General features: G+C 35.6%; 1 protein-coding gene and 1 long non-coding RNA gene across 2 annotated transcripts in view; one reads left to right on the forward strand and one right to left on the reverse strand.

Annotated features, from left to right (window-relative positions):
* Positions 1 to 32,238: 32,238 nt before the first annotated feature.
* LOC142224567 (uncharacterized) lies at positions 32,239 to 49,931 on the reverse strand. Its single transcript, XM_075294351.1, has 3 exons — positions 44,613 to 49,931; positions 43,320 to 44,416; positions 32,239 to 32,287 (listed from the first exon to the last, which is right to left on the reverse strand). Exons 1-3 carry the CDS (start codon positions 49,929 to 49,931, stop codon positions 32,239 to 32,241), a joined length of 6,465 nt encoding a protein of 2,154 aa, XP_075150466.1.
* Positions 49,932 to 71,693: 21,762 nt separating this feature from the next.
* The window catches only part of LOC142227547 (uncharacterized), an 817-nt gene continuing 421 nt past the window's right edge, over positions 71,694 to 72,089 (forward strand). The window contains exons 1-3 of the long non-coding RNA XR_012719897.1: positions 71,694 to 71,813; positions 71,874 to 71,986; positions 72,055 to 72,089. The exon at positions 72,055 to 72,089 is cut by the window's right edge and continues 421 nt beyond it. This is a non-coding gene — a long non-coding RNA (uncharacterized LOC142227547). The remainder of the gene's footprint in view (positions 71,814 to 71,873; positions 71,987 to 72,054) is intronic.

Here is a 72,089-nt window from a genome sequence, read left to right on the forward strand (position 1 = left end):
CGATTTGCACAAAAATGTAAATATACTGGAATTTTAGACCCAAAAAAAAAAACAAAAATCGGTATCACATTTATTTTTACCGGTCCGTTTGGTAAGGCATCGATATAGACCGATTTAACTTCTTGAGGGTACAACCAAAGAAAAAATATTTTTCTCCGGAATGAAATTTTAGGCAAACGAAATTCCCCTTTCGTATAAAGTATTTTCGTTTAGAGCAAACTAATCCGAATTTTTGATAAGCGATTCAACGATTGCCTCTAAAATTTGTGTCAAAAGAAAACTTTGCTTGTATAAAATTTCGTTCCTCAGAAAAGAAAACACTTCTTTCAGGGTATAACAAGCGCACTGATCACGAAAATTGCTTGAAAGTGAAAGTACAATTTCCAGATTTTACTCATCGTATTCATTTAAATAATGGCGGAAAAAATCTACAGTTTTATGATTTCAAATCAAGGCGTTATTTCATCATATAAACGATATGTTTATGATTTTTCTAAAACTGAAACAAAATTGGTTCTCATAAATCCAGAACCTGATCTAGTCTTCATAGGTAGAATATGGTTGAACTGATTTGCTTGGGAGAAAATTTGTCATTAAACCCCCTAAAATTCTATATATTATCAAGAAACCCGTTTTAAATGCAAAGCGTGTGTTGGTCCTAGATTCTTAAAAATGTGTCCTAGAGCTAAAATGAGATTTTATTGTTGACAATTTAATTAATTGCAAAATTATTCTCGTTTGCGAACATGATGTTCAGAAAATCTCAACTTCTTTGCTCTTTCGAGTCTTTTTTGCTTAGCATAAATTCCTATGTCTTGTTGAACTTCAGAACTAATATATTACGTTGTGCAAGGCAGCCATCGTAGTGCAATGGTTAGCATGTCCGCTATGCATGCAAAGGGTCCCTGATTCAGTTTAATTTTCTACCTAACACCAAAAAGTTTCTTCTCTATGTGATTATCACTTTCTTTCATCTCTGTTGGACATTTTAGTTACCAAAAGTGAACATAATAACCATTACATATCATATTTTGACTCTGATCCAAATAGGATATTTTGTAGATTTTGAACTTTTAGCATGAATCCGAATAGGAAGCCCTATCACAGAAGAAGATGAAGTTCAATTGCGTACATCATAGGGCAGAAAAAGAATGTGTATTGTGGTTTGGCCTTTGTTTTCATGCTGATGATGAATGATGAACATTTGATGGTTTACAATTGAATGACGACGACAAATGCACACAAATGTTCAAATAAGTATAACTACTCACTTAGCTATGATACTGGGTCGTTTGTGAATGTTGTTACTTCTGCAAGATATATGTATCCCAGCAAAAAAAATTGGAAGTTGTTCCACAAATATTTCTTTTAAAGCCCATCCCAGAATCCCCCATCGAGTTTTTCCAACTTCCGATGCAGTCCTTTTGGACAAGTCCACAAACATTTCTTCTAAAGAGCATCGTGGGATCCCCCAATGATTTTTTTCCACTTCCAATGTAGTCCGTTTGGACAAGTACACAAACATTTCTTCTAAAGCGCATCTTGGGATCCCCCAATGATTTTTTTCTACTTCCGTTGCAGTCCTTGTGGACAAGTATTAGAAAGAACGCAATCAGGCTATTTTAAGTGCGAATTTTGGACAATTAAATTTTACAAAATAATAGAAAACTAATAAAAAAATAAAAAAAATAGAAAATTAGTAAAAAATTAAAAAAACAATAATAAAAAAAAAACAAATCCTATCCCCACTGGGATTTGAACCTGTGCCGTTTGACTTTTTGCTTCCATGGAAGTTCTTTTGAGAAGGTTTTGTAAATTACGAGAATTTTTAATTTCTTTTTTTTTGATTTTTAATGGAAAAAATATATTTATACGAAAATATATGCCGAAAATAAAAAATAAAAACGATTTTAGAAAAATATTTTATAAAAAAAATTGCCGCTGGTGAGATTTGAACCTGCGTTTCTTATTTTTTTCGTTCATACTAATGAAGAACATCTCGAGAAGCAATTAGAATGTTATTCCTTGGTGTCGTATTACGATCATATCACAAACATTTGAATTGACCTTTCGACGCTTTATGTTCAATGGCGTTTGTGGCTGAGTGTGCTAAGGCGTTCTGTTATGGTGCCAGCAAACCCAGGTTCAATCCCTGGTCGGAGCGAAAAAGTTTTTCAAATTGTAAAAATTAGGTAATAGGAAAATAATAGTGTAATAAAACATAAACATATGGATAAAAGAAAAAGTGAAATTGGTTGAAAAATTTTTTTTTTTGCTTTTTAAATTTCTTCATTCAAATTAACTTCCAGGGCACAACTTCTTCCTATGACAAGCCCATGTAAAATTCATTGGAGATGATCCAAGTTTGCACTACTTCCGGATCACAGATTGGGGATCCAAACTACTTTTTTGGAAGCTCCCTTTTTGCTGGGATGTTATATCACTGGAGTACAAAAAGTAATCTTTAAAATTATTCCCTCTTCTTATAAGACGAATAGCAATAATGGATTCACATGATCAAATTTTAAGTAATTAGGTGGGGCGGTGGATAGGTATAAAAATCATTTATAGGGTAACAAAAATGTATCCATGAAAAAACTGGTTTCGACGTGGAAACCGAAAATAAGTTCTGTCTTTACGTTAAGAACTATTTTGAGTTTTAAGCTGAAAACCAGCATGTTTTCACCGTTATTTTTTTTTTTGTTAGAAAAATAACATATTTCCATTGATATAGATGGATCTTTTCCATCCATAACTTGATAGTACTTGATTGAAATATAATCGTCTTCATATATAACTAAAGGGTGGTTAAATTATAAGGGCCGATGTTGAATGTGAACCACACCTAAACGCCAAGTTTTTTCCGAAATTTATTTGACATTTCTCTATTTCAGACTTATTCAATTTGAACCATGGACGTCGTGAATGGGCAGAATGGTTCCAAGAAATGGCAACAGTGGATGATCAATTTTCGAAGAAAATCATCTTCAGTGATGAGGCACATTTTCACCTCAGTGGATTCGTCAATAAACAGAATTGCCGCATTTGGGCGAATGAGAATCCAAGAGTGATTGTCGAAAACCCAATCACCCACAAATAGTAACTGTTTGGTACGGTTTATGGGCCGTATTTTTTTCCAAAATGAGGCCGGTCAGGCAGTTACTGTGAATGCTGTTGGCTATCGTGAGATGATAACGAACTTTTTATGACCCGAATTGGAAGATATGGATGTGAACGATATGTGGTTTCAGCAGGACAGTGCTACTTGCCACACAGCTAACGAAACAATGGCTCTTTTGCGCAACAAATACAATGGCCGTGTTATCTCACGTAATGGCGTTGTCAATTGGCCGCCAAGATCATGTGATTTGACACCGTTGAACTTTTTTCTTTGGGGTTATTTGAAAGAAAATGTGTACGTCGATAAGCCAGCAACAATTCAAGAGCTAAAGGATGAGATAATTCGGCACATTAACGGCATAGAACCTCCATTATGCCTCAGCGTCATCGAAAATTTGGACCATCGGATGAAGGTGTGCCACCGAGGTCGCGGCGCCCATTTGGCCGATAGTTTGTTCCACATATAATTGAGTAATACCAATATATCATAATAAAATAAAATTACAATAATTTCCTACATAGTTTGTGTTTTATTCAAAATCAACATCGGCCCTTGAAATTTTAACCACCCTTTAGTACTTACCTTCATCTGCAAACTTACATAACTTCCCATTGTGCGTATACGTTATTGGTTTGACGCCGTACATGAAGTATACGTACCAGTGTCCACAATCTGCATAAAAATACGATTATGGCGCTATAGCAATACGGATTGTTGTTAGAAGATGAACTTCACTTCTGTTGGATGCTTTAGAAGGGGGTATATGGGGGCCACATGGTCTGATATGGATCAGTTTTTGCATTGATTCGGTTGAAAAGTGGTACGCTATTACTTTTCAACCGAATCGGCTGAAGTCTGTTCCTCCAGGGTGCAGAAGAAATCAAATCTGGGGCGCGGTTTATATGCACCAATTTTTGCAATGGCTCTAAGAAAGCACAAATCGAAATTTCGTACTAAATTTCAATCGGATCGGATGAACTTTACTCCTACCGGAGCCTTCAGAATTTAAATCTAGGGGTCGACTTGTCTGCACGCTTTCCACACTTGGTAGAATTCTACCAACAATGGTAGATTTTTCACAGTTTAGTAGATTGGTAGAATTGTTAATGTTTTGGAGCTTTTACAAAATAGTCATCTAGGAGGTACTTCAAAAATTTTCTTAGAAATAAAATTTTGATAAAATTGTATTCCTATAGAAAATTTTGTCAAATTTCTATAGAAATCAAATTTTGACAAAATATTCTATAAAAAAAATGTTGACAAAATTTTCTATAGAAATAAAAAAAATTTTCTACAGAAATAAAATGTTGACAAAATTTTCTATAGATATAAAACTTGGACTAAATTTTTTTATAGAATTAAAATTTTAACAAAATTTTTTATAGAAATAAAATTTTCATAAAATTTTATATAGAAATAAAATTTTGACAAAATTTTATATAGAAATAAAATTTTGACAAAATTTTATATAGGAATAAAATTTTGATAAAATTTTCTATAAGAATCAAATTTTGACAGAATTTTTTATTGAAATAAAACTTTTGGCAAAATTTTGTATAGAAACAAATATTTGACAAAATTTTCTATAGAAATAAAATTTTCAAAAACTAACTAGAAAAAAATGTTGACAAAATAGAATTAAAATTTTGACAAAATTTTCTATAGAAATTAAATTTTGACAAAATTTTCTATAGAAATTAAATTTTGACAAAATTTTCCATAGAAATTTAATTTTGACAAAATTATTTATACATATAAAATTTTGACAAATTTTGCTATATAAATAACAATTTTTATTAAAAATATGCAGTCCAATTAAATAATTTTATTTGACACAAAAACATATCAAGAGAGAGTGCAAAATTAAGGAATAGTTGGGGCTTCTTCTAAAATTACATTAACATCTTTCAGGAGTTTATAAATTTGTGGTGACGATAAATACCCTAGGATATATGGAAAATTCAGCATAAGAAAATATACAAATACACTGCACAGCATCAGAATGACAATGGACTGCCTACACCACGAAGGTTGTATAAGCTTTTTATCATGATATGTTGATACATACATATATCCTTTTCTATTTGACACAAAAAAATATGAGAGAGGTAATACGTTTTGTACGTTTGACAAATATTCAACATAATACAGAGGATTCATCCGACTCTCCACATAGCGCACAAAACAAAGAATCAACTGTATTCTGTTTTTTTTCCATGCCGAAATAAAAATATCTTTACTCCAAGTGACTGACATGCAGTTTCATGTCAGTTTTTCTTTGCCCAAGTGTCTTTCATTTTTAAACAAATAAAAATCGAGCAAGTAAAGAAATAAAAATATATTCAGTGAAAGGATGCGCCACAAATGGATAGAAGCTCCATACAAAATGGGAAAGTACAAATATAAGAAGAAAACAACGCATGATACGTGTGCTGAAATTGTTTTCATTTGCTCCCAATTCATATTAAAACATTTGCTATGACCTTCACACTGTGGTATGATAAAATAGAGTAACGAAAATGTGGAAAAAATGCATTTGAACGAAATCATACTTTACAAACTGATCGCGTCATTGGCTCCTCACATCGTGTCAAGCCCACAAAATTGTGTCAACCAAATCAATGAAATTTTCAAAACTGACTGCAATGTGTGGTAGACCCAAAGGGTGGTTATAAAAAATATTAACAAGTGTATATGGGCAGGGTTTTATATACCCTCCACCAGGGATTACGTACAACATTTTTCTAAAAACAGTTATAAACGCTGGAATTTCTTGCAATGTGCTAATAGTTACAGACAGCAAGGTATCAAATAGAGGGACAACGTTACCGTTAATGAATTTCTAAAATAAGTACTATGGCGAACGGAAGTACCTACAGCTCTGACGATGCCTAAGGTCATCTCAATCTCACGATATTGCAATTTCAGTTGGAGTACAGCATCAATGCTTTCTGGAACAACAATTGATTTTGGAGTCAAGCTTTACGATGGAGCTGTGAGTTAGCAGATCACAATACTAGGGTTGTCCAAACCCGCCACATAAAAGGAAACCTTCGTACTTTGGCTGGTAAAACCATCAAATTGAAGATTATGAACCAATACTATGTAATAAACAATATCTCTACCATAAAAAAAACACACTCCAGGAAAGAAAATTTTAGTTAATTTTAGAAAAAATAGATTCATTTTAGAAAATTTTTGCTAAACTGTATTAGAAACGCAGATGTAACCCGATTTCACAAAAATGAGTAACTAATTTTAGACAAATTCAAGAAAATTTATTAGAAAAAATTATTATTTTTCACTTAGTAAAGAAAATTTCGTAGTTTGAAGGAAAATATTGGGGTTTAAAATTGCAAGAATGTCTTTAGTGCCATACGAAGTTCAAGATGGTCAATGTGCTCATTAATTAAATTTAAAAATTTTAAGAAATTCTGAACTATTTTGTGGGATACACGAATTTAGTTAATCTTTATGCTTCATTTGTGTATAATTTTTTCCTCTGAATAAATCCATGCCATGGAGTAGGGTATAGTGTGTTGGATTACAAAACAACAGGTCTGAGTTCGATTCCTCTTGGCGTCATAGAGATTTTCAAAGTACAAATTGTGCCATAAATATTAAGGGAGAGAAAGGGGTAGAAAAAGACCGAGAATAAGAGAGAATAAAATCTATAAATAAAGGGTGATTCTTTTGAGGTTAGGATTTTCATGCATTAGTATTTGACAGATCACGTGGGATTTCAGACATGGTGTCAAAGAGAAAGATGCTCAGTATGCTTTGACATTTCATCATGAATAGACTTACTAACGAGCAACGCTTGCAAATCATTGAATTTTATTACCAAAATCAGTGGCAGAAAATCCGCTTTTTTATCGACAAATTTTGTTCAGCGATGAGGCTCATTTCTGGTTGAATGGCTACGTAAATAAGCAAAATTGCCGCATTTGGAGTGAAGAGCAACCAGAAGCCGTTCAAGAACTGCCCATGCATCCCGAAAAATGCACTGTTTGGTGTGGTTTGTACGCTGGTGGAATCATTGGACCGTATTTTTTCTAAGATGCTGTTGGACGCAACGTTACGGTGAATGGCGATCGCTATCGTTCGATGCTAACAAACTTTTTGTTGCCAAAAATGGAAGAACTGAACTTGGTTGACATGTGGTTTCAACAAGATGGCGCTACATGCCACACAGCTCGCGATTCTATGGCCATTTTGAGGGAAAACTTCGGAGAACAATTCATCTCAAGAAATGGACCGGTAAGTTGGCCACCAAGATCATGCGATTTGACGCCTTTAGACTATTTTTTGTGGGGCTACGTCAAGTCTAAAGTCTACAGAAATAAGCCAGCAACTATTCCAGCTTTGGAAGACAACATTTCCGAAGAAATTCGGGCTATTCCGGCCGAAATGCTCGAAAAAGTTGCCCAAAATTGGACTTTCCGAATGGACCACCTAAGACGCAGCCGCGGTCAACATTTAAATGAAATTATCTTCAAAAAGTAAATGTCATGGACCAATCTAACGTTTCAAATAAAGAACCGATGAGATTTTGCAAATTTTATGCGTTTTTTTTTTAAAAAAAAGTTATCAAGCTCTTAACAAATCACCCTTTAGATATGAGAGCAATAAACTCACTCGCACTTTTTGAGTATATTTATGGCAAAGCTATTATTTTTGAAGAGTTGGTATGCTTGCGACGAAGTATTTATTTTTCGACTACTTGTATGCTTGCACCGAAGTACTTTCCTCCAATTTCATGCCCGTGTAAAAGTATTACCACTGGTATTTGTACGCAGAATTTGTTACCTATTTTGGCACAGGCATACTTGTACCCATACCTGGTAAAATGAGTTTTTGCTGGAAAGGTTTATCAAACGACATTTCCTTACTAAAAACAAAGTATTCCATCAAAATAAAAATGTTTTTCTATTCAAACAAAAATAACTACTCTGAGCCTATATGCAGTCAAACAGTATTAAAAAAAATATACGTTTCAAGTTATTACAATTAAAATGGGGCTTCCTAAGTTAATAAAAAAATTTTAGTATATTTTTAAATGACTTTTTACCATTAATTATTTAAAATGGAAAATTTTTAATATTAAAAAATTATACAAAGAAAGGAACAGGACAGAAACATTTTAAAGTAAAAATTATTGTTAAAACATTTTATTATATGCGCATGCCGTAAGTTTACGTCTATCTTCATATGTTTTATATTATGTTATTTAAAATGCCGATTCTTTTACGATTTTTAAAATGCAAGTCCCAATTACGACGCTATTTTCGGAATAAAAAGTGACGATTTTTCTTTAAATTTTATTGGTAGCCCTAATTACAAACCCATAAGGAAAACAAGTAAGTAAAGTCTAAAGTCGGGCGGGGCCGACTGTATTATACCCTTCACCACTATGTAGACGAACATTTGTGTTACCATCTCAACTACGTCAAATTTGCTGGCAGCTATATAAAGGTTTGCATATGGGAAATATGAAGCGAAGAAATTTTAATGAAATTGTACAAAAGAGCATTTATTTATCAGGCGATACATATGTATTCGAGATACAGGACAATTTGACTAATAAAATCGATTTTACGAGGATAATGGTTAGATATTGCCAAGATATGTGGCAAATCGGGCGAAAGAGCTATATCTAAAACTGAACCGATTTCAACCAAATATGGTACACTTACCGATACTATTACACGTACTCCTTGTGCAAAATTTGAAGCAAGATAGGGCAAAACTCTGGCTTTAGAAGCCATATCAGTCCAAATCGAAGGAAATATATATATATATATATATATATGGGAGCTATATCTAAAGCTGAAATTTGACGCACATAACGACACCATTAAATGTACTCCTTGTGCAAAATTTGAACCAAATCACGGCAAAACTCTGGCTTTTAAGGCCATATAAGTGCAAATCGGACGAAAGATATATATGGGAGCTATATCTAAATCTGAACCGATTTCAATAAAATTTACCAAGCATTGGTATAATGTCAATTCTACGCTCTATGCAAAATTTCACGAAAATCGGTAGTAAACTTTGGCCTCTGTGGTCATATGAGTCTAAATCGGACGAAAGATATATATGGGAGCTATATCTAGATCTGAACCAATTTGGCTGATATTTTGCAAGTTTTTCGAGACTCATAAAATATTCGGATGTACTGAATTTGAAGAACATCGGTTGATAAACACACCAATTACACCCTGAGAAGGAATATGATCACCTCAAACATGTTTCAAGAGTAAAGTGTTATTTTTGGATGGTGACCATGTAACATGTTTGTCGCAAAAATCTTATTTTCTCGCCAAGCATAACATGCTTTCCGAAAACATATACATAATTTCTGAGAATATGACATGATTGCGGTGAACATATTACATGGTCACCATCCAAACATAACATTTTGCTGTTGAAACATGTTTGAGGTGATCATATTCCTTCTCTGGGTGTATGACCAGATCGGGGATAAATATATATGGCAGCTATATCTAAATCTGAACCGATTATTTCTAAAATCAATAGCGATTGTCCTTGTCCCAAAAAAACGACCCAATGCCAAATTTGAGGACGATCGGACTTAAACTGCGACCTGTACTTTGTGCACAAAAATAAATGAACAGACAGACAGACGGACGGACAGACAGACAGAAAGACGGACATCGCTAAATGGACTCAGAATTTTCACTAAATCGAATTCAGAATTCTAAGACGATCGTTATACTAAACGATGTGTCTCCGACTTTTCCTTCTTGGCGTTACATACAAATTAGAGGTGTGCACGTGACACGAAATTGTCGTGACTCACGAAAATTTTCGTTACTCACTCGTGAGTCGTGAGTCACGCTCATGGCAACGGCGTGAGTGTGCGTGAGCGTGATTAACAAACCAAAATGTCGTGTGTGAGCGTGAGTCACGAAAATATTATGTTCGCGAGTGTGCGTGAGTAAAGATTTACGCTCACGAAAATAATCCTGCTCACCAACATAAAACGCTTAACCCTTTCGACCCTAAAGTTGCCTGTGGGCAACTTTTTGTGTTTTGAGATTCACTGTCAGCGTTGTTTTTGTTTTTGTTCATACAACTGTAACAGTATCGAAAGCTACAAGTGTTTTCTTCAAGTTGAATGAAAAATCAGCTAACTTGGTTGTCAATTAGCAAAAAATTTTTTCATTAATACGCACGTACCTCAAGAAAAAAATATTTGCGAATTTAAAAAGAGGTTTTTATACATGTGACTTTTTTCAAAAATTACAACTAAAATGTTGAAAGTTTTTATTAAATCTATTGTAGTACATGTCAAATAAAATATTTCTGGAAGTCAAATCTTAGAATTGCAAAAAAATAACAGGTGGGAAATTTTTAAAATTGAAAAGTTGCCTGTGGGCAACTTTGGGCAATTGTGGTAGTAAACTTACATATTTTTTGGACATGGGACCTAGAGAAAAAAGGTTTGAAAAACAATGATTTTGAAAAAATTTTGAACTTCAATTGGGATGTCCCAGTGACGAGAAATGCGGCGATGATGTGGAAAACATGTCTGCAGTGCAGTGGGGAATTTGGAAGGAATCGTAAAAAGGGAAGGAAGCCACTTCTTTGCAACATACTAGTGGATTAGCACGAATATTGACGCTTTATAAGACTTTGGTTTTTTACACCACCAGGTAAAAAAAAACGAAACATTTTCGTGAGTCACGCGAAGCCGTGAATGAAATTTAAACGAAACCTCGTGAATGTGCGTGAACGGGATTAAAGAAAAATGTGTGGCGCGTGAGTAAAAATCAAATTGTGTTCGTGATTGTGAGTGAGTAAACTTTCTCCGAAATCACGCTCCCGATAAAAATTTACTTTCACGATCCAACCCACGCTCACGATCCAACTCAGGCTCAAGATAAAATTCACGTTAACAATAAAATTCATATTCATGATAAAATTCGCACTCACGGTAAAACAGACACAAAAAGTCACAATCACGAACAAATTCACGTTCACGATTAAATTCAAGCTCACCGATTTTAATCACCTTTACATATTTAATAACGCTTAAGATTTCAATAGCGTGAGTCACGAGAAATTTCGTTAATTACCAGAATTTTATTAAGCCACGAAAATTGTCGTGTTCCGAAAATATTCATGACTTACGAGATTTGTCGTGAATTACGAAAATTGTCGTGAATCGTGCGAAAGCGTGAGACATAAACATTGTTCATGTGTGAGCGTGTGCGAGTATGACTTTTCGTGAATTCCTACCCACATGGCATGCGTGAGTACAAATATTTCTTCGTGAATGTGTTTAAGCGTGGTTGAAATTCCACTCACGCGCGCATCTAAGTATATATTTACTGTAAAATAACTAAAAAACTTAACAAAAATCCAATAAAACGTAATACGTCTATCATTACAAAACAAAATAGTTTGTAGTCACAATTGCCCAAAGTTGCCCACAGACAACATTCTCTACCGCCTAAACGAATGGGCGTGGCGACCCGAAATTTTGGCTAGAGGCTTCTTAAATCACTTCAACATGATTAAAAGTAAAAAAAATTGCGATACCTATAAAAATTCGGGGTCGAAAGGGTTAAGAGTTAAATTCATTTACAATTTTAGTGACACCTGGGATGTTAAGAGTATAATAAAGCTCTCGATTTTAATAATGCTCATGTTTTCAGACGCGTCTCAAAGGTAAATTACTCAAAAAATTGTTCGTGAGTCACGAAATTTTTCGTGAGTCACGATATTTTTCGTGAGTCACGGTATTTTTCGTGAGTCAGGACATTTTGGTGCGTGAGTACAAATTTTCTCTTCGTGAGTGTGAGTCCTACCAAACAATATCGTGCTTGAGTAAGATTTTTCCGTCGTGAGTGTGCGTGAGTAAAAGATTACTCACGTGCACACCTCTAATACAAATGCACAAACTTATCATACCCTGTACTACAGTAGTGTTGAAGGGTATAAAAACTCATTGCTTTATTCACCCACATCTGAGCATTATCTTCACTCTCTCAATTGTTAGCTATTAACAGTGAGAACAAGTGTCAGCTTAACAGTTACTCATCGTATGATATACACGCAAAGAAAAAAAAACGTTTGGAAAACGTGTACCGAAAACGTTTTTCTTTTGTTAGAGTTTTTTGAATTGCTTTGAAAATTTTAAACTTTTATCACCAAAAAAATTTGTTTGTTACAAAATTTTTATTTTTTCAATAAAAAAAGTTATTTTTGAAACAACAACACAGTCCATTTCGTTTATATCAAACACTGTTCTTTTCTGACTTTAGGTCTTTAATAAGACACATTTTACAGTTCAAAATTTAATATACTACATTATGTTGAACATTTTTTTCGGAATCTTCCGAACATATCTGGAATATATGTAAAAAAAAAACACAAAAAAATTTGGTCGAAGCAGGGATCGAACCCACGACCCTTGGCATGCAAGTCGGACGTAGCAACCACTGCTCCACGGTGCCAAACTAAATGTTTGTTTCTGTTAAATAAGCTTTGTTTATTCGGTTCGTGGGCGCTGCAAGCTATGCTATATAAATATAACTTATATGGATATTTATCTATTGATGACCAGAACAGGTACATAGCTCAGTGGTTAGTGTGTTGGCTTACAAAGTGCATGGTCCCCGGTTCAAATCTCCGTCCAGGCGAAAGGTAAAAAAAAATTTTAATTTATAAAATCGTATAATTTCTTCTACATTGTTGGTATTACAGGAAAAGGTGTTAAGAACTAAAAAACCTCGTGGATGTGAGAAAGATGTGAGGGAAAATGCAATTAGCAATAAAACATTGTTTTTTTTTTTTTTTTTTTGAGTTTGTCTTTATGAATTTGTTTTTACATCCACTTCCTTACAGCGAAAAGCAAATGAGAAACGAACTTTGTTTGTCTAAAATTTCGTTTGGGAGGAAACAATTATTTTCTTGCGTGTACAGGATTGATAAAGTTGACAGTTATGTGCGTTTTTGATACATTTCGACCGCCAAAAGCACCGTGGCACGACCGCGAGCCATTTGGTACTTTTTCATCACAATTACTCTATATAGAGTAATTCTGCCCTAAAGGTGAACGTTTTTCAGATATCAACTCAACTCTAAAAATTATAAATAGCGGACATTGAAGAAATAAACATATTCCAAAATGAGGATATTGTAGTTTTTATTAAATGTGATTTTTTCCACCGCACTGAGCAGTGTATATATTTGAAACGCCCAGAAGGAGACGAAATACACACATTGTGTCTTTAGCAATAATACTTAGAGCCGGTCCCTGAGCCGGTTGCCACAGTTGGTAGAATTCTACAAAAAATGGTAAATTTTTTACTCTTTTGTAGACTGGTAGAATTCTTGATTTTGGTAGATTTTGCAAAGAGGTACTTCTTCATAAATTTTCTTTTTGATTTTGAAATAAACTTTTAACAAAATTTTCTATAGAAATAAACTTTTGACAAAATTTTCTACCGAAAAAAAAATTGACAAATTTTGGTTTGGAAATAAATTGTTGGCAAAATTTTCTATAAGATTATAAATTTTCCTATAGAAATAAATTTATGACAACATTTTCTATAGAAATAAAATTTTGACAAAATTTTCTATGGAAATAAAATTTTGACAATATTTTCTATAGACATAAAATTTTGACAATATTTTCTATAGAAATAAAATTTTGACAAAATTTTTTATAGGAATAACATTTTGACAAAATTTTCTATAGAAATAAAATTTTGACAATAGTTTCTATGGTAATAAAATTTTGACAAACTTTTCTATAGATATAAAATTTTTACAAAATTTTCTGCAGAAATCCAATTTTGACAGAATTTTCTATAGAAATAACATTTTGCAAAATAAGATTTTTTTTTTTAGAAAATCTAAAACAAATTGTCCAAATCGGTGTAGATTTAAATATACGTATACTTTTACAATAGTCTTTAAATTTGATATTATGTAATTTTAGGACCTTTTGGCTTCGAAAGGTAGATTTTTAATACATTTTTAGTACATTTTCGTCAACATCATTTATCATTCCTGATGAGATAGTTAATGCGTTGCGCGTGTGTGTTATCTATTTTGAGAAGAGTGGAGTATAGCTTCAGTCATCATACTCTCTTCGACACAGGTATTTTGGGTAGTTATAAATTAGAGGTGTGCGCGTGACTGAAATTTCAATCGCACTCACGCACATTCACGAAGCAAAATATTAATTCACGCAGGATACGTGTGGTAGTCAATCCCACTCACGCACTTTCACGAAATGAAAACCAGTACTCACGCACGCTCACGCACGAACTACTTGTAAAGACTCACGTTCACGCAAGATTCACGACAATTCACGTGATTCACGATAAGTTCACGAGAAACACGATATTTTCCAAACGGAAATCAGCAAGGGTATCAAAATTCAAAAATAGAACAAGTATATATGGCCGTAAGTTCGGCCAGGCCGAATCTTATGTACCCTCCACCATGGATAGAGTAGAAACTTCTACTTAAGACTGTCATCCACAATCGAATTACTTGGGTTGTGGTATCTTAAATCCTTTTCTAAATTGTGAGTTAGTCCATACGTGGTATATTTTAGACAAAAAAGGTATGTGTAGGTAAGTCTACAAATAACTACGAACCGATATGGACTATGGAACGGTACGTAGGGAGCCAGAATTGAAATATGGGGGTCGATTATATGGGGGCTATATACAATTATGAACTTGATATGGACCAATTTTTGTGATTGGGGATCGATTTATCTGAAGCCTATATATAATTATAGACCGATATGGACGTAGTTAGGCATGGTTGTTAACGGCAATATACTAGCACAATGTACCAAATTTCAACTGACTCGGATGAAATTTGCTCCTCCAAGAGGCTCCAAAACCAAATCTCAGGATCGGTTTATATGGGGGCTATATATGATTATGGACTGATATGGACCACTTTTGGCATGGTTGGTAAATATCATATACTACAACCATGTACCAAATTTCAACCAGATCGAATAAATTTTGCTTCTCCAAAAGGCACCGGAGGTCAAATCTGGGGATCGGTTTATATGGGGGTTATATATAATTATGGACTGATATGAACCAATTTCTGCATGGTTGTTGGATACCATATACTAACATCACGTACCAAATTTCAACCGAATCGAATGAATTTTGCTCTTCCAAGGGGTCCAGAGGTCAAATCTGGGGATCGGTTTATATGGAGGCTATACATAATTATGGACCGATCTCGATCAATTTTTGCATGGGTGTTTGGGGCCATATATTAACACCACGTACCAAATATCAACTGAATCAGGTGAATTTTGGTCTTCCAAGAGGCTCCGGAGGTCAAATCTGGTGATCGGTTTATATGGGGGCTATATATAATTATGCACCGATATGGACCAATTTTTACATGGTCATTAGAGACCATATATTAACACCATGTACCAAATTTCAGCCGGATCTGATGAAATTTTCTTCTCTTAGAGGCTCCGCAAGCCAAATCTGGGGATCGGTTTATATGTGGGCTATATATAATTATGGACCGATATAGACTAATTTTTGCATGGTTGTTAGAGACCATATTCTAACACCATGTACCAAATAATTTTATTTCTATAGAAAATTTTACCAAAATTTTATTTCTATAGAAAAATTTGTCAAAATTTTATTTGTAAAATTTTATTTTATTTATTTTCGACATTATGTACTTTTGAACAATAAATTTAAAACTACATTAAAAAATTGAGTTTTTTTTTCATTTTTTTATTACATATCAGCTTACAGGGATGACAATAAAGTAAATAGAATGCTAGCATAATAAGACGCATATCCAATTGGAAAATGAGAAATTACTTTTTACTTCGCATTAACGATAGGCAAGAATATTTAGGTTGCCTATTTAGTGAAGGTAATGAGGATATTAATGAGACCACCACCCCTCAGGCTCTAACACGAAAATCGATGGATCTCTTAGTGGGTCTGCAAGCCAAATTTGGAGGTCCGTTTATATGGGGGCTATACGTAAAAGTGTACCGATATGGCCCATTTGCAATACCATCCGACCTACATCAATAACAACTACTTGTGCTAAGTTTCAAGTCGATAGCTTGTTTCGTTCGGATGGTAGCGTGATTTCAACAGACGGACGGGCGGACATGCTCAGATCGACTCAGAATTTCACCACGACCCAGAATATATATATATATATATATATATATATATATATATATATATATATATATATATATATATATATATATATATATATATATATATATATATATATATATATATATATATATATATATATATATATATATATATATATATATATATATATATATATATATATATATATATATATATATATATATATATACTTTATACTTTATATATATATATATATATATATATATATATATATATATATATATATATATATACTTTATGGGGTCTTAGAGCAATATTTCGATGTGTTACAAAATGAATGACAAAGTTAATATAACCCCATCCTATGGCGGAGGGTATAATAATTAGTTCGAGAGACAAATTAATTTCAGTTAACATACGAGTGTGAATTAAATCATGATTATTTTCGTGAGAGTGATTTTCCAGAAATTCTGATTCTGAGCGATGTTTGCAGCTGTTAACTCGTAATACGCCCGAGTTTTTCCGTCGATATGTGACAATGGATGAAACATGGCTCCATCACTACACTCCTGAGTCCAATCGACAGTCGGCTGAGTGGACAGCGACCGGTGAACCGTCTCCGAAGCTTGGAAAGACTCAAAAGTCCGCTGGCAAAGTAATGGCCTCTGTCTTTTGGGATGCGCATGGAATAATTTTTATCGATTATCTTGAGAAGGGGAAAACCATCAACAGTGACTATTATATGGCGTTATTGGAGCGTTTGAAGGTCGAAATCGCGGCAAAACGGCCCCATATGAAGAAGAAAAAAGTGTTGTTCCACCAAGACAACGCACCGTGCCACAAGTCATTGAGAACGATGGCAAAAGTTCATGAATTGGGCTTCGAATTGCTTCCCTACCCACCGTATTCTCCAGATCTGGCCCCAGCGACTTTTTCTTGTTCTCAGACCTCAAAAGGATGCTCGCAGGGAAAAAATTTGGCTGCAATGAAGAGGTGATCGCCGAAACTGAGGCATATTTTGAGGCAAAACCGAAGGAGTACTACCAAAAGGGTATCAAAAAATTGGAAGGTCGTTATAATCGTTGTATCGCTCTTGAATTGAACTAAATATGTTGAATAATAAAAACGAATTTTGACAAAAACAAGTAAGGAAAGTCTAAAGTCGGGCATGGCCGACTATATTATACCCTGCACCACTTTGTAGATCTAAATTTTCGATACCATATCACATCCGTCAAATGTGTTGGGGCTATATATAAAGGTTTGTCCCAAATACATACATTTAAATATCACTCCATCTGGACAGAATTTGATAGACTTCTACAAAATCTAGAGACTTAAAATTTAAGTAGGCTAATGCACTAGGGTGGAACACAATGTTAGTAAAAAAAATATGGGAAACATTTAAATCTGAAGCAATTTTAAGGAAACTTCGCAAAAGTTTATTTATGATTTATCGCTCCATATATATGTATTAGAAGTTTAGGAAAATTAAAGTCAGTTTTACAACTTTTCGACTAAGCAGTGGCGATTTAACAAGGAAAATGTTGGTATTTTGACCATTTTTGTCGAAATCAGAAAAACATATATATGGGAGCTATATCTAAATCTGAACCGATTTCAACCAAATTTGGCACGCATAGCTACAATGCTAATTCTACTTCCTGTGCAAAATTTCAACTAAATCGGAGCAAAAAATTGGCCTCTGTGGTCATATGAGTGTAAATCGGGCGAAAGCTATATATGGGAGCTATATCTAAATCTGAACCGATTTCAACCAAATTTGACACGCATAGCTACAATGCTAATTCTACTCCCTGTGCAAAATTTCAACTAAATCGGAGCAAAAAATTGGCCTCTGTGGGCAAATGAGTGTAAATCGGGCGAAAGCTATATATGGGAGCTATATCTAAATCTGAACCGATTTGGCTGATATTTTGCAAGTTTTTCGAGACTCATAAAATATTCGGATGTACGGAATTTGAGGAAGATCGGTTGATATACATGTCAATTATGACCAGATCGGTGAAAAATATATATGGCAGCTGTATCTAAATCTGAACCGATTTTTTCCAAAATCAATATGGATCGTCTTTGAGCCGAAACAGGACCCTATACCAAATTTTAGGACAATCGGACTAAAACTGCGAGCTGTACTTTGCACACAAAAATACATCAACAGACAGACAGACGGGTTGATATTCAACTCTTCAATCAACTGACGCTGTAACGTATGGTATGTAACTAACCTTTAGACTATTCAGTCCATTGCGATAAGTATTGAAAGACATCTCCTATCTTTGGAAGCTTTTTAGCTATGTCCTCAAGATGAAAAATTACAACAAATTTAGAGACAATTCATTAACTTTGAAGAATTATTAAAGCCAAGTTGACCTTAGTCAAACAAAATTGTCTTTCATATAAAGATACCAATTTTTAAGTCGAATCACTTAATTATAAGGCAAAACGAATTCATAAACGCAATTTTAATAACACCTTTTCCTTTCTAAAACGCAATTTTAATAACACCTTTTCCTTACACAAGTAGCAAATATTTACAATATTTGTTAATTTTTGTTAATACTTTTGTATTTTCCAAAAAAACCCTTTGTTGTTAGCACCAATGATTTTAATTAAGTTTATAATTTTTCAACTGTTTCTTACGAGCACAATCTGTAAAGCGCTTGAATTAATTGCGAGTTACAGAAAAAATTCAGAGTAGTACAGAAAAGGGAACAATTAAGTTTACATACATGAGAATTTTACATAGAATTGTGAATTAACTTTTTCAAATTTAGATACTCATTAACATAACTTAACAAATATTTTATCTCCATTTTATTGCAAACAATTCCTTGAAATTTAATATATATACATTTTTGAAAAAATAGGTAAAATGTTCCAAAAAATTCAACTTGGGGTGGTATATGTTAATCATATATTATCTCTGATCATACCATCCTCATTCTTACTGAGACTGATGCTTATGACAGGGAGTCAGCTTCTTGTTTGTGTGCGAACGACGAAATTCGAATTGAGATGGTTGTCTTTTTAATTGGTTGCAATCTTAACTCATATTCATGTTCACATTGTACTCACTCACACACATCGTAATACGCACATGAACACCTACCACCTACACAGTACAAAGCACCACACACGCCCACAGTGGAATATCACACTAACACAATATCTCTTATGCCAGCAAACAGACATTCATATATTCAACGGGACGATGATGACAATGATGATGAGTATAGAGCCGACAATGACTTCAAGTTGATGAAATGCGAGTCAGTCACATGATTGTGATGCAGATGATGGTGGAAATAAAAATCTTGGCATGTGGGGTAGGAGAGAATTTCATTATAAATATTTTTATTATTATTTTATTATATTATGACTTCTTTCCGAGACAAACAGAAAACACCGACAAATGCAATATAAAGGCATTTGTTCCTCTTCAGGTTATGGAAATGCGTATTGGAATGTAATGAAAGAATATCGTGGGAATAAGAAACCAATACAGAGTTTGTAAGAGTCTACGGAATACATATTAAATGGGATTTGTATGCAATGAATTGTTCATGATTCTCTGATTCCATTTGAGCATACAAACAAAAATTTATTTCAAATTAATGTATGTGGAAGCTATTACGACCTTTTGTGGGAATTTGTGTTGCGGCCCTCTTGGAATAATGTTCCTTAGCCTTAAAAACCCAGCGGAAAAAGCGTCGCCAAAAAAGTAATGGAAATGTTCTTTTTGGATCCGGAAGTGGTGCAAAATTGACGCAGAAGCGATGAATTTAATATGGGCTTGTCATAGGACGGAAGTCCTCCATTTCAACAGCCGTTGCACTGAATTTGCATCAATTCTTTAGGTGTGATCCGAATTCAATGTTTTGGATGTAAATTAAAAAATTCACATGTTAGCCTGATACCGAAACAGGCAATTGACGTCCAAATGCATTATATCTAATTATTCAATAATTTTTAGAGCTTTATGGGTTATTTTGTCAAATAAATATTTTTTTTAATTTTTTATAATTTTTAATGTCGGAAACGTTTGACCTCAAATATTTTCAAAAATGCACAATTTTTTCAGATTGGATTTAGCTTTTTTTCGACAGAATTTAAATGATTTGTACCATTTTATGAATTCTTACTCTGTTTTTAACCTATTTGAAATACAAAAAGTTAAAATTACCCATTAAAAGTATGAAATAACAAGTTATAAAAAATTTAATTAAAATAACTTCCTGGGTAGTAAAAATAAAGAGCATTATTGGGAGTGCATCTTCTGGAAGTGCTTTTAAAGTTGTGCCTTTGGAAGAACTTCCCAATTTTTTGGGAAGTTCGCCTTTAATGCAATATGAAATCTACGATATTACTGTTCAGTTTCGACCAAACACCAAAAAAAATTTTAGCGATGGATTATCACCTCTCACTAATTCTGGTTGCATTTCTGAGTGTTTCAGAGATTCTCTAAGTGGTGTAACTGCAATGTGAAACGCCATTCGAACTCGGCTATAAAAAATAAGTCCTTTGACATTGAACATAACATACACCGAAAAAAGCCTGCCCGGTTCCAAAGATTTGGTCTTGATATTTATGATTTTGGTATTGATTCCGAGCCAAAGACGCAGAGAATTGATGTAAGGATACATTTAAGATATAATTCTATTTTAAATTTGAATTTTGAGTACTTGACTAGGAAACAAATTTGAATTCATTCGTTTTTACTGCTTCTTTCTTCATGTGCTATTAAAGTCCTTTAAAAGCGTGTTAAGGACAACTTAAATTTCCAAATTCAGATTGAACCTTAAGTAGAAATTGTGCTATGTATTATGTAAAAAACGTCTTTAAAGTAAAGTGTTGAAAAGCATTTCCTATTCTTGTATGCTTTTTTACTTTGTAGTCAAGATGCAAACAGACCAAAGACCTAAAGATAATTTTATTAGTTTTGAAGATTTTTTCCAAATTATTGAAACCAAGTTGACCTTAGTCAGTTAAAATTTTCTTTCATGTTAAGATACCTATTTTAAAGTCAAATCACTTTATTGATTTGACTTAATAATTCTATGCTAATGAAAAAATGAATTCATATTTTAACGATAAAAACTGTATAAAAAAATAGTTTAAAAACTACAAATTTAACAAACAATAATAAAAAACGACATTTTATTTAAATAAAGTTTATAAAATTAACATAAAGAAAGAATTATTTGCTTTAAAGAAATTATCTTTAAATTTATTGAGAAATGGAATCTTTGGAAGAAAACAAAAAGTATGTCCTAAAACTGATGCTTAAATGAACTAATATTTATTGCAAACATTTTATTTTGTTTTAGTTTATTTTTGAAATTGTGTAAGAAATTTTCCCCAGCCCAACAATTTTTTCTTTATTCTTATTATGTATCAAAAATTTTATGAACTAAATAGTAGTAGAAAATTTTCAATTGCTTAAAAATTAGTTCAATTCTAACTAAAACAGAAGAAGTTTTTCGTACAGTTCTCAAAAATAGTAAGAATGAACTACAGCGTTGTTAAAATGGGAATGATCTGGCACTAAAGATTGTTTCTTTATTTTTAGTTAATTTTTTCTTTTCGAGAAAGATACATTTCGTAAATGGTAATTAAAATTCCAAAAAAGTTGGAAAATTTTCGTCAATTTAAACTACCTCAAAATTTGGAATACAACTTAGTTCAATTTTCGCACGAGATAGTTAATTTTTCCTATAATGTAGTTTACTTTTTTTTCTGTGTATATGCAGACTTGACTTCAAGTAGAAATTATGCTATGTTTCAAGTAAAACACATCATTAAAATAATGTAGTTCTGTCATATAAGGATATCCATTTTTAAGACGAATCACTTAACTATAAGGACAAAACGACTTCAGTAAAAAGATTATCGACTTTTGGTCAAGGAAAACAACTTTATATCAGAGAAATGCGTCTTCTTTGGCCTCAAAACAGCATTTTTTGCATTCTGGGTCGTGGTGAAATTCTGAGTTGATCTAGAAATCTCCGTCCATTTGTACAAATCACGCTAACTACTGAAAGAAAAAGCGATCGACTTGAAACTTGTCTGAAGTAGTTGTAATCGATGTAGGTAGGATGGTAGTGCAAATGAACCATCTCCGACCGCGTTTAGGTATATCCCCCATATTAACCAATCCCCAGATTTGACTCTTGGAGGAGTTCATTTCATTCGACACGGAGTAAATTTGGTGCGTGATGTTAGTATGTGAACCTCGATCAATCGTAAAAAAATTGGTCCATATCCGTACACAATTATATAAAGGCCCCATATAAACCTAGCCCCAGATTTGATTTCCAGAGCCTCATGGAAGGGCTAATTGCATCCGATTCGGTAGAAATTTGTCAAGTATATGTGATGTCAGTATATGGTTTCTAAACACCATGATAAAAATTCGTCCATATGGGTCAGTTATTACATATAGGCCCCATAGAAACCGATCCCCAGGTTTGCCTTCCGGAAACTATCGAAAGAGCAAATTCATCCGATCCGCTGGGAATTTGGTGCGTGAAGTTAGTACATACCGTCTAACAACGATGCAAAAATTGGTCCATATCGGTCCAAAATTATATGTAGTCCCCAAATAAACGGATCCGGTTGAAATTTGGTATTCGATGTTAGTATATCCTCCCTAATAATTATGAAAAAATTGGTCCACATCAGTCCATAATTATATATAGCCACCTTATAAATCACTCCCCAAATTTGACTTCCGTAGCCTCTGGGAAGAGTAAATTTCATTCGAACTGGTTAAAAATTGGTACGCGATGATAGCATATGTCCTCTTACAACCATGCAAATACTGGTCCATATTGATCCATAGTTATATATAGCACCCATATAATCTGATCCCCAGATTTAACCTCCGGAGCCTCTTTGGGAAGTTCATCTGACCGGGTTGAAATTTGGTACGTGATGTTACTATGAAATTTGTGTCTCTAATTATCATGCGAAAATTGAAATTAGTTATTGTACCATTTCCAGTGACCGTGATAATGGCTGTGATGCACAGTAGAATCAAGTACGAAAAACTTAAATTTAAAAGACAATTCTGTCTTAAAAGCATCCTTACTTCAATTCTCCTTTCTTTGGCTTGGAATCAATGCCAAAATCATTAGTTTAAAGACAAAATTTTTGGAACCGAGCATGCTTTTTGTTCGGTGCAGTTACCGAATATGGTTTTCTTCGATGAGAAGCCATTCCAAATTGTGAACAAACAAACGGGTTTAGCAAAAAAGTAAGCGGCCTACACCGTTACCAATGGTAATTGTGTGCGCGGCGTAATGACTTTTGTGATTCGGTACATGCTAATACACATGTACTCACATTTATATTAAAAACTGTCAGTGTATTGGATATCTTGGGGCACTTTTGTCCCTCATTGTGAACGTGTGGGTGTGTTTGTTTATTTGCGAAATGAATACTTGTCATAAGATGTTAAATGAGTTGACAGTATTTGTCAGACCTTTGCATATACCAGAGAAAAGCAAAACGAAAGAGGACAACATTCTTCCAGCAGGAAATATTATGCAGTTTGTTCTTTGCCAAGGCTTAAAAAAGGAAAACTCACCAAATGAACAGGTGATATCCAGGATAAATTGTTCAGAATGATAGCTGCTGCTGCTGTTGTTCTTGAACGTACTCTTGCCTATTAAATATTTCTCAGGTTTCATTTTTCGTATCCAGCGAAATGACGCATATGCTATGGATTTATTTTTGAGTGGCATAGGCCTATGGATTTCCATAATTTTAATTGTACTTATCTGCATATCCTTTATGATGGATGTGACAGGACATTTTATCACAATACTTATTTCGAAAGATTTCTCAAGTTATCTTAAAAACTTGAAATAATAGTGAAATTCGGTCATGATGTGAAAGGTACATACATATACGAAGTGGAGTTGAGTTGCACACAAAAAAAATAACCTCAAATAAATATTAACAACTTTATTTGTATGTAAAAACTGCTGATGCTCAACAAATTTGTCTATTGAATATGAACCATTTGTTGTTGAAATATGTTTGTAGATGCTTGACAGAGAAAACAGTAAAAACATCCTGAATTTTTAAAAAATTAGTTTGTTGAGAAAATAGTTGACAGCTGTAGATATGAAAACAAAAACAACAAATATACGGCCGTAAGTTCGGCCAGGCCGAAGCTTATGTACCCTCCACCATGGATTGCGTAGAAACTTCTACTGAAGACTGTCATCCACAATCGATTTACTTGGGTAGCGGTAACTTTTGCCGATGACAAGGTATCTAAAAACTTCCTAATACCGTAATATATACCACGTAGTCCATACGTGGTATATATTAAACTTAAAATGACCGATTAAATACGTATATAATTAAGTTTGACAAAATTTTCTATAGAAATAAAATTTTGACAAGATTTTCTATAGAAATAAAATTTTGACAAAATTTTCTATAGAAATACGATTTTAACAAAATTTTCTATAGAAATAAAATTTGACAAAATTTTCTATAGGAATAAAATTTCGACAAATTTTGCTAGATTATTTTTGCTCGAGTGGCAAGCATGATTATGAACCTATATGGACCAATTTTTGTGTGATTGGGGATCGGCTATATATAACTATAAACCGATATGGACCAATTTTGGCATGGTTATTAGCGGCCATATATTAACACCACGTTGCAAATTTAAACTCCGGAGTTCAAATCTGGGGATCGGTTTATATAGGGGCTATATATAATTATGGAATGATATGGACCAATTTTTGAATGGTTCTTAGAGACTATATACTAATATCATGTACCAAATTTCAGTCGAATAGGATGAAATTTGCTTCTCTTAGAGGATCCGCAAACCAAATCTGGGAATCGGTTTATATGGGGGCTATATATAATTAGGGACCGATATGGACCAATTTTTGCATGGTTGTTAGAGACCATATACTAACACCACGTACCAAATTTTAACCGGATCGGATGAATTTTGCTCCTCTAAGAGGCTCCGGAGTTCAAATCTGGGGATCGGTTTATATGGGGCTATATATAATTATGGACCGATAAGGACCAATTTTTGCATGGTTGTAGAGACTATATATTAACACCACGTACCAAATTTCAGCGGATCGGATGAAATTTGCTTCTCTTAGAGCAATCGCAAGCCAAATTTGGGGGTCCGTTTATATGGGGGCTATACGTAAAAGTGAACCGATATGGACCAATTTTTGCATGGTTGTTAGAGACCACATATTAACACCATGTACCAAATTTCAGCCGGATCGGATGAAATTTGCTTCTCTTAGAGCAATGGCAAGCCAAATGTGGGAGTCCGTTTATATGGGGGCTATACGTAAAAGTGGACCGATATGGACCAATTTTTGCATGGTTGTTAGAGGCCATATACTAACACCATGTACCAAATTTCAGCCAGATCGGATGAAATTTGCTTCTCTTAGAGCAATCACAAGCCAAATTTGGGGGTCCGTTTATATGGGGGCTATACGTAAAAGTGGACCGATATGGTCCATGGTCGGACGGTATTGCAGTCCGACCTACATCAATAACAACTACTTGTGCCAAGTTTCAAGTCGATAGCTTGTTTCGTTCGGAAGTTAGCGTGATTTCAACAGACGGACATGCTCAGTTTGACTCAGAATTTCACCACGACCCAGAATATATACTTTATGGGGTCTTAGAGCAATATTTCGATGTGTTACAAACGGAATGACAAAGTTAATATACCCCCATCCTATGGTGGAGGGCATAAAAATAACAAGACTGGTGACACACATATCGTGCAAAAGATAAAAAAGTATGCGAAGAATACCGTTAGAACAATATGAGCAACATATGAGCACATGTTTTATAGCAAGCAAAGAGCTCACTCATGAGAGAATACATAAAAGCATTTATTTGTTGGTTTCTTAAATGTGTTTGTTTTACGAAACCTTCGCCTGCCCGACTTTTTGGAAATTGGACCAAAGTTCTCAGATTTGCTTGAAATTTTCAGTAAAAGTTGGGGCTGGAACTAGACAAAGATTCGCCACTATATTTTTCGATATTTTGTCGAGGAAGGTAACTTCCCCTTTACCTGACTTTTATTTTATAGGTACAGTGAAAGGGATTGTCCCTTTTATAAACTAATAGAACAAAATCTAAACTACTCCAATTTACTCGAAGTTTACAGGGAATAATTGTTAAAAAATAAAAAAAAAAACAAAATTTTTGTTGCTTATCAACAAAAGCAAATAAACCACATTTATATTGAAGACACCAACAAATTTTTTACAGATCATAAATAGACGTTCAACAAACCACATACAAATATTTTCATTCAAACTCCAAAATATTTGTTGAGGGTTAAACGTAACGTTCAACAACAAATATTTTGTAATGTTTGGTGGAACACAAATTATTTGTTGCCTTCAAATGGCAAGGATTGCTAACAACTTATGTGTAATAATGGTTATTAAAATTACAAATTAATTTGTTGCAGGAAAATTATCAAATTTTGTCGTTGGTTTTCCAAAAGGTTAGGTTAGGTTATGGAGGATGACACGAATCCGAACTGGCGGATTTGTGTCCACTTAGACCATAGTTGGTCCATTGCGATTCCTCAAACTTCTTTCCATCTTCCTCCTCGTGTCCGTCTACTTCAGGCCGGAATGAGTCCATTGTATGATAATGTATCCTTCGGACGCTCCTAGTTCCTCCACCCCGAAGCCTTGATGAAGACGAGAATATTCCTCAGGCTGCATTCTCGCAAGTCGGTCATAGTCTGAAAGAAATAAGAGCCCAGTATCTTGTTTCTTCTGAAAGATAGTGCTGGACACTGGCACAGTAAGTGAAAAGAATCTTCCACAGTCTCGGGGTCCAGACACCACCTACAAATATCATCATTCGCTAGGCCTATCCTTACCATGTGTTTTCCCAAGGTGTTGTGTCCCGTTATGACGGCTATCATAGACCTCACATCCTCTCTCTGCAATGACATCAAGACTTCAGAGTTCCTAATATTATTGTCGTCCCATATCAGTTTGGTTTGTTCACAGCCAATAGAAGAAGCATATCATCTCTTCCATAACTCTTCATATTTGCTATTGATCCTGTAAATAAACAAGGAGAGCGGAGGAAAAACGTCCGAAATGACGTTTTCCGTACCACCTGCGCCTTCCTTAGCCAGTATATCTGCCTCTTCATTCCCAGCTATGCTATAATGTCCAGGTACCCAGCACAGAGTTACATTATGCTGTTCAGTGAGAACCGTAAGCTCTACGACAGCGGTTGACCACCTTCGACCTTATGTTCGTATTGCTCAGGGCCTTTATAGCTGCCTAACTAATCCACTAATTTCTGCCTCAATCTAAAGGACTCTCTAACCCTTAGAAAGAAGAAGGAATCAGACGATGAAATGCTGTCTGACCGATCTTCGACGGCTACCTCCACATCCCTCATCACCTCCACCAGCGACCCAATCACACTGGTCGATGCTGGTATTACTGAGCCCTCCATGCGTCTCTGGTGCTCTTCGACCAACCTCTTCGTCAACCAACCTTGCGTTCGTCAGTCGAAAGGTCTCCATCTCGGACAGTGTGTCCTTCTCCGACAGTCTTCGAATGCACAATCGCGCATCCTCAAAGACGACTTCGAAGAAGTTGATGACGCATTTGAAACCGTATCGTCTCCAAGAGTCTCATTAGATCCCATGCTACGATTTTCACTCCTTTCGATCTAAATTCAAAAAAAAGTTATTGGTTCTCAAACTTATTTTTATCTATGTAGTTAGTTTGATTTAGTTTCAAATCACATATTTCAATTCCATACTAAAGTAATCTAAACACACTGAAAGGACAGTTTTCTTTTAAACGACGAAGTTTTCATTTAACGCCAAAATTTTTTCTCGATTCTGAGTATTATTGAAATTGGTTTTCATTGCAATAATAATCTTATATTTTAAGGCAAAAATATAAATGTTTGCAGCAAAATATATTTCCATGTACATTAATGTAAACGGTAATGGATTTTTTATTTTTATACCCTCCACCATAGGATGGGGGGTACATTAACTTTGTCATTCCGTTTGGAACACATCTAAATATTGCTCTAAGACCCCATAAAGTATATATATTCTGGGTCGTGGTGAAATTCTGAGTCGACCTGAGCATGTCCGTCTGTTGAAATCACGCTAACTTCCGAACGAAACAAGCTATCGACTTGAAACTTGGCACAAGTAGTTCTTATTAATGTTGGTCGGATGGTATTGCAAATGGACCATATCGGTCCACTTTTACGTATAGCACCGATATAAACGGAGCCCCAAATTTGGCTTGCGGATCCTCTAAGAGAAGCAAATTTCATCCGATCCGGCTGAAATTTGGTACATGGTGTTAGTATATGGTCTCTAACAACCATGCAAAAATTGGTCCACATCGGTCCATAATTATATATAGCCCCCATATAAACCGATCACCAGATTTGACCTCCGGAGCCTCTTGGAAGACCAAAATTCATCTGATTCAGTTGAAATTTGGTACGTTGTGTTAATATATGGCCTCAAACACCCATGTAAAAATTGGTCGAAATCGGTCCATAATTATATATAGGCCCCATATAAACCGATCCCCAGAGTTGACCTCCGGAGCCCCTTGGAAGAGCAAAATTCATCCGATTCGGTTGAAATTTGGTACGTGATGTTAGTATATGGTATCCAATAACCATGCAGGAATTGGTTCATATCAGCCCATAATTATATATAGCTTCCATATAAACCTATCCCCAGATTTGACCTCCGGTGCCTTTTTGCGAGGCAATATTTATCCGATCAGGTTGAAATTTGGTTCGTGGTGGTAGAATATCATAATATTTAACAACCATGCCAAACGTGGTCCATATCAGTCCATAATCATATATAGCCCCATATAAACCGATCCCGAGATTTGGTTTTGAAGCCTCTTGGAGGACAAATTTCATCCGAGTCAGTTGAAATTCGGTACATTGTGCTAGTATATGGCCGTTAACAACCATGCCTAACTAGGTCCATATTGGTCTATAGTTATATATAGCCCTCAGATAAATCGATCCTCAATCACACAAAAATTGCTCCATACACGCAATGAAAAAAAAAAAACGTTTGGAAAACGTGTACCGAAAACGTTTTTCTTTTGTTAGAGTTTTTTGAATTGCTTCGAAAAGTATACAATTTTATCACTAAAAAAATTCGTTTGTTACAAAATTTTTATTTTTTCAATAAAAAGAGGTATTTTTGAACCAAAAACACAGTCCATTTCGTTTATCTCAAACGCTGTTCTTTTCTGACTTTAGGTCTTTAATAAGACACATTTTAAAGTTCATAGTAAAAATTTAATGTAGTAGAATGTAATGTTGAACATTTGTTCGGAAGCTTCCGACCATATATGGAATATATGTAAAAAAAAAATTGGGCGAAGCAGGGATCGAACCCACGACCCTTGGCATGAAAGTCGGACGTAGCAACCACTGCTCTACGGTGCCAAACTAAATTTATTTTTCTGTTAAATAAACTTTGTTTAATCGGCTCGTGGGCGCGGCAAGCTATGCTATATAAATATAACTTATATGGGCAATTGTCTATTGATGACAATAACGGCTACATAGCTCAGTGGATAGTGTGTTGGCTTACAAATTGCATGGTCCGCGGTTCGATTCTCCGTCCAGGCGAAAGGTAAAAAAAATAAAAAAATTATATAATCGTATAATTTCTTCTACATTGTTTGTATTACAGAAAAAGGTGCTAAGAACTAAAAAACTTCGTGGAAGTGAGAAAGATGTGAGGGAAAATGCAATTAGCCAGAAAAAATTTTTTTTTTTTTGAGTTTATGAAATTGTTTTTACATCCTGGAAAAGAATAAAAGTTTATCACAAAAAGTATATACTTTTCTTCCAAATACGCTTCGTTTCAACAAAAAGCAAATGGGAAACGAACTTTGTTTGTCTAAAATTTCGTTTGGGAGGAAAGAATTTTTTTTGCGTGTACCAAGTTCATAATTATATAAAGGACCCCCATATTTCAATTCTGGCTCTCTACGTATCGTGCAAAAAGTTCATATCGATTCGTAATTATTTGTAGACTTACCTCTACATAACTTTTTTGTCTGATATATACCACGTATGGACTAACTCACAATTTAGAAAACGATGTTAAGAAGTTTTAAGATACCAGAACCCAACTAATTCGAATTCGATAGAAGTTTCTACGCAATCCACGGTGGAGGGTACATAAGATTCAGCCTGGCCGAACATACGGTCGTACATACTTTTTTTTATAAATACGTAACCATTACATTTTCAGATCATGAATGCTGGTTATTGTTTTGACAACGCAAAGTGTCGTTTTATCGTTGTTAGATTGACATCGTCTGTTTTCCGTTTGACTCCACATGTGTGTTGATTCACTATTATGAACGGAACTTTTCGAAATGAGCACGCCGTTCATGATTTTTTGTAAGGTAGTAAATTATTATAAAAAAACTATATTGGATGTCAAAAGTCGCTCCTCTGTGTCCGAGAACTCTTATAGCAAATGTCTTTCATTAACATTCGTAAATAGAAATTTTCAATTTCAAATTTGTACTGCCATCGATATAATTTTTTTCACGTGCACATCCCTGCTTCCAGCACCCTCTAAGGTACATGAAGGCAATTTACTATATTACAATAACACCTTTTCGTGATAAATACAAATGTTGTTTCCTTTAAGAACTTAAGTCATTTAATGTGTTAATAAATATCATAAAACCTAGAGTTGTAATCCATTTTAATATTTCTGCGATTTGTTGACAGCATAATAAAGTAGTTTTAATGGATGTCTACTGTTGAAGACATGAATTCATTAACGCTGTTTGTTTTTACTTTACTACGATAGTCTATGTAGGAGTTCAGAACCGTTTCAGGAAGTTAAACCAAAGAAAAACAAATGTTTCCAAAGACCACATAGACATGCAATGAAATATTTAATGATATGTGTGATGTATCTGAAACTTAACAAATGTGAGAATAATGAAATTAGTACTTAATTGTTTTGACAAGAACGAAAAAGTATGGCAGTAAAGTTATACTGAAGTTAATTGGTGGCATTTATAAACCATAAAAGTATAATAAACAAATTAACGATTCCTGCTGCTGGTTTGAGACAAGAATTAGACAATATAATAAGGAAAATAACTTGTAATGTCATATGGTGACTAGACGAAATGTTTAATTGTAAGCAAAAGAAAAATATATTTAATTATTAACGCCCGTTTGTGCAATGTCATATTTACCCCTATATTTGCCATTCTACTCTGTAAAAGTTAAACCTAATGAGAAAACGTTATATACATGAAACGGAGAGTGATGTGTCATAATATTTGGAATAAAAGATTTTGTAGAAGTTTCGAATCTAGAAGTTTTGAGCTCTAATACAACAAGTTATAACATTTTTATGCATCACGGGTATTGGATATTGGTGAGCACTAAAATGCATTTGTATAAACTTCATTAACAACCCGGCAAAACTCCTATTACCAAGTATGAGTACAAGAATGCCTGCGCCAAATTAGGTAACAACTTCTTTTTACATATATCAATAGTAATACTTTTACAAGGGCATGACATTGGAGGAAAGTACTTCGTCGCAAGCATACCAGCTCTCCAAAAATAATAACTTTACCATAAATATACTCAGAAAGTGCAAGTGAGTTTCTGCTGTCACATCTATTTATAGTTTTAATTCTCTCTTATTCTATCTATGGCGCCAGGAGGAATCGAACTCAAACCTGTTGTTTTGTAATCCAACACACTATATCCTACACCATGGCATGGATCTGTTCAATGATGTAATTTTGCATTATAAATTATGTTTTTTATTGGCATTATCAATTAATATGTTGCAGTTTATTTCTGAAATGTAATATGGCATTACTTTTTGCTACTATTAACGGTGCCCACAGTCGTTGTAAAAGTTATTCTATTTAAAAAATGTTAAGAAAAAAGCGAATTTTCAAGAAAATTTAATTTATTAATAACGGCAACTTCCAAATCCTAGAGATATTTGTGTCCCTTTCTATTTATTAAATGAAGTGCTGAATTGTTGAATTTACAATTGAATTATTAATATGTCTGACTATTGAATTATTAATGTGTCTGGCTGTCTCAGGTAATACAACAAGTAGTAAGAGTTTGATTACCGGTATTACTGATAGAATCACCAGTGCTTACCCAATTTCGGCCAGAACGAATCTTACGTAGCTTCCACAATGAATTGAGTAGAAACTTCTACTAAAGACTGCAATCCACAATCGATTTACTTGGGTTGTAGTAATAAATCTTCTAAATTGTAAGGTAGTCCATACGTGGTATATATTAGACAAAACAAGTATATACGGCCGTAAGTTGGGCCAGGCCGAAGCTTATGTACCCTCCACCATGGAAATGCGTAGAAACTTCTAGTGAAGACTGTCATCCACAATCGAATTACTTGGGTTGTGGTAACACTTGCCGATGGCAAGGTATCTTAAAACTTCCTTACGTGGTATATATTAAACTAACAAAGACCGATTTCGGTTCGTTTCGGTTAATTTTAGAAAATGTTGAATATATTGAGAAAATTTTAACTAAACAGTATAACAAACGCTGGCATCACGCCGATGTCATTAAAATAAGTAAATATTTTTCTACAAGTTCAAGAAAATTTTTTAGACATAATTAGGTTTTTTCACTTGTTAAAGAAAATTTTGTAGTTTGGAGGAAAAAATTGGAGTTCAAAATTGCAAGAATGTGTTTAGTGACATACAAAGTTCATGATGAACGCATTTGTAGTAAAATTTACAAATTTAAAGAAATATTGAACTATTTTGTGGAAGAGACGAATTTAGTTTATATTTATCCTTCATTTGTGTACACAAAAAATTATTAGAGTAGGGGAATCTTTCTTCAAACATAATAATTCCATTAACTAAAATAAAGTTAAATTGGCTTTAGTGAAATAGAGAGTTCACTTTTTTTTGAGTGTATATAATTAAGCTTAAAGTTTCTATAGAAATAAAATTTTGACAACATTTTCTGTAGAAGTAGAATTTGGAAAAAAATTTCTATAGAAATAAAACTTGGAAGAAATTTTCTATAGAAATAAAATTTGGAAGAAATTTTCTATAGAAATAAAATTTGGAAAAAATTTTCTATAGAAATAACATTTTGACAATGTTTTCCATAAAAATAAAATTTTGGTAGATTATTTTTGGCTCGAGTGGCAACCATGATTATGAACCGATATGGACCAATTTTTGTGTGATTGGGGATCGGCTATATATAACTATAGACCGATATGGACCAATTTTGGCATGGTTATTAGCGGCCTTATACTAACACCACGTTGCAAATTTCAACCGGATCGGATGAATTTTGCTCCTCCAAGAGGATCCGGAGATAAAATCTGGGGAACGGTTTATATGGGGGCTATATATAATTATGGACCATTGCGTGTTTGTTAGAGACCATATTCTAAGACTATGTTCCAAATTTCAACCGGATCGGATGAATTTTGCTCCTTCAAGAGGCTCCGGAGGACAAATCTGGGGATATATTTATATGGGGGCTATATATAATTATGGACCAATTCTTGCCTGGTTGTTAGAGACCGTATACTAACACCACGTACCAAATTTCAACCGGATCGGATGAATTTTGCTCCTCTAAGAGGCTCCGGAGGTCAAATTTGGGGATCGGTTTATTTTATATATAATTATATATAGCCCAATGTGGACCAATTTTTGCATGGTTGTTAGAGGCCATATACTAACACCATGTACCAAATTTCAGCCGAATCGGATAAATTTGCTTCTCTTAGAGCAATCGCAAGCCAAATTTGGGGGTCCGCTTATATGGGGGCTATACGTAAAAGTGGACCGATATGGCCAATTTGCAATACCATTCGACCTACATCAATAACAACTACTTGTGCCAAGTTTCAAGTCATTAGCTTATTTCGTTCGGAAGTTAGCTTGACGGACTTGCTTACATCGACTCAGAATTTCACCACGACCCAGTATATAAAGGGTGATTCTTTTGAGGTTAGGATTTTCATGCATTAGTATTTGACAGATCACGTGGGATTTCAGACATGGTGTCAAAGAGAAAGATGCTCAGTATGCTTTGACATTTCATCATGAATAGACTTACTAACGAGCCACAACGTCGAATTTTCAGTGAATGGGCCCTAGAAAAGTTGGCAGAAAATCCGCTTTTTTATCGACAAATTTTGTTCAGCGATGAGGCTCATTTCTGGTTGAATGGCTACGTAAATAAGCAAAATTGCCGCATTTGGAGTGAAGAGCAACCAGAAGCCGTTCAAGAACTGCCCATGCATCCCGAAAAATGCACTGTTTGGTGTGGTTTGTACGCTGGTGGAATCATTGGACCGTATTTTTTCAAAGATGCTGTTGGACGCAACGTTACGGTGAATGGCGATCGCTATCGTTCGATGCTAACAAACTTTTTGTTGCCAAAAATGGAAGAACTGAACTTGGTTGACATGTGGTTTCAACAATATGGCGCTACATGCCACACAGCTCGCGATTCTATGGCCATTTTGAGGGAAAACTTCGGAGAACAATTCATCTCAAGAAATGGACCGGTAAGTTGGCCACCAAGATCATGCGATTTGACGCCTTTAGACTATTTTTTGTGGGGCTACGTCAAGTCTAAAGTCTACAGAAATAAGCCAGCAACTATTCCAGCTTTGGAAGACAACATTTCCGAAGAAATTCGGGCTATTCCGGCCGAAATGCTCGAAAAAGTTGCCCAAAATTGGACTTTCCGAATGGACCACCTAAGACGCAGCCGCGGTCAACATTTAAATGAAATTATCTTCAAAAAGTAAATGTCATGGACCAATCTAACGTTTCAAATAAAGAACCGATGAGATTTTGCAAATTTTATGCGTTTTTTTAAAAAAAAAGTTATCAAGCTCTTAACAAATCACCCTATATATACATTATGGGGTCTTAGAGAAGTATTTCGATGTGTTACAAATGGAATGACAAAGTTAATATACCCCCATCCTATAGTGGGGGTATATAAATTAAAAAAAAAAAAAAAAAATTCTAAAGAAATAAAATGTTTGACAAAATTTTCTGTAGAAATAAAATTTTGACAAAATTTTCTGAAGAAATAAACTTTTGACAAAGTTTTCTGTAGAAATAAAATTTTGACAAAGTTTTTATATTTTTTCTATATTCTCAATAACTTAAAAAATCTTTGTGTTGTATTCCCTTATGTGCACCAACAAGGTAAAATCATTTAAAATTCGACACATTTACAATTCAAAGGATTTTGAATTTTGTACATCTAGAATGGTGATGTACTAGCTGATCGTATTTAGACTTACATGTAGCTCTTACATAAATATATTTCCCAAGTTTTACAAATTTGGATGTGTTACCCACACTAATTGAGCGATTTTCTCTTTTTTATTAATGGGCTCAATATTAGTGGCATACTAACTCTGTAGGTGTAGAATCAAATACAGCACCTAATATTAGACATTTCTGTTCAAAGTGTGTTCCCATAAACATGTTTTCCTTAATGTTCTTAAATATGGGGAGGAATAGTTTGCAAAATCTACCAAAATACCAAGAATTCTCCCAATCTACCAACTGTGGCAACCATGATTGAGCTCCGATCTAAGACATTAATTAGCCTATTTAGATTTTAACTCTAGAGATTTTGTCAAAGTCTAAAAAATGTTGTCCAAATCGATTGAGCTTTTAATATATGTATACGGGGGGGAAAAAAGCTTATATAGCAACCAATAAAATTGAGTTGATATGGTATCGAAAACGTAGATCTACAAAGTGGTGCAGGGTATAATATTGTCGACCCAGCCCGACTTTAGATTTTCCTTTTTTTTTTTTTATAACACCATTATAGCACGATACCAGGATTTTACTTCTTATACTTCTTGAAGCTGGATTATTTTGTTAAAAATTTTGTGTTTTTATAAATATATGTATAAACTGAAGATTGTTGGTATCTCATCATATGTAGATTTATGTCATAATTTAATTTATTGACAATAGAAGCCAAAATTTATTTTAGACATCTAAAATTCTAAGGTTGTCGGCATGCGATTGGCGTCAAATGTAAAATGTATGGCTCCTTTTACACACATAAATACATAAGATAATTTGTGTCGGTTTATTTTTGATGGAGGGTACACCTTTGGATTAGAAATGAGTATTATTAAAATGGGATTTAGTTTTATTACATGGAGTCGACTGCTGTGCACTGGTAGAAAAATGGTTCGTACTATTAACGAACGGGCTTCGTTGATTATTTTTCGTTAATATTACGAAATTTTTCGTTATAAGAACGAAAGTGATCGTTAATACAACGAAATCAATCGTTAAACGACAATTTTGTGTTTTGGTTTTTCGTTATATTAATGAAACACGTTTCGTTAATATTACGAATATTAACTTTGTTATTTTTTCAAGAATTAGAATAAAAAAAATTTTCCAAGATGAAATTGTTAAAATCATTTGCACATAGAGAGTAGCCTTTGGAAACTTTTAGCCCTTAAAACAGTCGTTTTATATACTTCGAAACTGGAATTGAAAATTTCATTTATACAACGAAAGCGATCGTTAATATAATGATATGGATCGTTAAAAAATACATTTTAAATTGTTATATTTCGTCATATTAAAGAAATATGTTCATTAATAATACGAATGGGAGTTTGAGTATTTCTGCCTCTCCGTACTCTCGCTCTAAAACGCCTCTCCATACTCTCTCTCTAATACGTCTGTAGCGTCTATGTAATTTGTACATACACATCTAAGCATGGCAATAAGCACATGTTTGCGTGTGCGTCTTGAAAAACAAACGGTAAAAAGTTCAACAGAAAACTTGTCTGATGGGCAAACCTTAACAACATTTACGTACTTTTCGCTGAAGAGTGCACAGGCTCATTACAGTTTCGTTGTGAATAATAAATATAGATGGTGAGTGAGTTAAACTGGTGTTTTTTGTATATTCGCAAGAAATTTAGTGTAAATTTTTAATCTTTAGTGAAAATGCCACAGGGAAGTGAACTTTCAGATGAAGAAGGCGGAACAATTACCGCAACGAACCTTGGTTGCAAAATTAAATTGGATAAATGGACACGGCGATACGATTATCATTTTTTGGTCTTAGAAATTTTTCTTAAGTGAAAGTCATACTATATGATTATTAAATTACTTAATTTATCAATAAATATTATTTCCTACTGTACGAGTGTATAAATCCTATTTCAAAGATCTTAACAAAAAATAATGCACTACATTCAAATGCAATAATTGGTTGGGTTTCATTAATATAACGTTTGTGTTCATTTATACAACGTTCGCCTTTCATTCATACAATGAAAAAACTGGGTTCATACAATGAATGATTTTTGTTCATACAACGTATAAGCTGCATCCATACAATGAATAAATTTCATTCATACAACGAATAATATTCGTTAATACAACGAAAAGGCTACGTAATAGCAACGTAATTATTCGTTAATACTACGAAATGTACTCCATAAAGGGTTTCGTAAATATAACGTAAAATTACGTTGTTATAACGAAATGCTACGTTGGCTGACTTTTAATGAAGAATTTCGTTAATACAACGTAGAAATTCATCGTATTAACGAAACTTTTTCTACCAGTGTGTCGGTGTTGATTTTGATTAAAAATGCTGGAGTCGGAGTCGAGCAAAATTGGCTCAACTTCACAGCCCTGATTTACACTCATATACCACAGAGGCCACAGTTTCACTCCGATTTACGTGGAATTTTGCACAATAAAAAAAAATAAAAATAACGTTCTTACTATGCTTGGCAAATTTAATTGAAATCGGCTTAGATTTAGATATAGCCACTGTATATCTTTCGCCCGATATACACTCATATGAACATAGAGATCATAGCATTACTCCGATTTACGTAAAAGTTTTCTCGTGGGGTAGAATTAAAATTATGACTATTCATCCAAATTTGGTTGAAATCGGTTAAGATTTAGATAAACCTCCCATAAATATGTTTTTCCGATTTGGGCAAAAATGGCCAAAATACCCATATTTTCTTTGTAAAATCGATACTGCAAAGCCGAAAACTTGTAAAAATTACTAAAATTTTCCTATAACTCTAATACATTTACATCGACCTTTAAATCATAAATGCACTTTTTCGAAGTTGCATAAAAATTGCTTTAGATTTAAATATTTCTCATACTTGTTTATTAACATTGTGTTCTACCCCAGGGCGTTAGCCATTTTAAATTTTGAGTCTAGAGATTTTGTAGAAATCTAACAAAATTTTAGGGTCAGATTTAACTATATGTATTGGATCACCTTTATATAGTGCAGCCAACAAATTTAAAGGATTTGAGTATCGAAATTGTAGATCTACAAAGTGGTGCAGGGTATGTTATAGTGGGTCCCACCCGACGTTAGACTTTGCTTACTTGTTAAAATTTAGGTTTGTCCGGAGCTGGATTCGAGCAAAATATTTACGATCCAGACATCAGCAAAATCTTCTGAATGCGACTATGACTCCATAGCCTTAGTCCTGATTGATGGTTTATTTGAACCTTGATGATGTTGTTATACTCATGAAGGGAGAGGATCTAAATCAGCTCTGCAGAAGTCATAGAGAATCTTTGCAATATTATTTCCATAAAAAAAAAAATAAAAAAATAGTTCAGTCTTCTGAATGCTTTCGCATAATTTGCTACGCTATTTTTTTGATTTTCCATATCATAAAAAATTATATTTTTTTCATTCACATTTTGATATATTTCAAACTCGACCTTTACATTTATAATGATAAATGTTTCTTTTGCCATGATTTGAATATATTGCTTGTTTTTGTTTTTTTTTTTTTTAATACAGATGAACCTAATTGAATTGTGTGGTCAGCTTTTATTTTATTCTCGTACATTTATTGTTTGTTATTGAAAAGAATGTCTATAGCAACAATTTGTCTCTTAACAAATTATATGTGTAATGAATTAATGGTTTGGAAATATTTAATTGATTTTAATAGCGTGATTTACATTAAATGACCCCATTAATGTTAATGTTGCTATTGTATTGGCCATACATGCCTCAAGCATGAAACGATAACAATAAACGCTCAACAAAGTTAAAGTTTCTTTATTCAAAAATTGGTGTAACAGTAGCTAAATGTCAATAATTGTGACATACATTTTGTTTCGTATATTACATAGAAAAAAATTTAAAAAAAAAACAAAAAAGATGGGCTATTGTATAAGCTAGCAGTGGGGATGATGTTAATAGATTCCTGCATTTCGTTGAACGTTTCTTAAATTCAGACTAACTCATTTTGTATCAGAAAATAATATAAATATCTAATCTAAATCTCAAGTGCCTTTTAACCAACACCAAAAATTCTCAATGGGATTGAGATCGCAGCTTTGTGGTGACGATTTGGGTACGACAGCCATTTCTTCAGTATTTTGTAAGTACTCTCTGGTTTGCTGTCTTGTTAAAAAACAACTTGCTTCTCAAGGTAGAAACAAAACTCCACAAAACTTAGGCAAATTTGATTGCAAAATATACTATACTTTTTTCATGATTCCTTGTCATTAACCAACGGCCAAGTTTGCCACCAACCCTATACCATAAGGCTTTCCCCTCCATAACGGGTTGCTTACAAGGTTGTCACTCGAGCCAAAAAAAAATCTACACAATTTTTTGATTTTTTTTTATTTCTATAGAAAATTTTATCAAAATTTTATATCTATTTATGAAGTACACCTTATCTGGAGAGGAATATTTTTCAAAATCCACCAAGAAACCAAGAATTCTACCAATCTACCAAACAGTAAAAAATTTACCATTTTTGATAGTATTCTGCCAACTGTGGCAACTATGGTTGCTTAACGTTGTATTTTCGGAGACTTTGTCGTTACCTGGATTTGTCTTTTTTCACCGAATGTCGGCTTTCATGAAAATTCCATATTTGGCAAATTTTTTTCTATAGAAAATTTTGTAAAAATTTTTGTTCTATAGAAGATTTTGTCGGTTTTTCTTGATCTTCCCGGTTTTCTGTGTCCTTGCGGGTTCCACTGTAAAGCAGACTTAGTGATATGGTCGTAGTTTCTTCTGAGTATGTGCCCGATCCAATTCCATTTGCGATTTTTAATGTCGTATTCAACTTTGTTGCTGTTGGTTACTTTATAAAGATTGGTGTTGCTAATTGTGTTTAGTCAGTTAATATATAATATTCTACGCAGGTACCTGTTTACAAAAGTTTGTAGTTTATTTAAATTTGTTTGGGTTAATCCCCATGTGGTTGAACCATATAATAGGACTCATTTGACAGTACAGTCGAAAATTCCGAGTTTGGTTTTCCTGCTAATCCTATTGTTCCGCAAACTTTGTGCAAAGAGTGGAAAGCACTTCCTGTTTTGTTAATGCGGTGTACAGTGGAACCCGCAAGGACACAGAAAACCGGGAATACCAAGAACAACCTGGATGTGGTCGGTAAGACGCGAGTGCGAAAGCCAACATATGTCGTGAAGCCAAATAAAACACATAGCCTACGACAGAACAAAATAATATACTTTGTAATCGCCCTATGTTCAGAAATCTGAACATTTAATTATAGCGCTTCACTCTTATTTGGTATTCACGATAAGTAAATAAAGAACACATATATACGATTTTATCAACATTTTATTTCTATATAACATTTTATTTCTATAGAAAATGTCAAAATTTTGTCAAAATGTTACTTCTATAGAAAATTTTGTCATCATTTTTTTTTCTTTGAAAATTTTGTCAAAATTTTATTTCTATATAAAATGTTTCAAAATTTGTTTCTATAAAAAATTTGTTAAAATTATTTTTCTTTTTTGATATATTTATTGATATATTTATTTTGATATATTTACTGTGTACAATAGAATACTAGGATATATACAAATTTAAAAAGATTAGTCTTAGTGATTTTGCAACTTGAATATTTACAAAAGAGTTTGATATTACAATCTATAGTTTATAAATGAATAAACGATCGAAGGAAAAAGCGCAAAAAACCTTACAAAATGTCAAAGTTTTATTTCTATAGAAAACGTTGTCAAAGTTTTATTTTTATAGAAAATTTTGTCAAAATTTTATTTCTATAGAAAATTTTGTTAAGATTTTATTTCTATAAGAAATTTTGTCAAAATTTTATTTCTATAGGAAAGTTTGTCAAAACTTTGTTTGTATTTAGTTGGAGAGGACTATTTTGTCCAATATTTTTATAAATTATGGAATTAGTTTTTTCGATGATATTTGGTGACAATATTTAAAAAAAACTCGTTTTTTTTGTTGGGTTCTCTTCAATCGTTATTGTTGTTTTTGATCTCAGCTTAAAACCATCCATTGACTAAACTACAAGTGTAGCTCAACCAAGAGAGGAAAAGTATACTTGTCAAATTTATTTGAGCAAAGCCCTATAGACTGCAAGATGGTTGGATGTACAGTTGTTTCGGAATTACCACATTCCTCATCAGCATCCTCCACTTGCAGCAAAACTATCAACCAATTATCAGAATAACTTCGGGTAATTCACTCAACCCAAAGTGAACTACACTTGAACCTTCCGAAAAAAGGGTTTGATAGTTGGCTACTGCCTAAACAAATTTGCAAGCATATCTCTTTTTCGTTGCCAAACTCAAATCATCGATTTGAATGTAGTTGGCTGGGTTTGTTTTTGAGCGTGCTTCCTCTATCTTCATTCGTTTTGTTTGCTATTGTTGGTTTCCCTTCAATCGTTATTGTTGTTTTTGATCTCAGCTTAAAACCATTAAAAAAATTTAAACAAATTTTACAAAACAAAAATGGTTGTAAGTACTTTATTATCTTAAAACATGAATATGTAACGTATATAACTTAGAATATAAATTTGTATTACCACAACGGTTGCCACAGTTGGTAGAATTCTACCCAAAATAGTGTTTTTTTTTTGTTCAACCTCTACAAAATTTTGGAAAAAGTTTCTATAAACAAATTTTTGTGAGAAATTTTTCTGTAGAAATAAAATTTTGACAATAAATTCTATAGAAATAAAATTTTGAGAAAAAATTCCATAGAAATAAAATTTTGAGAAAAATTTTTATAGAAATATATATATTTTGAAAAAAATTGCTATAGAAATACAATTTTGACAAAATTTTCTATAGAAATAAAATATTGACAAAATTGTCTACAGGAATAAAGTTTTCCAAAATTTTCTATAGAAATATTTGTTTGGTAGATGAATGCGTGGCATAAAAGTAGAAAAGAAATAAAAAGGCACTGGTTTAGAATTTGAACCAAAATGTATGGGCTTTATTTAATAAATTATTGTTCGTCAAACAATATTTACCTTCGTAGAAGCGAGAGAGTCTCAAAGAGAATGACAAAAAGCTTGGATGCCGAAAGGCGGGGGTTGATGACATTTGACGTTAGAAAATGTCCTTATTTTCGTACCGAAAGGTAGAAAAAGGCATAGACAAATCCTAACGGAGGGATTACACTTGAAAATGATTATATGACTGAACAAAGCTAAAAAAAACGGCATTTGAACTTAAACATTGCCGCCCGCCTTGCAACATCCAGCCATGTTGCAAAATTTAAAAATAAGTTAAATAATATTTACATGTTACATAATGAAAGTATACAGGATGTACATTTCAGTTTACAAAAAAAAGAGCATTTTATTTTAGTTCAATTCTTTTTTTCTCTTGTTATGGTTTCCAATTCGTTCATTTTTTTTCCAAAACACAAATTCATATTTGCAAATGTGCTCGTCAAGCACGCGATCGTAAATGGACTCGTTAAGCCCGATCGTTGTCATCAAAATTTTAAATAAATTTGACTCGGTAGAGCCGGGTGTCGAGGACTCGTTAAGTCGGAAGACAATGGAAGATTGTCTTACACCCAATTATATGTTGCATGGACCCGAAATAACCCACCCAAACATTGTGAGTTGGGCCCATGGGAAACCCGGGCTAGAATATGTTTGTGGCCTCATTATTTTGTGGTAGACCTCTGGACCAAGGACAATCGCTACATGTGAAGCTTGATAAAAATGCGGGTCAGCTAACTGTAGCCCGGCAAAGTGATCCTTTAGGGCAGGATTCACGGACTCCGAAGGAGAAGTTATGTGGGTCAAATCCACAATTCTTGCCGATACCCCTAATCGTTGCGATGGGTCATGTGATGATGCGACTGAGACCTGACAGAACACTTCTGAACCCACTGCTACCAGACTTAGCCGAAGTTCCTCGGCCAATGACCGACAAATTAAACTAAGACCTGCGCAAGGGTCCAAAAGCGCCCGGACAGGAACTCGCCGATCATTCAACTCTAGCTGAATGACCATTGTCGGCCCGAGCGTAGCAACGGGCTGAATCGCAATTACGTGTCGGGGAGCTGATGAAGTGGACGGCTGATAAGATCGGACAGACGGGTCAGACGTAATATGCGGACGAGTAGAGGATCTACCAGGTTTTGGAGGAACTCCGGATTTTTGTCTGGGAGCAGACTTTGTAGCAGGGCGGGACCGATCAGCGCTATTCTTTGCATGATTATGCAGCATGGTGTGATGGTCACCGTTACAGTGCTTACACCTGTGTGGACTGGGACAGTCACGAACAAAGTGTGTGGCGTCAAGGCAATTACCACAACATTTATGAAGCGCTACGGTACGCAGCCTTCGTTCAATGCGCATCGCCCTGAACTCTTTGCAATCACGTAAGTGATGCTTTGCCTTGCATATGACACATTCTCTTCTGCCACGTTGAATATTCGAACCCTGGTTCTTTCGAACTGGTGCCGAAAGGGGTGGCGAAGCCACAGATAATTCTCCTGGAGGAACTCCAGGAGCCGTCGTCAACGGATTTTTATTGGTGGAAAGGTCGGCCAGAGTGGCAGGATCAGCAGTCGTGCTGATGGTGGATACATCGGCCAGAGGTGCGATGGTTGGATCGATTTCCCGTTCCTCATCAGACATGGGGACGTCGTCCTCAAAATCAGGAAGGGTAGCGGCCATCTTTGCTATGTTTTCCATCTATGAAAATATAGAAAGATTTCGATGACGGAACGGAAAATCAAATTAACAAAATGGTCAGAATGACAAGAAACCGTAGGTCGCCTTACAACTTTCCGTCCTATAGCGATTCGAAACGCGGCCATCAAACCTAAGATTTTCACGCAAGCAAAATCCAGTGAGGACGCGAGTACAACGCAAAATGAACTTATTTTACCTCCGTAAGAGGCACAAGTTTAACTACGGGACGCCGTATGACGCCATTTTCGGTTTTAACATCCGCGACGCGGACTCGACCGTCAGTACCCGGATGGATATCAACAATACGACCTAACTTCCACGAAGTGGGGGGTAATTGCTCATGTCGAATGACAACTAAATCGTCCTTCTGCATATCCCGTTGAGGAAATTGCCATTTGTAGCGTTTATGCAAGCTCTTCAGATACTCGTCTTTCCACCGTAAACAGAACTGTTGAGTTAGAGCTTTCATCTTTCTGTATCTGTTAACAATATGCAAAGGCGATTCATCAATAACGGGCTCCGGAGGAGCGAGGATCGACGATCCAACCAAGAAATGACCTGGCGTGAGAGCCACTATATCATGCGGACTATCATTCACCGGACAAAGTGGACGAGAATTAAGGCAGGCCTCAATTCTAGCCAGAATGGTAGAAAGTTCTTCAAACGTGTATTTGAAGCCATTGGCGTGCTTTCGAAAATGAAGCTTAAAGCTCTTTACTGCGGCCTCCCAGAGACCGCCCATATGTGGAGCTCCCGCCGGAATGAATTGCCAAGACAACTGTTGATACAAATGTGCGGAGCACAACTTATCGCGGCTCTCGCGCAGCACAACCTTGAAATCCCGCTCAATTTCCCTAGATGCTCCAACGAAGTTGGTGCCGTTGTCGGAAAACATTGTTCCGGGACAACCACGGCGGGAGACAAATCGATAAAAAGCCGCCAAAAAGGATGTCGTCGACAAATCAGATGTAGCCTCTAAATGAATTGCTTTCGTAGAAAAGCAGACAAATACGCAAACATAACCTTTGGTTACCTTACAAGCGCGACCTGTAAAGGATTTGACCTCAAATGGGCCCGCGAAGTCCACACCAGTAGTGGCAAAAGGTCTAGAAAGTGTAGTACGCTCTGGTGGAAGCGCGGCCATAATCTGGGAGCAAGACCGCTTCCTGTCCAAAAGACAGCGCTTACAACCATTTATGGTCTTTCGTATCAAAGAAGTCAGGCGAGGAACCCAGTACTCAATCCTCAAAATGCGTAGCATCAATTGATTCCCCCCATGTATGGATATCAAATGGACGTACCTGGCCAAAAGAGCAGCAAACCGACTATTGTAGGGTACAATAATCGGATGACGCTCTGAATATGCCAGTGTAGGGGAACGTGCCAAGCGCCCGTTGAGCCTAAGCACGCCTGATTCATCCAAGAATGGATTAAGTGGCAACAAAGAACTTTTCGGACCAATAGGTTCCTTGCGTAACAAGGAAGCGTATTCCTCAGCATAATAAGCCTTTTGAGCCAGTATAGCCAGACGTCGTCTCACGTTTTTAAGCTCCAAGCTCGTCAAAGCCGTGCTGTGATAAACGTGGTGACCCCTATGGGCAGGATGGGCCCTATGTAAAAATCGAAAGACATAAGACAGAACTCGTAAAGCCCTGTCCAAGGACGAAAATCTCTCTAACACATCCTCATAATTCGAAAAAAATGTGGTATGAACCTTGACAGCGCGCAACTCAACATCTGTATCAAGGGGGACGGAGTCCCGAATATCCCACTGAGACCGATGCTGGCGTAGCCAGTGTGGCCCATGCCACCAAAGTCGGGATCCAGCCAACTCCGAGGGGGTAACCCCCCGGCTACCCAAGTCAGCGGGATTTTCCTCAGAGCGTACATGACGCCAATTCTCACCACCTGTAATATCCTGAATCTTGCTGACACGATTGGCAACAAACGTAGTCCACGTAGATGGAGGTTTGCCGAGCCAGGAAAGGACGATCGTCGAATCCGTCCAACAAAATATTCCCTGTAGTTGTATATCAATCTCGTCGAGGATACTCTTTAGCAATTCGGAGGCCAAAACTGCTCCACACAACTCCAATCGGGGCAGAGACACAGACTTAAGCGGTGCGACTCTGGTCTTACAAGAAAGCAGATGAGTGCATATATCACCATTCGGAGTCAAAATACGAATGTATACCACCCCCGCGTATGCCTTCTCTGAGGCATCAGCAAAAACATGCAATTCTGCGCCACAATCAGGCGAATAGTTAACCCAACGCGGTATTTGAATCGAATTAACGTCGCGGTAACATTCGACAAACCTTCGCCATTCCCGTTCTGTCGTAGACAGAAGCGCATCATCCCAACCAATCTTGTCAGACCAGATCTGCTGCATTATCACCTTGGCAGTAACTATGATAGGGCCTAACCAACCTAGTGGATCAAACAGTTTCGCAATGGCAGATAAAGTATCGCGTTTCGTAAACCGAGACTTGTCCGAGAGCGGACTCATGTCAAAGTAGAATACGTCCAGCTGGGCGTTCCATCTTATACCAAGAGGCTTAGAACTGCTAGCTTCTACAAACGTGAGAAGCTCAGCATCAATCAAATGGCCCGTAGGGAGACCCTCGAGAATGGTACGATCATTCGCAGTCCACTTTCGCAGCTCAAACTTGGCAGAAGATAGAGCGGCAATTAGCTGATCCCTAGACCTAATCGCAGTATGCAAATCATGGTAGCCCGTCAATACGTCGTCAACGTACATGCACCTCCGTAGGATGTGCGCAGCAAGAGGAAAGTCATTCTCCGTGTCGTCCGCCAATTGCAACAGTGTCCGTATGGCTAGAAATGGAGCACAATTTACTCCAAACGTTACAGTTTGTAACTCATAGTCCTGGATAATGTTTTGCGGAGAATCCCGAAATAGTATTCTCTGCAGACAGGTCTGAGACGGGTCAACTCGGATTTGGCGATACATCTGTGTGATGTCGCAATTGTACACGAATTTGTACAACCTCCATCTCAAAATGAGGAGGACCAAGTCAGTTTGTAGAGTCGGACCGACATGTAAAATGTCATTCAGGCTATTGCCGGTAGACGTCTTATTCGAGGCGTTGAAAACCACTCGAAGCTTAGTCGTCCTTTTGTCGGGGTTAATCACGGGGTGATGAGGTAGATAACAAACTGGGGCGTCTGTTGGCGTAGCCGAAACTGGCCTCATATGACCCAAATGTAAATATTCTCGTATGACGTCGTCATATACAGTCTTAATTTGTGGTTTTCGCAAGAGGGATGCCTCATTTCGAAGAAATTGCCTTAAGCAACCCGTCCTTGAATTTCCTAAATCGATTTGTCCACAGAAATCAGTTTTGAGCGGAAGTGTAACAATGTATCTTCCCTCAGAATCCCGTCTAGTCGTTCTCTTGTAATTGTCCTCGCAAAACTTATCTGATGCAGATAAGAGAGGGCGTCGGGGAATCTCCTCAAGTTCCCAAAATCGGAGAAGTGTCTCGTCAAGACCGTTTTCCTCGTGGAGGTCCACTGCAGTCGTGAAGACTGAAATAGTCGGATAAGGGATGGGACCTGTTAGCACCCAACCGAAGACTGTGTTTTGTGCTAGTAATGATCCCAAAATATTCGTTCGCGTACCCTCCAACACAATTTTCGGATAAAGATCCGCGCCCAAAAGCAGGTCAACAGGACGACAAACAAATAAATTGGGGTCAGCCAAACGTAGATTTGGCATACTAGACACAATATCACGATCTACAGCAAATGATGGCAGATTGCCGGAAATGCTCGGAAGAACCAATGCCGCAGACTCCAGTAGGAGCGACACATCCAGTGGCGTACCAATAAAAAGCGAACAAAGTTTTCTCGACGTGATCGAAACTGTGTGATTCACACCAGATACTCTAGCCGAAGTCGAAGACGTATTAAGTCCCAGCCGGTTTCGAAGCCCCTCCGTAATGAAGGAGGATTCCGAAGCTGGATCTATTAGGGCCCTAGCAGGGTACGTCATACCCTGGTGAACGATATTCACCATTGCAGTTCCCAATAATACATTTCCACTACTTGAAATGTGGAATACCTGTCTACTCGACGTCCCTGACACAATGCCTGTCGATGTAGAAGGTTCATTGGCATCCACTGACACCGGTACGGGATCCCGTGAAACTGGTGCGGGAACGATAGGAGCAGTCCCGGGACCAGTCGATGTTTCTCTATGCAAAAGAGTGTGGTGTCTTCTACCACATTTACCGCAATCATATGCGCTAGGGCAATTAGCTGCAATATGTCTGCGGGACAGACAATTCATGCAGCACTGATGGCGCTTAATAATATTCATCCTCTCAAGAACTGAAAGATTATGAAACCTAGAACACGTTCTGAGGTGATGCTGTCGTCGACAGAGAACGCATAATCTGTCAGGAGAGGATTGGGAGGAAGGAGGCGTACTTGTTGGGGAACGAGTCGTTTTCGCATTCGTGAAATGCGAGCGAATCCTTTTGTTGGCCGGAGGCCTGGCGTCAATGCCGCGGATATCGCGAAGACATGTCAATGTCTGGATTCTTTCCGTGAGGAAGAAGTCCAGATCTGACCAAGAAGACAAAGCAGACTTGTCCTTAATACTCTGTTCCCAAAGTGTTACAGTACATTTCGGCAACCTCTGAAGGCATAAAAAGACGAGGATGGGATCCCAGTCGTCAGTAGCCACATCGTAGATGGACATTGTCGAAATGCATGTCGAGATACCACGTTGTAGTTTCTTCAGTCCTGAACTGGTCTCAGACTCCAAGACTGGCAAATCAAATAATAATTTGAGTTGGTGGTTCACCAAGAGGCGGGTATTATCATAAGTACCCTTTAGCGCCTTCCACGCAAGAGCGAAGCTTCTATGCGTGAGCGGAAATTTCGAAACCACATCGCGAGCTTCACCACTGGTTTTCTTGAGTAAATGACACAATTTTTCAATATCGCTAAGTCGGCTATTGTTAATGTATACCGCTGTGAAGAAATCTCTAAATGTCGGCCAATTGAGAAAATCGCCGTCAAAAACATCTATATCACAAGGCGGCAGATTGAGACTGTGGGAGGAACTATTGTCTCCCCTAGAGCTAACGGAAGAACTGTGTGAGTCATCGGACCTATGAGAAACATTCAAAAGTAATGTTTGGTCCTCCAACCGAGACGATTTAGCAGAATGCTTAGATGGTGCACGTAGTTCCTCCAATTTACGTTGAATCGACTCCATGACATTCAGATAACAATTATAAGCCACGTCATATTTGCTGTCAGCAGCGGCGACTGCCTCGGTTGCGTTGCTCTGTGTGGACACAAAGTCAAGACATTCGTCGAATAAGCTCTTAACTTTTTCCCACAAAGACTTAGCCTCGGAACCATGACATTCTAGTCTATAGGCGGTTAAATCATCGTCTCGCAAACTGTGAAACTTCGTTTCAAATCGGACTACTGCGTCAGTTGCTCTTGTGAAAGCAGTCAGTGGTGTAGTAGTCATTATGACCAAGTACTGTCAAAATTAAAGGGCGAAAAAATTGACACGTGATGTCCAAAACTATCGGAAAGAGTATAAATCGATCCAAAAAGCTACTTCGATTTGTCGTCGAACAAATGAAAACGCAGTTATTCCTCTCAGTGTATGCGAAAGTTGTATCGTCAACACACAATATTTTTCGCAGTGTACCGAAAGTACTAAAAATGTGAGTAAGGTAACGTGATTACCACAACAACACAAAAAATGAGATCAGAAAATTTCTCACAGTGTACGGAGTACAACCAATTTTTTACAGTGTATCGTCGATACACCAATTTCCTCACAGTGTATTGGAAATACCAGCTAAAATTAGCTCTGCAAGGTAAATTATAAGTATTTTAACTTTTTGTAAAAATTGGCGAAAAATTTCTCCAAGTGTATGAAAACACGTAAAGTTTCTTCCAGTGTATCGTAAATACAAGAAACCCTTTTTCGCGTGGCGAAATATATGCAAAATCTTTATTTGGAAAATATTACAATATTTTCCCAGTGTACCCTGTGTTCCAAAAGATTTTTGCAAGTGTATCGTGAATACAAAAAATATTTTCAGTGTATCGTAGAATACAAAGAATAATTTTTGCGTGGCGAATTATCGAAAAAATTGAAAACTTTATATATTACGAGAGAGTTTCTCTCAGTGTATATATTATCCAAAATTTCTCCCAGTGTACGTAGATACACAAAATTTGTGCAAGTGTATCGTGAATATCACTTGCCAAATGGAAAAATTACAAGACAATGAAAAGTCGTGAACTATAAATTGTAAAATGTCAACTTGACCGATTGTAGGGTGCACGGACTGTAAGATGCACACTACGAAACAGTAAGGTCCAACAACAACAATAATATATAAATAAAAAAGTTTCGTGGAAACTCAAATATGTCAGTATTACGATAATATAATATATAATAAATACTGTTATTTTATTGTTTGTATCGACCGACCGTAGGGTACACTACCACGTAACACGAACGATAATAGTAAACGACCGATATCCGTAGGAATCAACAATAAATACTTTTCTCAATTGAACCTGCAAAAAATTATTTTTATAATTTCGCGCCGTAAGCGACCCACGCTAATAAACCAACGTGTATGCAGTTCGAACGTATGTTGGATGTAACACCTGTGTGCGTACGTGTGTATAGCAAGTTGAACGGCAACTGTATAACACTTTACTATTGATGCCTATTGGCAAACCAATGCTTACAACCAATGCAATTGTTTTTGTTTTTTCTATGCAGATCGAAGATCAAAAAACCAAAAGAAAAACACAACAATGTATACGCAAACAAATGACAAAATACAGCGAAAATTAAATGCAACTTTGACGTTGAATATTTGGATGAAAACAAAGTGGAATTAAACGCACTTTTCAACACTTTAATGAGAATGTAACCGGGTATTAAAGACCGACGGATAATTTAATTTTTTTCTCGTAGAGATTTAATGTACAACCGATATAAAATACGAGTTGTAAAGCGACCGTAGGCGAGTGTTTATTTCTGTTTTTATTTATATTCACAGCGAAGGATATGCTCACTTTTTAATTATCACTGAAAGTACATACCTTGGTTGTTGATAATATAATTATATTTATGTGCAATAAATTGAAAATGCCTCGTAGAGGATGGTGATCGTCGATCGTTTGTTGTTGTTGTTGATTGGCGTAGCCTTTGCCTTCGAAGAAGAAATAAAAAACACCGAATTAATACTTTCCAATAATTATCCGGCTCGAAGGACCAATGAATGCGTGGCATAAAAGTAGAAAAGAAATAAAAAGGCACTGGTTTAGAATTTGAACCAAAATGTATGGGCTTTATTTAATAAATTATTGTTCGTCAAACAATATTTACCTTCGTAGAAGCGAGAGAGTCTCAAAGAGAATGACAAAAAGCTTGGATGCCGAAAGGCGGGGGTTGATGACATTTGACGTTAGAAAATGTCCTTATTTTCGTACCGAAAGGTAGAAAAAGGCATAGACAAATCCTAACGGAGGGATTACACTTGAAAATGATTATATGACTGAACAAAGCTAAAAAAACGGCATTTGAACTTAAACAGTAGATTTGTGGTAATTTGTGGTAATCTTCAAATGTTGTTAGATTTTTTTGGCACGAGTGGTAACTGTTGTTACCACACATTGTTAAAGATCAAGCCTTGTCGGCTTCTAATTTCCTCCTCTAGAGCCACCAAAATGTAAAAATTACAAAATGTGTTTAGTGAAAATGTCCCTACATTGTGGCCCTACAAGACGCTAAATATTAGAAAACCCCTACATATACGGAATTTCCCCTACTTCTAGCAACACTGGCTGTAGTTGATATTGCACCTATGGAGTTAGAATGCCACTAATATTCAGCCCATTATTAAAAAAGAGAAAATTGTTCAATTGGTGTTGGTAATAAATCCAAATTTGTAAAAATCGAGCAATATTCTTATGTAAGAGCTACAGGTACGTATAAATACGATTGGCTAGTACATCAAAATTTGAAATTTGAGTAACATTGGTTAATAAAAAGGAGTACTACAAATTTAGGAAAATCGATCGATGCGTATATATGGAAGCTATATCTAAATCTGAACCAATTTGCATAATATTTTGCGGGTTTGATTAATACCACAAAAGGTTACCTTGTGCAAGATTTGAGTAAGATCAGTAAAGAAATGAGGCCTGCATGGTCAAACATAAGGTTATTAGGGGCGAATTTTTCAAAATCTGGCGATACATATATGGGAGCTATATCTACATCTGAACCGATTTCGATGAAAATTTTCACATATAGTTAGTACTATAGAGGACTGGATCTAGCCAACTTTTAGTAAGATCGGTTGATAAATAAAGGGTTTGTGGCCAAATTTGGGAAAATCGGGCTATACATATATATGGGAGCTATATGTAAATCTGAACCGATTTCGATGTTTTGTTGCACATATAGTTAGTGCTATAGAAGATTACATTTAGCCAAATTTGAGTAAGGTCGGTTGAAAAGTAAGGGTTTTATGGCCAAATTTAGAAAAATCGGGCGGTACATATATATGGGAGCTATATCTAAGTCTGAACCGATTTCGATTATTTTTTGCACATATAGTTAGTGCTATAGAATATTACATGTAGCCAAATTTGAGTAAGATCGGTTGATAAATAAAGGGTATCTAAATTTGAACCCATTTGGATGAAATTTTGCAGACTTGAAGGGCGATGAAAAAGATTAGGTTAGGTTTAGGTTAGGTTAAAGTGGCAGCCCGATTAAGATTCAGGCTCACTTAGACTATTCAGTCCATTGTGATACCACATTAACTAAAAGTACCCATTACACATACGCACTTCTAGTTTTAACCGCTGAACCTTCTCGATTATTTTCTTCTGTTGAACCAACCAGATTGTTCCAAAAACATTGGCAGACTGCTTAAGTTAACGTTTTCCAGGTCCGCCAGTAATCTGAAGCTATATGCCCCTAAAATTTGATTACGCCTTACACAAAATGCAGGACACTCACACAAGAGGTGTTTTATTGATTTCTTTTCCTCCGCATCATGACAGCTCATACAATAGTCATTATACTTCGCACCAATAGTTTTTGCAAAATCGCCTATCAGGCAGCGACCCGTTATAGCAGATATCAGGAGTGATATCTGGCAACTCGAGAACACTAGCATATCTAGTGTGCGGTTTAAGTTTAAATGGGGCCATATTTGCTTGGTGTCGTTACAACCCTTGCAATTCTCCCATCGAGCATTTGCCATCATGACAGCCTTCTCACGCAGTAAGAGCTTGCAGGTAGCCAGAGGCATACCAACAGATTCTAGTTCCCCTGGAATATGTAAGGTAGTTCCTAGCCTTGTTAGCTCATCTGCTTCGCCGTTCCCCGGTATGTTCCTATGACCAGGCACCCATATTAGGTGAATATTGTGCTGCTCAGCCATCTCATTGAGAGATTTGCGGCAGTCTATGGCCGTTTTCGAGTTGAGGAACACAGTGTCCAAGGATTTTATTGCAGGTTGATTGTCTGAGTCATTATATTGCTTGGAGCATTACTTCTCAGCCAATTCACCACTTCTGTTATTGCTAATATTTCAGCCTGAAAAACACTACAGTGATCAGGTAATCTTTTCGCTATTCGAAGTTCCAGATCTTTAGAATATACTCCGAAACTCACTTGTCCATCCAATTTGGAGCCATCAGTGTAGAAATCTGTATATCTTTTATTCCCCGGCTGACTAGTTCATGTAATGCGGTCTCAGTAGACCTACCCTTCGAGTATGCATGTTGTCGTTTCGAGAGCAAACTTGAATCGATGCTAGTTCTAAAATAAATATCTATCATCCTCTCCAGAGTCTTAAGTAGGAATGATGATAAGCTGATTGGTCGGAAATCCTTCGCATTCGGCTTTTCCCGCTTTAGGTATGAAAACGACTTTTGATTCCCTCCACTTTCCTGGAATATATGCTAAGTTGATACATCCTATATATATCGCCGACAACCAGGGGATAATTCTGTCAGCCACCGCTTGTAACTCCGCCGGAGTAATTCCATCAGGTCCGGGGGATTTGTATGATCCAAAGCTATTTAACGCCCATTTTATTTTAGATTCCGATACAATTGCCTCCATGGGAAACGACCGCTGAGCCACTGTGGCACCGCCAGTACATGGTTCAACCGTCTGATTTCCGGGAAAATGTGTGTCCAATTGGACGTTGTCCAATTGTCCTCCGATGTTTTAATGAAACCTGGAGCGGAGTTCGTGCATGCTAGCACCTTCCGTAGTCTGGAAGCCTCGAACGTATTCTTAATACTGCTGCAGTAAACATTCCAAGAGTTATGCTGAGCGTTTCTCAGTTCTCGCTTGTATCCTCTCAGATTCTTCTTGTAAGCGTCCCAATCCTCAGGAGTTCTGGCGGACTTTGCTTTTTTAAAGAGCTGCCTGCAGGATTTCCTCATATTACCTAACTCCGTAGACCACCATGGTGGTCGATTTTCCCCCCTTGCCTTCCCTCTATGCCATGCAGCTTTCAGTGAAATGTTGAAGGCCTTAGTAATCCTCTCCACTGCGTGTTCGATAACTTGCACAGTGCTTATATTTGTCTCTGGTATTTCCGGTATCATCATATTGAACGATTCCCTATACCTATTCCAGTCAGCTTTCCTAACATTTGGTGGAAATATGGTCTTGGTGGTATGAACATCAAATTTGAAACTGAAGTAGCGATGATCTGAGAAGCTATGTTCACTTAAAACCTGCCAATCAGATATCATTTAATTCAGTTCTTGAGAGGCCAAGGTGACGTCCAAAACCTCTTGCCTGTTTTTAGTAACAAAGGTTGGGGCATCTCCCTTATTGCAAACTACCAAATTAGTACGCAAAATAAACACTATCTAGGAGTGACTCTCCTCTTGTATTAATGTCACCACTTCCCCATATACTATGATGTGCATTTGCATCGCATCCCATAATGAGTTTTGTCTTTGTTTTCAATGACTCCTCAAGTAAGGTGTTAACGGCACATGTGATAGAGGCATCTCCCTATCATGTCCCATGTAGACCGAAGATACCCAATATTTGCATTTGGCTATTTCTGGCAACAACAGTGCCTGTATTGCACATTGAAGGAAGCAGAAATAAGTTGAGCTCGTTTTTAGCAATTATACAGGCTCGATTTACATCATTACCTGTATACTGCAATAGTTTGAACCCCGGAGTACTTAATTCACATATTTTGTTTCTATAAACATATGGTTCTTGAATAAGAACTATATCTATGCCCCCTTTCATCAGGAGAAATTTTAAGGCAGCAAATGCAGCCTTACAATGGTGAAGATTTATCTGGAGGATCCGTAGGACCATCGAGATTTTCAACAACCGTCACATCAGCCGTTTCAATTGAGTCATCACGAATGTCCTCTTCAGAGATCTCGGTGACTCTCGCAATAACCGTAGTTCAAGTTTGGTGAGTTTTGAGGCAGTAGAAACCTCCTCTCGCATACGGTGTCTATCCAAGTCTGCATCTTTAGTATCTCCCTCGACTTCGCAAGAGGATCCGCTTATTTCTGATGCATACAGAGGCTTGTCGATTTCCGAATCCTTTAGATGATAGTTTTTATATACCTTCATTTGTATATAATGAAAGCCATAACATACACGGCCCTGAGACTTTGTTAGATGTGGCAAAGACTGAGTGTTCAATATAAACACTGCATGCCGTCTTGGTCCACCCACTTCATCCAAACGGCCAACCTTCCAATCAGCTGTTGGAAGATCTGGATTGCATTGTTTCAGTCTATTTAAAATAGATTCAGGGTCAGGAGGTTTTGCAGGTATCCACGTATGTGCTCTAGGTCTAGCCGGTATGTCTTTCTTCTCGACTAACTCTAGAGCAGCTCCTTCCCAAATTTCAGCAATTAGTATCGGAGCAGCTTTTAAACATTCTATAGACCTCTGGTCCTCAAATGCGACTAGCTTAAATCGTCCTTGATACCAACCAGCCTATAGGTGTCGAGGATCTGGGCCGGGAAACTTTTCCAGCACCTGTGAGTAGACGCCAGACAAAGCATTCTCAATTTCCCCCCCCAATTTTTGCTTTGGAACCATACCGTCCAATGCTCCTTTATTACTGATAGCCATCACAAGGCTGTCTTTAGCAACTGAGGCAAACGATCGTTGATCCCTTTTGGAGGATGGCAGCTCATCCGGTGATCGTTCCCTTTTTCCAGCCTCAAGAATTCCTTGAGCCCATTTTAAGGAATCGCTTTGTTTAGCCGACAACATGCTTGGGTCGACTGATCCTAATTTTTTAGGATAAACAAAGCATTTCTGCATTCCTTGAATCTCTTTCGTGAGGGATTACCTCCTTTTGATGCCGTTACCTTGGAAAAGGTTCGACTTGTCAAAGTGTCGCCATCTGTCGACCCGTCTACAGGTCGACTAAATTGGGCCTAACTCCTGGACATTGCCCAAATTTATAACTCCAGTCGATACCCGTCCACTGGGCAACCCAGTGGATGTCTTTAAATTTCGCTGCATGGTGGCCTAATATTCCACCACACGTGAAAATCGTAGTAGGTACTTATTGCGATGATTTTATCCGTTATTAAAAAACACGTCCATTCCGTTCGACGGTTGAATGAAAAAGATTACCTTTTGCCAAATTTGGTGACGATCCGTTTGAAAAAAACGCAACGTGACCCCATTTGTCGAAATCGGGCGATACATATATATGGAAGCTATATCTAAATTTGATCAGATTTCTTCCAAATTCAAAAGCGTTCGTCCTTGTGCCCAAAAAACTCTCTGTACCAAATTTCATCAAATAATAATTGCGACCGGAATCCTGTGAACAACAAATACATGGACGGACGGACGGACGGACACCAAGCGCTAGATCGACTCAGGAGGTGATTCTGAGTCGATCGGTATATATTTTATGGGGTCTAAAATCAATATTTCTGGTAGGCACATTTTTTGGCAGATCAAACTTATACCCTGACCACTATGTGGCTTAGGGTTAAAAAAGATTTCTGCTACCATGACTCCAATCTGTGTTTTCTGCACCATACGCATTAGCAGTCGCCTTAGCACATTGCACCACCGAGGGAGTTGCCATAATAACGTCTAACGATTATTTTAAGACTTTTCATGGCCAAAGAAAAACGAATGCCGTTCATGAAATCGTGAACGCCCGTAGACAATATTGTTAACATTCCGTTTTGATTTTTTGTGAACGTTTCCGTTTCATTTTGTTACCATCTGTTCACGACTATGGAACGTAATTTTTTTTCTATAAGCGTATATACATTTTCTAGTTTGAAGGAAACAATTTGAGTTTAAAATTGCAGGAATGTCTTTAGTGACATACGAAGTTCAAGATGGTCGCGTTTGTAGTAAAATTAACAAATTTAAAGAAAAACTACTATTTTGAGAGAAGTACTAATTTAGTAAATCTTTATGCATCATTTGTGTATATTGTTTTTCCGGTTTTAGTTCATTTATCTAACGTATACAAAAAATTACTAGCGTAAAGGAAACTTTCTCAAAAAACAAAAAAAAATATATATAATAATAATAATTCCTAAAAAACTAAAATAAAGTTAAATTGGCTTTCGTTGTTTTTGCCCGATATATGTTAATGTGGCTTAGAGGCTTATTAGTTTTTATTTAAATTTTATTGATCAAAAGCAAAATGTGTCAGAAATAACTTCAAATTTCAGAATCAGTTTAGATTTGTTCGAATTTGCTACTTTTGGAACAATGGTCTTCAAAGGCCGTCGAAAGCAAGGCCGTAGCCAGGATTTTAATTTGGGGGGGGGGGGGGGGGTGGGGTAGGGTTCAACTTAAAAAAAAATATTCATATAATCCCATGTGTAGAAAATTTTATTTATGCATAGGTATGTATACAATATTTTTATAATATTAAATTGAGCCGACGGGCTTTTTGGGAGCAAATAAATCAATTACTTCATCAGTCGGCACATTTATTCGGCGATGAACCGACATTAATGCCAATCCATTGAGTCTACCCTCGCTAGTCGAATTTCTAACATACATACGTCTTTAATCTCTTCATTGTTTAAAATGAAAGTTGGGATGAGTACGTAGTAACTGCAGCGATGGAAAATGCAGTACTATAGTACTTTTTTCAATACTTTTTCACCCCGGTCACTATCGTAGTACCCCCGCGAATGATTTAGTACCTTTTGTGTAGACATTTTTGAGTCGATATCAGATTTATGGTACAATAGCTTTGACAAAATATTTTAATATTTTGAGAAAGTCGTTATCAACCTTATTTGCTAATAGTCTTTTACAAATATGGCGAAACAGACATGTTCATGTGGAAGGAAATTTCTTGTTTTGTAAACGACATAGAATGCGATTCTATATTATCGATTTTTTATTTCGGTAGAAAATGTTGTCAAAATTTTATTTCTATATATAATTTTTGCAAAATTTATTTTTACAGAAAATTTTGTCAAAATTTTATTTCAATTGAAAATTTTGTACAAATTTTATTTCTATAGGAAATTTTTGCAAAATTTTATTTCTATAGAAAAAATTTTGCAACATTTTTTTTCTACGGATTTTTTTTGCAAAATTTTATTTCTATAGAAAATTTTTGCAAAATTTTATTTATATAGAAAATTTTGTCAAAATTTTATTTTCTTTAAAATTTAGTCTCTTGACAATAATTTCCAGAGAAATTTTTGTTGAAATTTAGTAAAAAGTACCTTTCCGCTCAAAAAATACCTTTTTTGTACTTTCTTAAAAATTGTATTTTCCATCCCTGAGTAACTGGCAAAGTGACCAAAATTTTTAAAAGAATATGCACGTTTGGAAATATCTCTTTATTGCACTCTCCAAGTGCTTCCATCGCTGAATTAGGCAGGTTCTTTTAGCAGGTTTTCCGCCATTTCATTTACACATGTGTGTTTGGCTGTTTCGTTGTTGTTGCTATGGCCAAACAAAGCGAGTCATGTTCACAAAAAGAACAACAAACACTAATGAAAAGCAGAAAGACGTTTTCCAAAAATGAAATTTGTGGTGCGAGAACAAAAACAATTTGTTTTTTTCGACCGTCGTTTGACGGGCTTTTCAACTAGTATTCTATGATTTGTGCAAGTTTTATAGGTAAGCGTTTTTCAAAATAAAACCTCCAGCTTTTCTTCAACATCTTCGATAAGATTTTTCTATGCAGCTAAAAATATATATTTATTTGTATAAAAATATTCATTCATTTCGGGGGGTTTGATCCCCCTCATCACCCCCCCCCTCCCTGAATACGGCCTTGGTCGAAAGATTAACGCGCAGTGGGTCAAACCGTGAAAATATGATGGATGCGACAAGATTATAGACCTATAAAATTGACGGAGGTATAATTCACCATTACTTTCAAAATTTTCTTTAGAGAGAACCGTCTTTTCTTCAATAATTCATCACAGTATAAATTGTTGTAATAGTTCTACTTATTCCTAAGTCTCGCGCCAGTCCCACAAGCTGTCAACAGAGTTTTGTGTTGTATTTGACCTAATTTTTGGAAAAAATATTTAATTTTAAGTTTTTTGTAGTTTACTGATTGCTTAAAAATTTAATCTTCTATTTTCCCACGATACTCTTAATCTCTGCACTTTGAAACTATTGAACGATTTTAGAGGAAGCCATTCCATGGATAGAAAACGCAAAAATACAAACAATACATCATTGTTCATAGTTTTTGGACTGGCTCCAAGCACCTACTCAAGGTCAGCTGTCACCACCGCCACACAAAAAAAAAGAGGAAAAAATAAAACAGTGACGCAATTCATCCATCTATTGTCAAAAGTTATTCATTGTATTAAGGCCATTTTGAAGCTCTGAACTTGAATGAATGGCTTCCATCATGACAAAAAGTTTCGTTAGCAATAACAAAAACAAATCATTTAAATGGTCGAATGTTTTCCTGCTGTAAAGTTTTATTAACTTCTTCAAGGAAGAAATGAATGTAATTTATAGCAAAACGAAAAGAAACAACATCGAAATGAAATTCTTTATAAAATTGTCCACAGAAAAAAGAAAGAAGAAATTAAAGAATGAAAGATAGATTGCAGTAACCTACATACAGCACTGATGGTCATGATATCTAGGAGGACCTAGATCTCAATTACATCGATAATTTTTACGCTACATATTGGAAAATCCGATTGAAATAAGTAAAGGGATTCACGCAATATTTTGGCACCAGAGAGAAGGTACTGGATGTTAAATTTAAAGTTTCATAAAAAATACTTTTATTTAAGTTTTAGAGGAAAGGTAAATAAAATCATTCATACGGATTGCAAAAAAAATTCTGTAAATTTTTTCCCCCTTACTCGAATGCTCACGAGTAGTAGAATCTGGAAATTATACTTCTAGATTAAAGCAATTTGGATATTAAGTGTGCCAATTTCAAGTAAATCGCAGTCTACAAGCTCCAAAAGCTTCAACCTATACGGAGCGACACATTCTGTACACCTAGGCTTGCCAGATGACCGGGATTTGCCTGGATTGTCCCAGAATTTCGTCCCCAGGAAGTGTCCCGAATCTTTGACAAAATTTTCCAAAAATCCCGGAATTTCAATTACTCAAGGCACATTTCTCGTTTCTTAGAAAAGAAAACGATTTGAAATTAAATCGCATTCAAAAATATTTTTGGTTTTGCATGTTTATGCTTTTTAAATGTACACTTGTCTGCCAGATTTTGTACCATTTCATTCAATCTCATCACTATGATAAACAAATCACTGTCTTTCATCAGCTGTAACTTGAGCAGTAAATGTAAAAAAAATATACGCAAATATCTAATTTTATTTCAAATTCTCGTTTTCCTGTGATATGTATTTTTACAAATTATAAGTCAAGTCTGTATTCCCTGCCAACATTTCAAAGTTCGATTTTATCTCTATCACTACCACACTCAAAAAAAAGTGAACTCTCTATTTCACTAAAGCCAATTTAACTTTATTTTAGTTCATGGAATTATTATGTTCGGAGAAAGTTCCCTTTACTCTAATAATTTTTTGTTTACGTTAGTTAAATCAACTAAAACCGAAGAAAAAACTAAACTCAAATGAAGCATAATGATTAACTAAATTCGTACCTTCCACAAAATAGTTCAGAATTTCTTTAAATTTGTAAATTTTACCAAAAATGCGTCCATCATGAACTTCGTATATCACTAAAGACATTCTTGCAATTTTGAACTCCAAGTTTTTCCTTCAAACTACAAAATTTTCTTTAACAAGTGAAAAAAAACTTAGTTATGTCTAATAAATTTTCTTGAATTTGTCGAAAAATATTTACTTATTTTGATGACATCGGCGTGATGCCAACGTTTGTAATACTGTTTAGTTAAAATTTTCTACAAATATTCAAAATTTTCTAAAATTAAACGAAACATTTCTTCCTGGTGGGTTCACTGTTTTTTCAGTGCATAGACTCTTTAGTGACAATTAACAATCGCCAACTGTGATGCAAAATATACCCAAATCCATGCCCAATATCGAAAGGCACTACAAAAGAAGTAGCGATTGTCACCTCAGAGCTAAAATTTGCTTGCCATAACCGAAAGTAATATGCCAGTAAATATGGGTTTAGGCTCCCGACTTTCAAGGCAAATTTTTTTCAAAATTTCTACATTTAATATAAATTATCACAGCCATCTTGAAAAAAAAAGCTTCAGAGGCTCCAAAAATTTGTTCAATTAATGTATTAATTGATTAATTGATTCAATTATTGAATCAAATCCGAATAACAACGGATTTTTCACTGTTTGGTAGATTGGTAGAATTCTTGATGTTTTGGAAGGTTTTGCAAAATATTCCTCTCTAACTAAGATGTGCCTCATAAATTTTCTATTGAAATAAAATTTTGACAAAATTTTTTACAGAAACAAAATTCTGAAAACATTTTCTATAGAAATACATTTTTAAAAAAATTTTCTAAAGAAATAAAATGTTGACAAAATTTTCTATAGAAATAAAAATTTTGACAAAATTTTCTAGGGCAATAAAATTTTGGTAGATTATTTTTGGCTCTTAGAGGCTCCGCAAGCCAAATCTGGGGACCGGTTGATATGGGGGCTATAACAGGTTGGCTGATAAGTCCACCGTCTGACACATAGTTAGTTTGTGAGATAGAGCGTCTTTTGTGAAGCAACTTTTGTTATTGTGAAAAAATGGAAAAAAAGGAATTTCGTGTTTTGGTAAAATACTGTTTTCTGAAGGGAAAAAATACGGTGGAAGCAAAAACTTGGCTTGATAATGAGTTTCCGGACTCTGCCCCAGGGAAATGAACAATAATTGATTGGTATGCAAAATTCAAGCGTGGTGAAATGAACACGGAGGACGGTGAACGCAGTGGACGCCCGAGGAGGTGGTTACCGACGAAAACATCAAACAAATCCACAAAATGATTTTGAATGACCGTAAAATGAAGTTGATCGAGATAGCAGAGGCCTTAAAGATATCAAAGGAACGTGTTGGTCATATCATTCATCAATATTTGGATATGCGGAAGCTCTATGCAAAATGGGTGCCACGCGAACTCACATTTGACCAAAAACAACAACGTGTTGATGATTCTGAGTGGTGTTTCCAGCTGTTAACTCGTAAAACACCCGAGTTTTTCGTCGATATGTGACAATGGATGAAACATGGCTCCATCACTACACTCCTGAGTCCAATCGACAGTCGGCTGAGTGGACAGCGACTGGTGAACCATCTCCGAAGCGTGGAAAGACTCAAAAGTCCGCTGGCAAAGTAATTGCCTCTGTTTTTTGGGATGCGCATGGAATAATTTTTATCGATTATCTTGAGAAGGGAAAACCCATCAACAGTGACTATTATATGGCGTTATTGGAGCGTTTGAAGGTCGAAATCGCGGCAAAACGGCCCCATATTAAGAAGAAAAAAGTGTTGTTCCACCAAGACAACGCACCGTGCCACAAGTCATTGAGAACGATGGCAAAAATTCATGAATTGGGCTTCGAATTGCTTCCCCACCCACCGTATTCTCCAGATCTGGCCCCAGCGACTTTTTCTTGTTCTCAGACCTCAAAAGGATGCTCGCAGGGAAAAAATTTGGCTGCAATGAAGAGGTGATCGCCGAAACTGAGGCCTATTTTGAGCCAAAACCGAAGGAGTACTACCAAAATGGTATCAAAAAATTGGAAGGTCGTTATAATCGTTGTATCGCTCTTGAAGTGAACTATGTTGAATAATAAAAACAAATTTTGACAAAAAAAAAATGTATTTTTCTTTGTTAGACCGGGGACTTATCAGCCAACCTGTTATATATTTATGGACCGATGTGGACCAATTTTTGCATGGCTGTTAGAGACTATATACCAACATCAAGTACCTAATTTCAGCCGGATCGATGAAATTTGCTTCTCCGCAAGCCAAATCTGGGGATCGGTTTATATGGGGGCTATATATAATTATGGACCGATGTCGACCAATTTGTGCATGGTTGTTAGAGACTATATACCAAGATCATGTACCAAATTTCAGCCGGATCGGATGAAATTTGCTTCTCTTTGGGGCTCCGCAAGCCAAATCTGGGGATCTGTTTATATGGGGGCTATATATAATTATGGACCGATGGGGACCAATTTTTGCATGGTTGTTAAGGACCATATACCAACACTATTTACCAAATTTCAAATCGGATGAAATATGCTTCTCTTAGAGGCTCCGTAAGCCAAATCTGGGGATCCGTTTATATGGGGGCTATACGTAAAAGTGATCCGATATGGCCCATTTGCAATACCATCCGACCTACATCAATAACAACTACTTGTGCCAAGTTTTAAGTCAATGGCGTGTTTCGTTCGGAAGTTAGCGTGATTTCGGACGGACATGCTTAGGTCGACTCAGAATTTCACCACGACCGGGAATATATATACTTTATGGGGTCTGAGAGCAATATTTCGATGTGTTTCCTGATTTGAGTATCAGATCAATCTTCCCTATTTTTCAGGTATCAGGAATTTCAAGGGTGCTGAGGCACCATACTCTCCAATGTGTTTCAGCATCTTCATAGCCAAACCATCTGAGAGAATGACTTTCGAGCTTTATGCGCCCTCTACAGAGATTATCCTGACTCATCTCTATAGGGGATTTGTTTGTCTAAGGACACGGAGGTCTCCTGTATACCTAATTGTCTGCAGTATACGCAGATAAGGAATATGATCACCTCCTACAAGAAAACAAAAATATTGTTTTCTCAACGAACATAATATGATTGTTGAAATCAGATAAATAATTGGAACAAACATATTACATATTCACTGTCCAAAAACAACATTTTGCGCTAGGAGGTGATCATATTCTTTCTCTGAGTATGGGCATTCGACGTTCGAGTAATTTCCTTGTAGTTTGGCTAATCAATTGTGAATGACGCATACAAGTTCCGTAGAGTTATCATTTCTGATAGCTGCAATAAAGGGATATTGCCTAATAGTGCATTTTGCAAGCAATGAAGTGCAATTACTATTTCTTCGTCCGGATATAGCGCTGCCAATCTATGCTGGTAGTAGGGTATAGTTTCAAATAGCATAAACTTTCTCAAATTTCAATCTCACAGAACCAAGAGGCGGAAATCATAATAATTTCGTATTGCAAAAGCTAAAACAAATGTACAAGAGACACATAATAATTTTTATTGCAATATTTGGTAACAATTTCTCGAGACAACACAAAAAGGAGCAACACAACAACGTAACTCATCATTACTAATATCATCATCACCATCGCCATCATTGACAATATCTCCAAGATTCATAATTAACATTGGGACAAACAAAAAATTCGTTTATTTCGTAGGATGTCTCCCTCTCGACAATGACGTGGCACCATTCAGATTTTTGGTTGAGATTTTTTTGTGTCATTATTATTTTTTTGCCGTTTTGTTGCTTTTTTATATTCATTCGTTTGTCACTTTTCCCAAGTTTCATTTCGGTGTCGCTTCTTCATCATCGGAGTAAATGGTCTTTAGTGTCGTTTCCCTTGAATTCTTTTAATTTCTTTTTATTTTGTGACATTGTTTTTCTCGTACATATCGTTGGCTTCTCGCTCTTCTCATTTTGTTTATGGGTACGAAGGTTAGAGAGTCTGTTGAAGATATTTTGTTGTTGTTGGCATCGTTTTTATCGTTGAAATTTTCACATCATAAACTTTTTTACACATCAGCGGTAATGTTATTTAGTGACTAAACTTTTTTTTTTTGTCGCGAAATCTTCTTTAGTATTTCTCTACCGTTAGAGCCTTTTCACTGTGACCTTTCTGAAATTTTGTGTTATTTACGTTGGCATTAAAAGAAAAACTGCAGGAATTTGAAGTTATTTACAAAGTATGCAATTTCAAGAAGCTATCATGACATAAATAATCTTGTGGAATACCTAAAGAAAAGTAAAACGTACCAAACATCGAAGTTCAAGAATATTTTCTCAAACAAATTCATCGTTTATAGGAATTGTTTATTATTTTCGATATAGTTGAGAATTTTATAATATTTGAAAATATTTGTGCATAAATGTGCTGAAACATTTTTCAATGAATTCTAAATATCATTTGGCATTTCTCAATTTCACTTTAAATCAAATTAAACTATGGTACGTAGAACAATCGACTACCTGTAAAACCAGTAGCCAATTCAAAACAGTTTCGTGATGTTTTATACCCACTCCCACAGGGTAGCCATTTCTAACACATCAAAACATCTATATCCGTCTATATATTTTTTTACGTAGGCAGTTCGGAAACTTCTTAGCCTAGCACAAAAAGCGCGGTATAAACAAAAAAAAGTTAAGTGTTTTGGAAACTTTCATCTCTGTTATGAACACATGTTACATTATGTTTCGATCTGGCAACTCCTTTATATAGAAACAGGTGTTCAAAAAAGACGCATCCGCATTTTTTTTACAATGGAAAAATTGCGAAATGCGTGCTGTCATTAAATATTTACATAAAAAAGGTTTATCGGGACAAGAAATTAATAATGATATGGTGAATGTGTTAGATGAAAGTGCTCCTTCATGTGCAACAGTAAAAAATTGGGTTGCTGAGTTTAAACGTGGTCGTACAAGCATTGAAGATGAACCACGTAGTGGACGTCCAAAAACAGCAACAAGAACAGAAATTGTAGCCAAAGTGCATGATATGGTATTAAATGATCGACGAATAAAAGTGCGTGAAATTGCTAATATCATGGGCATCTCAAATGATCGAGTCCATTTAATTTTGCATGAAGAACTACAGATGAAAAAGCTTTCTGCAAGATGGGTGCCGCATTTGGTAACAGTAAGAATGAACATTTCTCAAGCTTGTGTGGATCGTTTTAGGCGAAATAAAATGGATTTTAAGCGTCGTTTCATAACTGTTGATGAGATATGGATCCACCATCCGAACCGCCCTCGTATTTATAAGCCTGTTGAAATACAACATTCATTACAAACTACAAGGTATATTAAATGTAGAATCTTAACAAATTTAGAAAATGTATTAAATATATCAATATCCCCATTGGAGATATTATTAAAGTGATGTAATACATTACTAATCGATTCATTGGAATTATTACCCAAAGTTTTCATATGTACTAACGACATTTCACTTTATGATGTTGGTACGATACAGGAAAGTTAATAGGATTGAATGCAAAATTAATAAATTGCTACTGAATTCTTTCTAGTCTTTGGGACTGTATTCCATAATAAGGATACCAAAGAAAAACACGATATTCCAATTTTGACTTAACTAAAGCAGAATATACAAAATTTACCGAATAAGGATCTTTGAAGTTTCTACAATTTCTCTTAATGAAGGTAAGCCATGATTATGCCCTTGGAACATTATAACCAATATGACGTGTAAAGGTGAATTTTGAATCATGAATTACACCAAGATCTTTTATCTCCTCAACCCTGTTCAAAACATGGTCATTTAACGTATAACTATAAAAGATAAGTTTCTTGCACTTACAATAAGAAACGACATTACATTTTTGAATGTTGATTTCTAGGAGGTACATATCACACCATTACAACATTATATTTTTGAATGTTGATTTCTAGGAGGTACATATCACACCAATCTTCTACATTTCTCAAATCCTCTTGAAGACGGAACAAATCACTAACAGAAGATTTGCGCAAAATTAGCTTGAGATCATCAGCATAGTGTAGAATGCAATACCATTTGACATACGAACTCATTATGATTAATGAATATAACAAATAAAATTTTCTATAGAAATAAAATTTTCGCAAAATATTCTATAACAAAATTTTCGCAAAATTTTCTATAAAAATAAAATTTTTGCAAAATTTTCTATAGAAATAATATTTTTGCCAAACTTTCTATAGAAATAAAATTTTCGCAAAATTTTCTATAGAAATAAAATTTTTGCAAAATTTTCTATATAAATACAATTTTTGCAAGATTTTCTATAGAAGTAAAACTTTGACAAAATTTTCGATAGAAGTAAAACTTTGGAAAAAATTCTTATAGAAATAAAATTTTAACAAAATTTTCTATAGAAATAAAATTTTGTTTTGTTATTGTTGGTCTATTCTTCAATCACCACCTTCCGAAAAAAGGTTTTTGATAGTCGGCTTTTTCCAAACAAAGTTGCAAGCATTTCTCTCTCACTTTGCCAAAGTCAAATCATCGATTTGAGTGCTTTTTTCTGGGTTTGTATTGAGCGTGCTTTCTCTATCTTCATTCGTTTTGTTTTGTTATTGTTTTTCTATTCTTCAATCACTATCGTCGTCACCGTGGTGCAATGGTTAGCATGCCCGCCTTGCATACACAAGGTCGTGGGTTCGATTCCTGCTTCGACCGAACACCAAAAAGTTTTTCAGCGGTGGATTATCCCACCTCAGTAATGCTGGTGACATTTCTGAGGGTTTCAAAGCTTCTCTAAGTGGTTTCACTGCAATATGGAATGCGGTTCGGACTCGGCTATAAAAAGGAGGTCCCTTGTCATTGAGCTTAACATGGAATCGGGCAGCACTCAGTGATAAGAGAGAAGTTCACCAATGTGGTATCACAATGGACTGAATGGTCTAAGTGAGCCTGATACATCGGGCTGCCACCTAACCTAACCTAACCATCGTCGTCATTGATTCCAGCTTAAAACCATGCATTGACTACTAAAAGTGTAGCTTAACCTACAGAGGAAAAGTATGCTTGTCAAATTTATTTGGGCAAAGACCTGAACCCTCAAAAAACAAAAACATATTCTGCTTCAAGCATATATATTTTCAGAATTTGTTCAAACAAAAATTCCAGTTTCTAATCATTTGTTTGCTTGCAACAAAATTTCTTATATATAATTGAGTTAGAATAGAAATAAGCATGTTTGTTTGTAATTTATTTAAAAAAATGTAAGTCGATAAGCAATCATGGACGAGTACTCAGCAACCTGAACTTTTGTTGTAATTAAACTTACATATCTACACACACAGAAAACAGATTGGTTGGAAATCTGTTGTACTAACGAAAATTCTACATTCAGAGTTATATATCAGTTCTGCCAATCTATTTACTTGGATCACAAGCATTTTTTTGTCCTTAATACCATTTGGCTATAATTTCAATAGATTCTCGGTTGTAATTGAAAATAAATGATTGTAGCAACTAAATGTCTCTCTTTTGAAAAATTGTATTTGAATACGATTGATATGACCTACCTTAAATAAATTTCGTAACTCTCATTTAGTAGTCCTCACTGATATAAAGGGTGATAGGTCAAAATTTGGTCAATATAAACTTGACGTATTTCTTTCAATTTTGCATTTAAAAAACCTGAACACCCCTCATTTTGAAATTGTGTGTGTGTAGAATGTTGCTCCTATTTTGATTTTGGAAAAATGCCATCTAAGGAAGAAGAGCATCGTATCAAAATTTTGCTCGCGCATCACGAAAATCCGAGCTACTGGCACGCAAAGCTGGCAAAATCGCTAAAAGTTGCCAAATCAACCGTTACAAATGTAATTAAAGTGTTTGGGGAACGTTTGTCGACAGCCAGGATGTCTGGATCGGGGGGAAATCGAAAACCGGAAGCCGCTGAGACGACAAAGAGAGTTGCCGGTAGTTTCAAGCGAAACCCTAACCTCTCTCTCCGAGATGCCGCAATTAAGCTGGGTGTTTCGTCTACAACCATGCATCGAGCCAAAAAAAACGAGCCGGTCTATCGACTTACAAGAAGGTAGTGACTCCACATCGCGATGATAAACAAAATACGACGGCCAAAGCGCGATCCCCGACGATGCTGACGAAGTTTGACTGCGTGGTAATGGACGACGAAACCTACGTCAAAGGCGACTACAAGCAGCTTCCGGGACAGGAGTTTTATACGGCAAAAGGAAGGGGAAAGGTAGCAGATATTTTCAAGCACATAAAACTGTCAAAGTTCGCAAAGAAATATCTGGTTTGGCAAGCCATCTGTACCTGTGGCTTGAAAAGCAGCATTTTCATAGCTTCCGGGACTGTCAACCAAGAAATTTACGTGAAAGAATGTTTGAATAAACGTCTGCTGCCTTTCCTGAAGAAACACGGTTGTTCCGTACTGTTTTGGCCGGATTTGGCATCTTGCCATTACGGTAAAAAGGCCATGGAGTGGTACGCCGCCAACAACGTGCAGGTGGTTCCCAAGGACAAGAACCCTCCCAACACGCCAGAGCTCCGTCCAATTGAGAAATACTAGGCTATTGTCAAGCGGAACCTAAAGAAGACCAAAAAAACTGCTAAGGACGAGCAGCAGTTCAAGGCAAACTGGCTTTCTGCGGCGAAGAAAGTGGACAAGGTGGCTGTACAAAATCTGATGGCAGATGTCAAGCGTGAGGCCCGCCAGTTCGGATTTGGAAAAGCTAAAGCCTAACTGAATATTTTTCCTGAATTTTATACTAATTGAACTTGAAAAAGAAATTTAATTTGATTTTTTAAATAAACGATTTCACCGATTTACACGCGTTTTCCATTGACCAAATTTTGACCGTATCACCCTTTATGGTAGTCTCATCCGAATTCCTTTTGATGAATTTCTCAAATGTCATTTCTATTTGAACAAATTTATTATTATTCAAATAAGGCATTTTTATTTTTTTTCAAATTAAAGCTAAAAATAGCGGAATTTTATGCTACATGTTGACTTCACAACGAAAAGCATATACATAGTACATAGGATGACAATATGAACTGTGGATTTAACTGTCCATGGCGCCTCCCGTTTTGTATCAGGTAATCGAAGATATGATACATTTGTGGATATGTCCTGGAATTAGTTTTATTAACTCCAACATGGATACATGTACCCCAGAAGTTTCTAATTTTATTTGTTAATATCCATTTTTATCCATTCTATTTTTAAGGTTTGTAACATTATGTACTCTGGCGACAACTTTGAGCAGACCAATCAACTCGGAGTAACCAGTGATTTGGTTCTGGTTTTTAAGAAGCTACATTTCAGAAAGCAGTTGGATGTGGAAAATCTTACTTAATTCGACCGACAAAAAAAATTTTTTTTTGCTCTAAGAATCTGGGTGTGGATACATTTTGATGCAATAAATAGAGATTCTAGACAAAAATTACATACATTTAGCGTATTTAGAATTATTTGTACCACTATACCTATATGTAAGTAAAATAAAATATAATATTTAACGGTGGAGTAATTGATTTTTAAATATATTTTTAATTCGGTCATGAGTATTATTTATGTTGGGCAACACAACTGAATGATGAAGGTAGTCACAACCAAAACCATATGTGGTATTAATTGTGTCGACCGAATCATTCGGGTGATACAACTGCCAACTGATAGTAGCTGCAACTGCCAAAAGGAGGTTGGCAATAAATTCGGTTGTCACAACCAATCTGTATTCTCTATGCACACAGAGAACAATTTGGTTGGAAATCGGTTCTGATAATGAAAATTCTACTTTTAGAACTATATATTAATGCAATCATTTCTTCATGCTTAATATCATTTCGCAATCATTTCAATATAATTTCGTTTGTGATATGTTACAAGACAAATGGTTGAAGCAACAAAGCTTTTTTTTTTAATTCAGATGGCACGACCAACTTTAAATAAATTTCGTAACTGCCATTTAGTAATCAGCACTGACATACAGTTTTCACAACCGAATACTATTTGAAATATTTTTAAATGTCACTTCAATTTTTGTTAATTATTTGGTGCTCAAAGAGATATTTTTTCTTTCAAATTAAACATCACAATGGACGATCTTTAAGCCAATGCAAATTTTATTGGCATTCACAATGCAGTCCAAAGTATTCTTTTGGTGATGTCCGACTGTAATTAATGGACGTAAGTAAAATATAGGTCACGATATTGAAGTGGATCATTTATGTTGGGTATATTATATAGTGCACAAATAATCATATATTCGTATCACACTCCAATCGGATTTAATGATATATCTCCAGGATGCTTTGTCTACTTAGAACCTCACAGAGATACCGCAGTGAATATAGTGCAAGGTTCTGAAATGTTTTTATAAACATGCGTGCACCAAAATATAACTAATATTATTTAATTTATTTTTAAGCAATAATCAAAAATACCAACATTGTACAACGGACC

This window comes from Haematobia irritans, chromosome 2 (genome assembly GCF_050003625.1).
Source record: "Haematobia irritans isolate KBUSLIRL chromosome 2, ASM5000362v1, whole genome shotgun sequence".
NCBI lineage: Eukaryota > Metazoa > Arthropoda > Insecta > Diptera > Muscidae > Haematobia > Haematobia irritans.

Coding starts and splice junctions, on each gene's coding strand:
- LOC142224567 (XM_075294351.1), bottom strand. CDS start 49,931: ATGACTACTACACCACTGACTGCTTTCACAAGAGCAACTGACGCAGTA. Junction 44,417..44,612: donor AACTTGTGCCTCTTACGGAG/GTAAAATAAGTT, acceptor ATATTTTCATAG/ATGGAAAACATAGCAAAGAT. Junction 32,288..43,319: donor GCCCAACTCACAATGTTTGG/GTGGGTTATTTC, acceptor TTTTTTAAATAG/AATAACTTTTACAACGACTG.